Source organism: Macrosteles quadrilineatus, unplaced genomic scaffold (assembly GCF_028750875.1).
Source record: "Macrosteles quadrilineatus isolate MER2022 unplaced genomic scaffold, UCM_ALF_1.0 Scaffold_6__1_contigs__length_79288215, whole genome shotgun sequence".
NCBI lineage: Eukaryota > Metazoa > Arthropoda > Insecta > Hemiptera > Cicadellidae > Macrosteles > Macrosteles quadrilineatus.
In genome coordinates, this window is record NW_026542599.1 from 67,260,593 (window position 1) to 67,332,681 (window position 72,089).

Here is a 72,089-nt window from a genome sequence, read left to right on the forward strand (position 1 = left end):
CGCGGCTAGGATGCGACAGTTAATTTAGAAGGGGTAAACTTATTTGGAAAATTAATCTCCCATGTTAGAAAGAGATCGGTACAAACCGGCAGAGCCCGAAGCGGGAGGGAGGGACAAAATGGAGGCTCGTGCGAGCCTTCCATTGTTGGAGAGCGCGGACCAATGGGAGCGCGCGGCGGTGACGTGGCCACGCCCCCCGCGAGACCCTCGCCGACACTTCAAACGCGCCGATCAGTCCCGCGGCTGGTTGGTCCGGCAGTGTCGGTGTTTGCCGAATCACAAGCCAGAAAACAAACAGCACGAGTGTCAGTGCGCGGTGATCCGCTCAGCCGCATCCATCCAAAACGAGCCCGGATTTGAGATTATGGTATTGTTGAAATGATTTCTTAATTGTATCATTCGTAATTGAGGGATTTGAAGTTAGGTGTGCGTAGTTAAAAGTTGAAGTTAAATAATAACATAATAACGAAATAAAATACATGATGAAAATTCCCCGTAGCTTATGGTGATAACATGTATATTAATATATAATTGTGTCAACCTTTTCCGTGGCGTACGCCCTGAAATGGCAGACATAATAGACATTTTGAACTCTAGAACGAAACTACTCCTATTGCAACTCATATAACTGAGTAAAAATTCAGTGAACGAGACTTTGAAATTCATTATGCCACGACCATGCCGCGAATCCTACGGGGACCAGAAGCCTCCGTACTCCTACATCTCTCTGACCGCGATGGCCATCTGGAGCTCCCCGGAGAAGATGTTGCCGCTGTCGGACATCTACCGCTTCATCAGCGAGCGCTTCCCGTACTATCGCCACAACACGCAGCGGTGGCAGAACTCGCTCAGACACAACCTCAGCTTCAACGACTGCTTCGTCAAGATCCCGCGGCGACCCGACCGTCCGGGCAAGGGTGCCTACTGGGCGCTGCATCCCGCTGCTCTGGACATGTTCGAGAACGGGTCCTTCTTGAGGAGAAGGAAAAGATTCAAGTTGCCAAAAATCGAGAAGGCTTTGTTGGAGAACACGCTCTCCAAGACTGCTCCTAAAGTTCCTCAAAGTTCTGCCAGCAAGTCTTTCAGCATCGACAGCATCATCTCCACTCCGTCCATACCTCCGGTTGCTCCGCCGGTGATGCTACCCCACCACTACTACCCTCCGGTGTGCCTACCCCCGGTCGCACCCTTGTTCAACCCCGGGTACGCTGCTCTCTACGCCTTCGCCCTGCAGCAAGGTCTCCTAGCGCCACCGCTGGTTGGACCGCTGCTGCCCCCTGCCGCGGAGATTGACAACTCCTGCTCATCTACAGAGTCAACTCCCACAGGTGAGTGATACTGTGATGTACACCTGCGTTATGATTGATATTGCTGTGGTTTGGTTATGCCAGCTGCCTCCAGACAATGGCACGGATCAGAAACAAACAGACACGCGCGGCATCACACAGCTGCTGTCGCTGTCGTGCGCTCTAGACGGGAAAACGTCCCTGAACAACTAGTGAGAAAATCAAACGTCAGAGAAATTTACTGTTAAAATACTAGTACTATCTTATATCGTATGAGAGTCCTTAGTTATATTCTAAGAAATCTACTTGCGTGTGGTTGATGTATTTGAAACTAAACTCAACTGATTCAAACCTCGTGAAAACGCCTTAGATGACGGCAAAAAAAATTAACATTATAATCGGTTTTAGGGAGTATGCAACAAATTATATGTATATTTTGTCAATAAAGTAATTCAATGATACAATTCGGCATGAGGGACAAAAATTAATAGATCTATGATTTGTTACCCGTAAGCCGAATTAAATTAGTTTGAATATTGATGTATTGTACTATTTGTGGGATGGATGGAAAAATCGTCAAATATTTTAGGGACAATCCATAAAGTACAAAGCAAAAGAACTTGGCTGCTATCAGATATCATTAACGTTTTTTTTTTATACAAAGGTAGGTTCTTAAATGAGGGTTAAGGTATGCTGATAGAAAAATTTGAATTAACTTAAATTATTTTGGTTCTCATCGACGATAGAGTATCCTATTTCTTATACACCCAGGGGCTACAAAATATACGATACTAATAGATGTTTCGTAGTGATTTTATTGTAAGAAGAAGTTATAGTCTTCTATTTTCTATTTTTGAAGTTCGATCAAATAATCTCCTTTAGGTAATTCGCATCCCTATCGACTGTTATGGAACTGATTAAGGGTTCGTTCTACAAAAAAAGTCGATACAAAATTTTGATTAGTATCAACATTACATTTAAAGCTATGATAATGTTTAGTACTCCACAGTAACTGTATATTATTCATGGCAAAGTTTAAGACATTTTTCTTGCAAGATAGGTCTACGATGTGTGAATTTAACAATGAACAATACAAACGATTACAAATCCAAACCACGTGAGACTAATTAAGCAAGAATTACACGGACAATCCATCTAAAGTCTCTTTGTCTAGATTTAGTTCCCACAAAACTTGTTTGTTTGTAGTGCTAATTGTGCTTTGTTTACGTCCTACAGTTTACCTAGAAACAGGAAATTAACAGACTGATTGTTACTAACTTCTATTCTATCTGTGCTTTAATAGGAAGTACCTGGGGACCGAGCCATCACCCGGTGTTATTTATTTCGATTGTAAAAGCAGTATAAAGGAAATTTACGTTTTATTAACAACTAACTAATTTGGTTTTTATTATTTAAGTTTCAGTGGAATTTCAATTTATTATGATGACAATCTTCAAGACATTCTTTTATTTTACAGTCGACGAGAGGTGACTCGTGTATAATAGTCTATACTTGCATAAACATTGTTTTGACATTTTGTTTCAATTAAAACAGCTGATAACTTTGGGGATTAAGTTTTGGTAGGAGGGAACCAAGTTGAATAATCAGTATTTGATCGGAACATGGATCTATTTTCACCTATATCGAGTTATCTTCAGTGTAATCTTTGCTCAATAGTAACAACTGATGTTTTTCCTTTTGTACTGTATTTTGTAATTTGCTAGTATACTGTGGGTGGATGGCTTATTATGAACACATGTTACAACTTACAAGTCTTTTGTTTACTTTTCCTTGTTATTTTTATCAACCATAATGGTTACTTAGCAACCCAAAAGGCCAATGTTAAAAAGTTTTGACTTTCAATTTAACTAATTTCAATAATTCTTTGTGCAAGCAAGCATACAAGCAAACATTGCTCATATAAGAGTATAATATAATACTGTAATAATAATATGAGAGATTGAGATTTATCGAGTGAAAAAAATTATAATAATTAATGAGGAATTAATTATTATTTATTTATCTTTTTACTTCATCTGAACGATAAATCCTACAAGTTACCCTTACCACATTTTTTATTTTACCTGTAATTTACTAATTTTTTTTTTTAAATTCCTTTGTTAAATAACTGATGGTAAATTTAGGCAACTAGACAGCGAACGTAAAATAGAATTGAAAGTGTTATGTTTTCTCCAAATTAATTTATAAAATAACTGTTTTAGTCTACGGTAGGAATTTTAATATGCGTTAAAACCACTAAAAACTGGTAAAAGTTTTATATTTCACTTTACCAAAAAGTGTTCGCTATCATAACATTTGAAAGTTGCATAATATACTTTTGAAAACATGAAAAGAAGTATTTCAGTTACAACCGTAAAAGACACAAAAATTCATCATCAAATTAAATTTAACTGACCTCGCAAGATAATAAAGTCATGAACCGAAGTTGGCACAAGAAACGGCACAGCTGGTAATCAGTGTAATTTAAAACAATCGGCTCGCTTTTCATAATTAGGCGATGAAACTCGGAACGAGCATAATGACTGTTTAATTGCATAGAGAAGCGTGGTTATAGTGACAAATTACATAGAGGAATAATCATGAAGCCGGGTATACGCCATTGTTTGTAATTACACTGCAGGTCTACTTGCTTATGAATCGTATGTACTAATTGATTTCATTAGGGTAAACGCGTTCGAACTTGTTCAACATAAGGTTTATATTTATTTTAAAGTATTGTTGTAGATTTACTTGTGCTTTGCAACCCTCATTATTGTTTTCATTGCCAAAACTTAACCGGACCACTGAGTTTTACAAAAATTAGGTTTGATTTTGTTCAACCAGTGTTGTGAGATAAAATAGTTCATAAAATTAAATTTTGAATCCAAATGTAATTAAAAAAATGTAAACAAGGACCATGCGCGAATAAAGTGTTTAATAGGGGTCGAAACTTAATTTTAATGTAAAATTATATTGCAATACCCTTTTTAAATCTAGATCTACACTATGAAGACTGAAGAGTGAATTACCTACGATCAGGCTGCAATTATAAAAATACAATAGTAGCCTATTAAATCCATTTTCATAAACTTCGTCTGTCTCTTCTTACATTCTGATTGTAGGCAAACATTCAGTTGAAAGACCAGCTGTTGGATTACATTTCATATTTAAACCATTATACAGGAAGTTTGTCAACAACAATGGATCTTTGAAAGTGAACTCTGGATATAATTGAAACGCAAGGTGGGCCATGCGCTCAAGGGAATTGCCTGTTTCGTTATCATTCGTTCACTCTTGGCCAATCTTATACTATTAATACGCTACATGGAACTTTGTAAACATTAAGGCTTTTTTGTTTTAAGATTTAACCCCACATACTATATGCCAAAATGTTCGTCTAGGTGTGTAGATTTGCAAAATGACTTTACATTATTGGAAAAGTCCCTTGGGGTCTGTCCCAGTGGCTTTTTAAGTTCACATGTTATGATTATAAAGAACACATTTGTTTACATTATAATCAGCTGGATAATTAAATTGCTGTTAATATTTTAGTTGCAATTTGAAAAAAACGTGTACTGTATAGTTGAAACTGTCGGAAATTATGTCTGTTATTCGTTTTAAAATAACGCCTGTAATACTTCTTACTTTACTTTTCAATTAAATGGCGACCATAAAAAGTAGGCATTTTAAGCCAAGTATGAATGGAGATGAGTGTAGGATGAGTGGCGCGATCTTCGCAATTGCTTGAATTCGAGCACCAGGTACACTAGTAGGCTTTATAATGACACCTCGATGGTAAAAATGGTTAAGTAGGATAGCTGAAAAAAACGATGTTAAAGAATAACTCCTAATTTTTTTAAGTAAAGTAAATTAAAGATACGTCTTATAACACTTAAAACAATATTTACGCTTACACTGTTACTCACAAGACGGTAAATATACAAAAAAGATGGTAAGTGGTAATCGATTTCGATTGGACACTCCAATCATCATCAGACCCAATAGGCGAATGACGATGTTTTATGTACATAAATGGATAGATAGAGTAGAATAATTATTTTTTCTTTTAGTTCCATAGAGACCAATCAATTAATCACAAATGCTACACCTTGAGTGTTTGAAACGTCCTTAGTACAATCTCCTCAAATAATCACAAAATTTTTAAAAGCTACTCGTACATGATTAAAAACGACACCGAAATAATTTACTTATAAACATAGAATATCTGGTGAGGTATTATTTATTCTGTGCTAGAGCCAAAAATCAAAATTAAAAACTACTTTTCTCTATACACCGTTGTTTATTTTCTAAATGAACAACTCAACCAAATAAGTCAATAAGTCATTTATTTAACCAAAATAACATATACATGCATTGGTCATGTCATTTTACAAAAACCAAATGCCCTGGTAAAACACTCTCAATTTTAACATAATCGGATAATAATGAACTGGGTAGCTGAGTGGTTTAAGTGTTTGCCTAACAATCAAAAGGCTGCCAAACCAATCCTGAGAAAAGTCAGTTGCTTTTTGACGTCTCGAAATTGGACACAACTCTCCTTGATCATAATGATTAATTGAATAAATGATCCTGGCTAATGAAACAGCTGATATTTTTCACTAACAAAGCTACACAGATCATTTCCATTCTACACTCATCCTTCACTTATCCTATACTCTAAAACAAGCGCGTGTACGGACAAACTTTTATTTTTTCGTCCAAGGATTTTTAATTTTTGTTTAATATGGAGTATTTGGTCTCAAGAAATCGATAGCACTTGGTCACAAGGCTAGGAAAAATCCATTTTCCGCCCTACAATATACTTTTTATTGCATATTTATATGTATAAAGGTGTATTATATTGTGTTCTTTTTATCATCCAAAATGTGTTCACATTGATTACCGCAACATAATAAATATCTTTAATTTAGCTAATCAACTTATTTAACGTTTAATTCAATTTGAGCGAAGCTCGGCCTCCTGGTACTTTGGGTTAAAATAAGCTCCTAGGTTTATTTGATAATAATAAAACAATGCATAAAACTTGTGATATTTTTTTATTCAATACAAGCTGCGTTTCGATCCTTTAATTTGAAAAGTGTGTATATTATTATTTCAAAAAAGTGTAAATATATTTTAGTTTAATATTCAAATTAATTGCTAATCTTTTAAGTAAGTGGCCACCAATAGTGCCTATGTTGACGTAATTCATCTACAAATTCTTAAAACCAGAAAATAACAAGACAATTACAACATTTTTGTTTTTAAAATTTTTATAGGAACCTATTTTACTTTAAAACATTAAACAAGCTTTAGTATGCCTACACAGGTACAAGACGATGTAGAAACTCCGATCAAACTTTTAAAATTAAACTGTCCAAACTTTACTTGTTACAACATTGGGCCGATCTCTTTAGAATCCATAATTAATTACTAACCTAGAAACTAAAATCGGTTAACTCAATGTATAACCATTAAATTTCAGGACGAAATGTAATTTAGTGCTATTATGTTTAGATAGAAATAGCGTTACAAGTGTGATAGTTATTTAATTGATAAAATAAAATGATTAACTTATCCAAACACAGTTGTTGGAACTGTCCAAACAACATAGTTTCGTTCCATAGAACTTCGTCAGGTCATTTTTTCTGCAACCAAATCATCAATTTATTAATACATTGTGGTATGTCAATAGATTCTTTAAACGACTGTCACCATCACAATAATTGAAACATGTCATGTTGGTAGAGGAACTAAAATGGAATTAAAAAAAAAAAAAAAAAAAAAAAACTGGTTAGAACTAACAGTACAGGCTGGCCAGCACAGTCTTATCACCGCCAATGACCAAATATAACCGACTGAATCATGATGTTTCTTTTCCTCTCCAGTGCCACCTGTGTTTCAGTTTGTTTTGTTCTTCTTATTTTTTACTTTGATTTTGTAACTTGTCAATATATGTATCAAATATAATATTTGACTAAAAAGAAATCTGATCATTTAAAATGTTACATGTATCGAGTTTTTTAGCTTTGTAGATTTCAATTATTTTATCAAAATGACAAGTTTCTTTATTATGATTGCGTCTTTTAAAGAATCTATTGACATACCACAATGTATATAACACATTGATGATGTGGTTGCATCCAAAATGACCTGACGAAGTTTTAAGGGACTAATCTAGTCTTCATCCCAACAACTGTGTTTGGATAAGGTAATCATTTTATTTTATCAATTAAATAACTATCACACTTGCAACTATATATATGCAATAATATATTCCAACCAAGGGTCACAATGAATAATAAAATAATAAAACAACAATAAATAAACACAATTTCAAATTATGTTTATTCTCTGTAACGCTTGAGTGTGCCATTACCCACAATTTATTTTTGGGGTTTGCAGCTTTGAATTATTTTATGTTTTATGGCTTTTGGATGATGGAGTAGGCCTAAACATCCTATTTATATGGATCAGCAGTCACCAATTTGTTATTCAGAAAGAGAATTAATTCTGAGCAAGTCACAGATTACGCTAGTGACTAACATTCTATAGCTTATTTTTTGTTTCTGAGATAGTTAAAGCTAAACAAGAAGCTATAGCTTACAATAATCACTTTGCCAATCAGTTGCACAATCGTATCAGTTTGCCTTAGTTTAAAAGTCCTCATATTATACATAAATCATTAAATTTACATCAGTAGAATCTGCCTGAGGCTAATTTCAATGTATATTTTGAGGCGATAACTTCAATATGAGAACGGAACATCCAGTTCTATCCAGAGTCTAGGGTTTAATATACAGATAATAAAGATATATTCACATTTTTTTCAAAGCATACAATGAGTAAAATGGCATAGCGTTGAAACTATCTGAATACGACCTACATAACAGACGTTGAAGAAATGAAACCAACATTTTGTGGTTTGAAACACACACTTTAGTCCTTCCTGTTTTTTATCATTGAAAACCGCATAGACAACAGTGGTGGGAATGTTTAGAAACGTTTACTGAAGAATTTTTTTACGTAAAACAATCTTGAGTATCATAATAATAATCGTGATAATAAAAGCACCTTTAATCTTTAATGATATTAATGGTTATAAAGTTGTATGGAAAAGCCGACCCATTGCTAAATTTCAAACCATCACAATGCTACAATCTGGTATATTCTTTAGCTACAAAGTAAAATCATCCACATTGACGAAAATCACCAACTACTGTAATGTCAGCTACAAACCAAAAAATTAAGTTACATAGGACACTGTACAGGTAACATAAAATATAAACTACAAACTATTGTTAATTCCAATATAAAAATAAGGTACAAACAACTTATCCTGAAAAGTAAATGAAATACCTAGCACAGTAAATTAAAGTAATAAATAAAAACTAACCCTACCTGCAAACTAAACGAAGATAGAAAAACAATTTTGAAAGGAATTATTTCAACCAATGATCTAGTCATGATGTTAATGCATAAATCAGTTTTAATTTTCAAAAAACATCTGATTACGGCAGCTACAAGGATCAGTACTTGGACCACTCATGTTTTTCGCCTCTACTACTCCCCTAAAGTTAAGAGGATATGGACACATAGTAACGAGCTCTTGATGACAATGGTTTAACTTTACTCATTGGTTACGAATGTCATACATTAATGCATTCTTAAAACTCATTTGAAACACGTTTTGAATGTTTGTTGCCACAGAATTTGTATGCTTGCGTGAATCACGAAGATTTGTATTTTAAATACTGTATTGCAACCAATCGATACTATTGTTGTAGTACGTTGGAGAAATACTTTTTATGAGTTTTAAACTTGCTGTAAAACTTTAGCTTACATTGTTTAGCATTCCCTTACACCATCACTGTTCATTGGTTGTTCACCATCACTTACACTTGTAGGCCTAGTTGGTTTGTTTTAGTGTTTGCTTGGTAACCAGAATATCGCTGGTTCGAACCATGAACAAAGTACAGTAGCTGTTCGTTGATTCCAGACTGAACCAGTTGTCTTTGATCATTGGGTGGTTAATAAATGATCTTAGATTAATACAAAAATTGATCTTAGTCACTAGTCAGTATCAGTGCTATATAAGGGATCTCACCCTTACCCATCCTTACGATTGGCTCAAATACTAACAGTTGTGTCAAATACCAACTAAATGGTTATATAGAGGGTACTGATACAGAATACCACTGGCAATTAAAAAAATGTCACAACATTGATCTTTAAGCAATCTAAAACATATTCACTGCTACTGCATGAATACCCTAAGTCATTGTTGCGACAAAATGTTCTTGCTAACTATAGTTGTATGTTGCTAACTATTCTACATCACAGCTAACTGGCATGTAAAGATGACGTCATCAATGTGAGTGACCAGCTACATGGTTCTGGTGCCTCGGGGTCCAAAACGCGATTTTCACACTCCATTGCTCTCGTCTACCGCGCTTTTGACTTTGACTCGCACCGCCGCCGCCAGCAGCCCGTGGAGGAACAAGCAACACACGTAGGAATCTTTGAAAATTTTCTTAATTTTAGATTTCATAGTAAGTAAGGCTTGTGTTTAATATGAAAGTAACAGCTGATGTCATTGTACTTTTGAGACAGCATCCACACCAAGTACGTTTTTTAAGCTGAATGAATGCAAAATAGGTGTAGAATGAAGTAAGATGCTTATGGCTCTTTTACTAACTGGTCAGTTGTTTCTTTAGCTGGGACCATAACCCTATCAAATAACAGCTGGGCCCACCACTTTCGAACCATCATAAAGCTACTGACTTGTCAGGATTAAATTTTTAAATAATAATTTGTTTCATCATAATATTGCCAAACGGTTAAATCATTATAGACATATTAATTAATTAATATTTGCTGTTTGTTATTGTTTGTTTGTTCCTGAAGAAGGCTAATGCCGAAATATAGAACTTTTTTAAAAAGTGTGTGATAAGTTTATTTTGGATAATAAATAATAATTTGGTAATTGAGGATACTTTTTAGCTGTGGTCTAAATGGCACAGATGAAATAGCCTTAAAGTTCCAAGATATATCATCAAACCCTTTTATAATACCACAACGTCAATAGTTTATCAACTTTTAAAACGTGCTCGTATATAAGTCGTGTGTCTAAATAGCTAAAATATGCAAAGCGTGAATAAGTAAAGGGTTCTTTAAATGAATTGTGTTTGTAAAGACAAAAATAAACCACCCCTCTAGGTATATAGTTTTTGAATAAATATACTTTTTATACAATGTATTCAACTTGAGTACAAAGCATATATACAACGCATTTCATTACACTACTAAAACCATACATATTGTAAGTCAATAACTTACACCCATAAAAGTCCAGTTGGAATTGAAAATTTAATTCAATAGTGTTCCGCAATTTCACATAAACAAATGTTGATAAAACCGTACACTAAATTTCACTTTTTCTCCAGTAAGGTGACAGTTTTAGCACAGTTTTGATATAAATCAGTTAAAATATGACAAACTCTAACTTACTAAAAACCATTTTACTACATTCTGCACTCAAACACCACTTAAACCTTACATATCGATATTGTACTGATATATTTTATACCCATGAAAGTGTAGGTGAAATTGGAATTTAATCGTATTTAACAGGGTTCCACCCGCTGGCTGGTTACCACGTAAACACGATCCTACAAAAAATAACCTCCTGGCATTATTAAAGTGTTTATCGATTTGAAATAATCTGTAAAATATCCACAAAGATCTAAACTATGCCCTGGATGAACTAAAACGCTGTAACTGTTTCTTTAAGTATTTACAAAGTAATTTTGAAAATCTGTAAATAAGTCTTTTCACATTTGATTTTAACCTCTAAATAATAGTTGAAAATTCACTTTTCCCATCCATTGCCATCTCTGATATAATATTAAGAGAAAAAAAACACACATTTGAAACAAATTAGTTTCCGTGTCGTTCACGGACTTCTCAGTAATCATAATTTTGGCAGTAAGGTGACGTTTAACCTAAATAAATTCAGATATTACCTTTAGAAATTCCATCCCCATGTTAAAGTTGTCGCCAGATTTGTAATTAAATTTGTTTTAGTTGATATGAGCCACCTACAGATTGCTCTGATATAAATTACTGATTTCTGCCGATTACACGATGGTATTTACCAAGTCAAACTGATGGAATGACTTATTATGAGCTATAGCAACTGTTATGACCCAGAAACTATGTCAGTAACAAAAAATAAGGTACAAATAGAGTTTTAGACACTAGAGCAATCTGTGACTGGCTCAGACAACTACATTAGTTTTTAGTGAAAAATTGGCAACAGCTGATCCACATAGATGGTATTACCATGGACAAAAAGAATTAAACCGCAGCACAGCTGACGGTCTTTATTTAATTCTTTTTGTCTATGGTATTACCAACACTTATTTTCAAAGATACATTCTTTACTCAAACACCACCAACTATGCACAACAATATCTCACAAACATAAAAGTCTAGTTGGAATTGAATTCAATTCAATCCTCTACAGACACCAAAGTGCATAAATACTACATCACACGGTGCAGTAGACACTTCGATCGTACCGAGATTCTCCCCGCCAATAAAATACATCTCGGCTACCAGGAGCCGCACAAGCCTATCTCTTCTATTAACTACCAGCGTTTGTGTTGATTAATTTTGTCATTATAAATAAATTCGCGATCCGATTTCCAATTATCTTTCCCAATTTATTCAGTCATTTGTCGCCGATAGCGCTCACTGCGGCGGACGCCCCAACTAGGCGGTGCCTTTGCTGACTCGATTACCTTCCAGGTGTTAAATACTGTTATAATTATTTTCGGATGGGGTAATATTTTAGAGGCTTTATAAATATTTAATATATAGTTTAGGCGTAATATAGGGAGTGGTTCTAGTAGCACCGCCTTCTCGCTATGTTTTATGTTTGATATTAAGGATGGATATCTGGTTGGAGCGTGGTTTGTGTTTTAAATGTTTTTGGGAAGAATTTTTTTAAATATTTTTGGGATAAGAATTTGTGATGGATCAATTTCTTAAGATAGTTTGTAATAATATAGTTTATCACACGGTCGAAAGTGTCTTTTCCAACCTCGCTTATTTTCCGACCTCAGTTTCGACTCAATCGTTAAACTTGAGCTCGGATCGAAAAGACTCACTTTACGCCCTAGTGATGAAATAAACTATTTATCTACAACACTTTTACATCGGCACACTCCCACATAAAACAAAAACATTTTTGATCGTCAACACTTCAATTTTATAGTCTGCGTTTCCCCTACAGTTCCAATCACGAACGCATATTTTACAGTTTTCACAGTTTAATCCCTTGGCAAATCCGCGCTCCGCACTGTAAAGATTGACACCTTCTAGTGACGATGATCGTTGCAAAACAGATGTTTTACAGCTGTCGGCACAATGGGTAACAAGCGGTGGAGATTGCGCTGTAAAACAATTAAAGCGGCTACTGACTTTATAGCGGCACTTGGAAACTGCTATAGCTCGTCACAACAACGCTGCAGCGCTGTAGCGCAACCAAGTCTTTGTTCTCGATGGTACGATGGATTTCTCATGTATTCTGTTTGGTGGAAATCTATAAGCTAAAGTGAAAGTTTAATAAGAGAGGTGCTTATAGTAAAGATGTTCAAAATATCAAATTGTTGTGGATATGCCGAGGAATTAACTCGCTCCGTAATCAGAAAAAAGGCTTCTAATGATCAATACACAAAAATCCTCGTCCCTTATGAGTCAAATGAATCAAATTGTTTTTTTTTTCAAGCGATCCTTCCCCTTCCATAGTTTTCGATCTTTTCATTTCATAAAATACTCTACGTCTCTTTACATTTACTTGCAAAGAATTGTTAAACTCTTGTCAGGTTAGCTTACATTATTTTTTCAGTGAAAAAGATTATTCAAATCTTTTAAACACAGTGTTTTTATTACCACAACAGAGTAAACATGGGGTATAGTGTATATCCTGTGGCATCTCACTGAATCTTCTCTAGTTTCAGCTCTTCTTGTTTAAAAATCTTCACGAAAAGCCACTATTTTTTCAAAACTAACAGATGTAGGCTCCTTTTGACCTCATCTTACAAATCTTTGGAGTAAGGAATCAGCTAGGGACAAGTAATGCAGAAATATTCCAATGTGTATCAAAAGTCAAATCCTAAACACATGTAGTCTTCTTAACAAGTTTGGTCGATAATAAGCGATATCTTAAGCAGGCATTAGCCCACAGTATACTACTACTTAAATTGAGTTTCAGTCATTCAATATTTACTACTCAACAGTTGATTGGTGGCTTGACTGCTGATAAAGAAAGGCTATAGCCCAGGCCTCAAGATTCCTTTTTTGTTTGAGGTTTTGAAATGTCTAAACCCCATGGTCTAAACTAAGGCCCTAAACCCCCTAAGGCGGATGATAACCAGGAAGTTTCTTAGTACTGTGAGTTTCTTAAGCATCACCACAATCACTCAGAAAATAACAAAGGTCGAGACTCAAATCCAAAAGCTCTAGTAGTATTGAAGCAGAATGTACCTAACCAAAAATATTATGGTTCTTCGTCAGTAGTTCCAGGCAAAACTTATACGGAATGCATCAGTCTCAAAAGAAATCATATGCAATATTTATATTTGACTTCGTTACTACAACCATTTAATTTTTAGTTTCCAAATTGTTTTCTTTAGTACCAAAACTTCTACACCTAGTTTACCCTATAGCAACTATTCTCCGTACAAAAAGTTGTATAATCTAAATAAGAATTTCTCCTGCAGAAGATTATTCCTTGAGTTTCTTCTCGTACTTTGTTGCCACTGATCACATCTTGATTCTTTCTCTTCTATGGTTGGTGTTTCCGGTTCTTCCTTACCCATCGTTGATATTCCTTGAAGTATATTTATCAGCCACTAAACTCATAGCAATTGCCAAACTACAATATCTGCTGTTTTGTCTAGTACCGAAGCGGCTAACATTGCTATACTCTGCCATACTCTAGCTTTACTCCTTTACAGAATGTTTCTTTTCAGCTATAGTTGCTACTTCACAACATAGTAGTTGATTTAGAAAAAGACAGATATCAAAAAGTTCATAAGTGATTAATTCTCATACGGTAAAGAGGTGTTGCTACTCCACTACTGCTGTTGTTGCTACTCCACTACTGCTGATTTTGCTACTCCTCTACAGCTGTTGTTGCTACCCCTCTACAGCTGATGTTGCTACCCCTCCACAGCTGTTGTTGCTACTCCTCTACAGCTGATGTTGCTACTCCTCTACAGCTATTGTTGCTGCACTGCTGTAGTTGCTATCAGCACTCAGCAGCAATGTTGCTGTATCAGTTGTAGTAAGCTGTTGGTAACGAGAGCTGCAGTGTAGAGCGGCCGACTAAGTTGAGAGGTAATGGGGTGTTGCTACTCCTCTGATGTTGCTACACCGCTGTAGTTGCTATCCGCAGCAATGTTGCTGTATCAGTTGTAGTTATTGGTAACGAGAGCTGCAGTGCAGAGCGGCCGACTAAGTTGAGAGGTAATGAGGTGTTGCTACTCCTCTGATGTTGCTACTTCACTGTAGTTGCTAACCGCAGTAATGTTGCTGTATCAGTTGTAGTAAGCTGTTGGTAACGAGAGCTGCAGTGTAGCGGCCGACAAGGTGAGAGGTAATGAGGTGTTGCTACTCCTCTGATGTTGCTACTCCGCCGTAGTTGCTAACCGCAGCAATGTTGCTGTATCAGTTGTAGTAAGCTGTTGGTAACGAGAGCTGCAGTGTAGAGCGGCCGACTAAGGTGAGAGGTAATGGGGTGTTGCTACTTCTCTGATGCTGCTACTCCGCTGTAGTTGCTATCCGCAGCAATGTTGCTGTATCAGTTGTAGTAAGCTGTTGGTAACGAGAGCTGCAGTGTAGAGCGGCCGACTAAGGTGAGAGGTAATGGGGTGTTGCTAATGCAGCCGCAGCCGCCTCTAGCCGCAACAGTCAAACCAGTTCCAGGCCAATTGGGCGGCTCTTATGTTCGCCGCATTAGCCGCTATTTCCCCCGTTTTAACCTTTTTTACCCGTCTTCAAGGCGTTATTAACGGTCCCGAGTGTGTAATCTTCTTCACTTGTCGGGATGTTTAGTTTGCTCAATCTATTTATCCTCATTTTCATATATTTATCAAAAATAACAACTCTCCCCCTCATAATGAGTGCAAAGTGGGGAGCGGGTGTGAAGCGCTGTGTCAATTTGTTGTTTTTCTACTCATTATCAAGCTCCTCCTGATTACCGGTTTGCGGTAAGCCAAACTGATTTTGATGGTTGACGCTTTAAATAGCGCTAGTAGGTTGTTACCTCTTCTGGAATATTGAATAATTATTTTGGGAGTGGTGGTTTTAAAATGAGTTATTTCTTGATCTAGAGAGTTTTGTTTCAATTTAAACGTTTACTGTTTTGTTATTCTCTTCAGCCAAACGTTAAATTTAAAAAAGAAGTATATTATGCACAATTTTTAATATAATTTTCTTTCAATAAAAACCCCTATTTTCTGTGTATATTTGTAGATTTGTGTGGACTGTGGAAACCACGGTTGGAGCGTTAATTTCGAAATGTTAGATAATGGGGTTTTTGCATTTATAAAAAGTAATGTTCTATTTTATTTAATGTTTTTTGGACAAATAAAAACATACAATTGTTAGTTTGATTATTCCAAATACATTATCACGCGAAAGGCTACAGTAGGCTAATTCGTTTTCAAATGATTTTGAAATCGGTTTGGGCTGAAACAAATAATTGTACGAATATTTCTTCCAGCTCTACAGCTATTATAAATTCTGTATACACTGTAAACAAAAATAACATTATTTACTTTTCCACTATTAAAAAAATACAAAAGTACCATTTTCTTCTCTCTTACTATTATAAAGTTTTCCATAGAATAACATTTGCCAAATTCACTTCAAAAATGTCATAATAACAAACATTTGAGATTTGAATATATAGTAGTTGTTCCAAATACATTTTGAAATAGAAAAAAAATTATTATGCTTAATCCATAACTTGATCAAGTGATCATAGGCGCAACTGATTCAATAGAATAGTCCAGATAAAAGCCTATATAGCATGTTGGAGATACAGACCTGTTAAAAAACATTTAAATATGATTATGTGCAAAATGAAGTTTACTTTGTTTGGTGTTTAATATAATTAACATATACAAACTATCCAACAAAGAAGGCATGAGTGTTAGATTAGTTGTTTCCTTTTATCTCGATTTCATGCTATTAACATGAAAACGTAGGAAATTCCATTCTCCCTGAATAAGGAAGAATTTATATGACATTCCTTGAAGTTACAACCTTGTCTTTATCGTTTTGAACATGACCCATAACAACATAGTTTACACTATATGTTTCTAGAAAATTACTGCTACCGTGAACTTTCTACAATGCCAGTACTTAAATGTTTTATATATTTTAACTTCTAAAATAAATAGATCTAATATGTGTTAAGATCTCAAGGGTATTTATTGCAAATATATATTGCAAAAATATATTGCAAATTGCAATGTTATACGTTATTTCTTGATCATTTCGCAACTACACATGCATAATAAGTTCTTCGGTTGAAGTGTAGTGTTTATTGAGATTAACCTAACGAGAATTAGAATATGTATTTTTAAGATCGAGAGTTTAATAAATTTTATAGTTACATTCGGATTCTGATTAAAGCAATCTTTGTTTTTCTACACTTCGATGAACAAGATAAATGAAAGGCTGAAATTAAATTTTAAGAAAATTCATTGATTTCTTTTTAGTTTAAGGACCCACATTCCAAAGGTTATTTTTTAAAGCCAAACCAGTTCCAAGAAAACTTAAAGTTTAAAGTTTTGGACTTTAAAAAGTAAAGAAAAATCTAGGATGGCAAATAGCGGATTTAAGTACAGTACTACAAGTAAAGGAATCCTCGATAGGAAATTATGGATAAACTTTATGACGTCAACATGAAGTTGGAATGCCAATCTATTATCTAAAATACAATGCTTGTGTCTAGCGTCTTAGTAAGGGAGTCATGGGGTCGATTCCTATTTTATCGAAAAAATATCGATAGGTTTTAAGCCTCTTTTACTAAATCCGATTGTGATCCTTTCCCATAAACGTTTCGGATCCTTACGACATTTCTCATCAATGTTCAATCCCTTACACTCTAATAGAATGCAAAAATCACCGCTCATAAGTATGATGGAACATAAAATTTTCTTCAGATTACTCCGTCGAAAAAATCCAACATATCCTCAAAATATCCAAGGATATCGTCTGCTTTTCCCAAGTATTTTTGAGATCCTTCCACAAAAACGTCCACTGCCATACACACTAACGCCTCCGCTAAAGACGGTAGAACCTAAAATTTTTTTAGTGAATAAATAAACAATAATCTCCAACACATCCTAGGATTTTGACTGTTTCACCCAAACGTTTGGGATCCGTTCGATATTTCTCATCAAAGTTCACTGCCTTACACTCTAATAGAATGCAGAAAACAACGCTGATAAATATGGTGGAACATCAAATTTTCTTCAGATTACTCCGTCAAAAACTTCCAACATATCTAAGGATTCCGGCTACTTTTACCAAGAGTTTGTGATCCTTCCACATAAACGGCCACTGCCATACGCACTAATAGAATACAGAGAACACCACTGATATCATGGCAGAACCTCAGATTATCTTTATTAATTACTCCAGTAACAAACCCCAATTATCGTACTAAATATCCATGGAGTTTGAGTTTGACTACTCTGACCAAATGTTTGTGATCTTGCCATATAAACGTCCACTGCCATACACACTACCACTGCTGCTAAACACGGTAGAACCTGAGATTTTCTTTAGTGAATACACCAGCAATAACCTCCAACGCATCCTAGGCTTTTGACTGTTTCTCCAAAACGTTTGGGATCCTTTCGACATTTCTCATCAACGTTCACTGTCTTACACTCTAAGAGAATGCAGAGAACACCGCTGATAAATATGATGGCACATCAAATTTTCTTCAGATAACTCCGTCAAAAAAATTCCAACATATCCTAAAAATATCCAAGGATTTTGAATACTTTTTCCAAGTATTTTGTGACCTTTCCACACAAACGTCCACAGCCATACACACTAACACTGCTAAACACGGTAGACCTGAGATTTTCTTCAGTGAATACTCCAGCTATAAACGCATCGGCGGCCTCTGGTATGTAATATGGCGTCTTTACGACCCCAGCACAACAGCCCTGTAAGGAGCAAGCAAATAACGAGACTTGCTCTCAACAGCAAGCGAATAAACGCGTGGTTATTAGCAGGTAATGCTCCACCGGTTTTCTATTATCCCGCTAATCACGGCACGTTAGCTCGTTTGTCCGTTTTATTGCCGGTTCCCTTTTGTTTACCCCGTATGGTCCGTTGTTTTAACGCGTCCACATTTATTTTCTGCATGTTCACGCGTCAAATTGCCGCGACGCGAATCTTCCTGGAAGTGTTTTCGAGCTCGGTGTGCAGGTTATTGTATCGTTTAATTATTTTTATAGGTGTGATCTTTTAGTGTAGCATTCTGAAAGGCTATTCGGACATGATGTTAACGGGTTCAAGTTGGTTTGGTTCTTCGATTGCATTCCGTTTGGGAATACAGGTGTACATGTCCTACAATGGCAAATACATGTCTCAGCTGCTCTTTGAGATTTACTTGGTTGAAAAACTGATTATTCATCAGAAATCAGAAATCTATATCAGCAACTCTGTCGGTGGTTTTATTCAACTTAGATTTTTTATCTGTTTTTTTTTTACATTTTACGCCAGTTATTTTAAACTTCTTCAAACTATATACAAGAACACAGACTATACCATTCAGTAAAATAGCTGCTTCACTGAAAACTCTCCTTAGATGGATACTCTCTTGTTCCTATATAATTACTTAATAAAACACTAATTTCCCTAACTTTATACAAAATTCAGTGATCTATACAGTAAGGTTGCTGAATAAATTAAATTCATCAGCGACGTGGGGTTATGATGGCGCTTTTAATGGAAAACATTTAGACAATCTTTTCTCTACTGTACATCTTAGTTCACTCATACTTTCAGAAACACTACATAGGAATACTGGCCGAACGACTCGGTATGATGGCCCATACTTTCATACAGGAAATTTGACCAACAGTGATAGTAACATTTCGGTGCACGAACTTTGCTCCTTGAAAATCGTTCTATACATGTTGCATACTTTTTTTAACTCTTCCAAACTCTTCAGAATCAGTGACCAAATCACTCGGTAAAATGGTCCAAGTCTCTACAGAAGACTTGTCTGTAGCAGAGGAGTTTGCTTCAGAACACCTACCTTGGATGGAAAATCATTTTGCTCATCTGTGACTCTTACAAATAAACATTTTTCACATTTTCTTCTTTTCCACGTTGGTTTACTCAAACGTCTTCCTACTCTATAGGCGCACTGACCAAACCACTCAGTAAAATAGCTGCTACCGGAAACTCACTTGCGATGAAGGAATATTTGGTGATCGATCTTTTCTCGATGGAAAACGTTTGAACAATCTTCAACTTCATTTGACATGTTAGTTTACTTTTTACTTCGGAAAACTCTATACATGATCGATAGCCAAATGACTCAGTACCTGTTCTACACAAAACCTTGCTCACACGGAGGAACATTTGGCTGCTATACCATTCGATTAATAACATTCTCAAAGACCTTCACCTGTTAGTTCTCTCACTTATCCAAACTCTTCGGGATCACTGGCCAAACCACTCAGAAAGATGGCTACAGGAAACTTGGGAGGAACTTTTTGCTCTATCACCTCTCCATGATTGCCGGACGATCCGTGCAAAAAGCCAAGTCGGAACGGCACCCGTACACGGCACGCGGCAATTATTTGTACAGCGGCCGGACGTCGGACGCGCGCTGCCGCGATTTCCGTCCGTTTAAGCGATGTTCTGGCCCATTAGTGTTGTAAAGTGGACTCAAACGTCCTTTGTCGAATTTCAAACGGGAAGTCGAGACTTGGGTCGTACTGGACTGTGAATAAATTAAATTGTCGATCAAACGCTGCCGAAGAGGAAACATTAGAGGAAAAGTTGATTATGTTGTTGAGGATTTCCGACGAGCTCTGTTGATGTTATTGTTTCCTATGAAAAAGTTATTTATGCTTCCTCGGCAGATGTTTCCGCCGATTTGCGGGCCAAAGTTTTAAGTGTGATGGATTGCGAGGTTGAAAATTGGGGTTCTTTGACGTGGCTTTCCCCTTGAGTGTTTCATGTTACTGCTCTTTGGAAAACATCTGACGTGCTTGAAAGCTTTGTGAATGAATTTGAACACTGAAGTAAACATCAACCACAACTAAATAATCAAATTATTGGCTCCATTACCATTATCCCTAACAGTTGAGTTCTCGTAACTATGGCAAACGTGTTGGGTTGAAATCCCTAAAATGCCTTAGGTAAGCTTAGTTTAACCTGAAACTATTTTCGTGGAATATCAAACATGCATACGAAGACAGTTAGTTGGTTTCTAAAATATGTTTACTCGACAAAATATACTTACAGCTTGGTTTTCCAAATTCTTTGTCTTCTTTGAAAAACTCACTTATATTACGGGGTTCCCAAATCGTCTTCAAAATCTGAAAAAGCGAAAGTTAACGTTAATTGTTTTAATTGGTGAACCATTAATAAGTTACCTGGCACAAGCTTGACTTAGTAACATTGCATACCCGTTTAAGGGATTTTAGGATCGGCATTAACACAGAAAATATCCAAATAAATAAATACAATTTCCTAAAGCTTCTCATGAATCGGAAAGGTTGTTTCCACATTTTACTAGTAAATGATATAATTGATAAACGAATCGAGCGTTGAAAATCTTTAAAATAAACTACAATCAGGTCTCATTTGAATGTACATATATTCATATCCTAGCATAACACGTCTAAGAATGTAATGTATGTTTGTAAAATCAGTTAATCTACGGTTTTGAATCCTCAATCAACTGCAAAAGGTTGTATAACTATCTATTAAAATTCTACAGGAATGTTTCAGGATAGATTTAATCATTTGTAATTGGTTTGCAGCTGGTATAGAGTAATTCGCAACTAATAACTACAACCAGTAGTTAATTCGCACAACAAATGTGTAGTTTTTAACTAACAACTGGTCCGTTAAGAATAATAAATTTTCAGTTTGCTGTTATATAAATCATACTAATATTGCTGTTTGAGTGAAAATAAATTGGTAGTGATTAACTGTTAAATCCTTTGAAAAGCTGCAATTATAGACCACTGGTTGAGACAACTAGAATAGTTAGACGATTAGAAAACTGTTCAAGTAATTTGATTAATCTAGTAGTCAGTTGAGGGTGATTTTACAATTTAAAAGTAAACTTTCCTCCAAAGATGTATTATGGTTCTAAGATATTATATTGATTATAAGTTAAAGCATAGATAAACTGATTGAGGAATAGGTCCGTCTCTTTGTTCTGCTTCTGTTTTAGCGAATTTCCCGTATAGGGAATAAGCTAATACCGTAGGTCACATGGTAAGACCTGGACCCGGGACCGATTTACTTTTTCGTTTTGAGGTCCGTAGAGCCCCAAAACACAATCCGTTCAAATTCATATGAGTGTGTCCGTTAGCACGACAACTCGAGCAAAGATGATCCGATTTTAATGAAATTTGGTATAAACGTGTAGACCTACATTTATTCGAACGAGATCGCGAACCAGCATGATCGGACTATGGAAACAGGGGTTTTGGGGGGGTTTTATGGGGTAAAAATGGGTTTTTTCATTTTTCATCCCTGTAAACATACGATTTTACAATTTCTTTCCAAACCATTTTGCAGAGCTCAAAAACAAATAGTTTATTATATTGAAGCAGTGTTATATGCCTAACGCTTACGGAAAGAATACCAAAAAGTGTAAATTTAAAATTACAATGTCATTCTATGGAGAATGAATATACTGTTGTAGCTTGCTTGTCTTTGGACATATTTTAATGCACTTTTGAATTTTTTACTGGTACTTCATACTAAGCTATTAATATTTCAATTAAAACTCCCCTATTTCCTTCCCTGTAGCAGCAAACCTAAGTACTCATTAAAATTAATGATATTTAAATAGGAAATAGATCTGACAATTTTAAGGGAATAATTTAGTTAAATTCCAGCTATGTAGATGGAAATTCGCTTAGTCTGAAGGTTTGCTGTGGTGGGGGTATTTTTTGTGCTGTGAACAAAGAATCATATCGTAAAGCTAAATCTTCAATATTGTATGATCACAATTTGTTAATTTTAATCAATTAGCAGTGGACTTTATGAATTTAAAAGGCTGGTTCTGATAAAATGTTTCCGAGTGACAAAGTTATAGATTCACGTCTCAGTTGGAGACATTTTTTGCTCATTCAAAAATCGTTTTAAACTTTTGGCTGTCATTTTACAAGTTCTCTCTTCCTACAGTAACATAAGAAAGCGTGGATTACTCATACACAGAGTAATAGGATAACATAATTGCCCTGGATTATTGATCAAATGATGTTTTACTACATAATATTTCCCCATTTTGTAGCAGATGTTATATCTTTTATTTTAGTTTAAAACTCAGACTCATTGGTAAATATGATGTAGGCTATTCATATTCTGTTTCGGTAAGTTTCCAGTGAATTTTCATTTTCTCGTTGCATGAAAACGTTTTCTCAGTTGTAGATTATTTTTTAGAGGTGTGTGTTTCATTTATAACACAAAAATTTTAATTTTAAACGTTCTCAAATTGTTGCAAAAAGCCACAATTTTTAGAAAAAGATTTCGGTTAACACACTTTCTTCAACAATTTAAATTATTAAATTTTTTTCGTACAACCAATATTTATGTGGAAACCAACTTATACATTTTCCGTTTTTGGTTTAATTGTGTGTCTTAAAATATAAAAGAAATTTGTGTGTATTAACGCATTTTTCATACTAGCTGACTACATGTTAATCGTAAAGTTGAAAATATAGTGAGTATTCGATAAGAATAAATTGCATTACAATCGGCAAATACATAAATTTATTGGGATTATTATGACATTGTGTAATGTTAAAATTATGCGATAATGTCCGGCTATGTCAAATAAGGGGTTTCCTTAGTGAAGTAAGGCTTAGAGTCATTGCCTTACTTTACCTTATAGCATTGTAGTTCAGAAATGCTTTTAGAACAGGTAGTTTTTAAACTAGTTTAAAAGTAGTTATAATATTTTGTAGAAACAAATATTCAACTCCACAACGCTCTCTAGATATACCAGATAGAATTAACTTTAAGACTGTCTTCAGCTGATTCATAAACATTACAATTATAGGAAATATATATGTTACATGAATACTTTATTTGCAGAACAATTGCTGGAAAATAGTATATTTCGTACCTAGGGCCGAAAATGAGGTTTTGCCGGCTCGAGATAGTTTTTAAGTTCGAGATGAAGTCGAGAACTTAAATCGATCGAGAGCTGCAAAACCATTTCGGTCCGTGGTAAGAACGCTATTTTTTACCACACTATACCCTATTACCACTATTCACCACTATAATAATGCACACTAATAGTCAACACAACTACAACTTTAAGGTTATGCGAAGAAATAATTTGAGGAATCAGCAAAAATAAAAATAAACAGTTGCTAGGCAGCGGCGACAACAAACAAGTATATTGCAATGCTATGGATACAGCTTGTGTATTTAATATACATTATTGTTTAAAGAAAATAAGCGAACAGTTGATTTTGCGGCCCTAGGGATGTAAAAACCTGCTCGATCCCCAAATGACGATGACAGCTGGCATGGCCAGCAAAACGTAACTGTCAGCCACAAATAACGTATGTAGAATAGCTAAAAACATCACAGTGTGGTGAAAAAGACTTTTAATTTTTTCCCGTCAAAATTTACTCTGAAGGATTTCCGTTGATATGACAGTCAAAGCCGCCGTCTCGTCGGCAGTTTCAATTGTTGAAACAATGTTCACCAACAATGGAGGTTTAATTAAGTTGACTGTTGTGTGTTATTGTTCGAATTCGATTGTTTGTGTTACGGATCAAAACAGCCGCAAAGGCCTCCCGTAGTCTCGATATGCGTCTTAGAAAGTACTTGAATATGCTACATGTGTAAAAACCCAGCCTTTTGTAGAAGACTATTGGAAAAATAATGCAATTTCTACATTCGAAGCATCTAGAAACTGTACGACGAGATACCGGGTGTTCAAATAGTCTGGCACCTTGATATTTTTTCTTAACGCAGAAAAATGAAACTATAGAGTTACGTCCTCAATGTAGTTACTGCCTTTTTTTAAATTTAACCCGTATTTCTTCTCTTTGGGAGGACGATCTGTGGAGGAAGTCTCAAAAATCTTAAATGTAAGGTAATATTATCACTCATTTTTATTAGAGAAACACATTGACGCAAACCCGACTGAAAAGGGACATTTTGTTTGGATATAGCAGTCTCATGTTTGTTAACTTTTACAGACATTCCATGCCCATGTTAAATTTTTAGTCAGATGTTTTTCAAAATCTTCGTAGTTGATGTGAGCAACCTACAGATTGCGCTGATCTAAATTACTAAATTCTTTCAAATACACCAACTTTTTTACCAAGTCAAACTTAAGGGATGACTTATAATGAGCTATGGCAACTGTTATGACCCATCAACCTGGTAAGCAACAAAAAATAAGGAATAAAATATAATTTTAGAAACTAGCGCATTCTGTGACTGGCTCACATAACTACGTTCTTTTTTAATAAAAGATTGGCTACAGCTGGTCCATATAGATAGGAAGTCTACTTCAGTAACCAATCGTCAATGTTTTTACGTAGCGTATAAGAGACAGAAGTGAATACTCAAACCGTGTTGGTTATGATGGTGTTTAAACTTAGCTACAAAGCATGGGTCTTAAAGGCCTGTGTGGAACGAATGAAGGAAAATAACGAGACAGTAAAACACAGAAATGGAAGAACTGATAAATTCCAGTTGTTGTAGCAGGATTTGAACTCACGGATCGCTAAGATTCGTTGTATGACGCACTACCGACGGACAATATGTTTGTTAAGTCTCCATATGATATGTATAATGGAACCTGTATCCTTACCTTCCATCTACCTGGGGACGGACCAAATGGGGGGTAGCGGATTTTTATCACCCTGGTATTTTACCCTCGATAGCTCGATGGATTAAACGCGGAATTAAACATATATACGTCATATATTGATTAATATGACGTATAAACAAACATCAGAATGGTAATTAATTCGAAGATTTCTTTAACGATTATACCAAACAAAACGATTATACAACCGCAGTAAAACAATGTTTTCATTTGTATTGTAACAATAACAAAATATGCATTATTGTTTCTTTAGAAATAAATGTTCACCCAATTATCATTTAAATGAGCTACTCAGTTTATTTTACATACTTATTGGCCCCAACAGTTGGCCCCAAACACTAATCCCGAACATCAACTTTAAACAGCGAATTCTGTTTACTTAGTTGAGATTACTAAATAAATAAATAAAGATAGGCGACTAAATAATGAAATGTTTACAATTTATTAAAAACAGAAATAAGACAATCAATCATTCAATTTCTAAAATTGGCCAGGGGGTAAAATTCCGGGGGATAAAAATCCGGGGGTAAAATTCCGGGGGTAAAAATCCGGGGGTAAAAATCCGGCCCGTACATCTTCAGTTGTCTAAACGCTAGTTATATGGACAGGGGGTAAAATTCCGGGTTTTATCGCTAATATAATTAATCACGCTCCGGCTATTTTCATTAGACTTCCAAACCCGCGGGGGTAAAATTCCGGCCGCTAACAAACTTTTGGCCACTCAGCTTACTACGTCATAGTGACGTCAGCTTTGCCCAGAAGGTAAAATTCTGGTGACCCCCAATTGGCCCGGGCCAGTCTTAGTCATACAAAGGGGACGCAGGTTCCATCATACATACTATAATTCTGAACCAAAGTTCTCTCTTTGATTTCCGATTTACAGAAATTAAAATGTTTAGTTTCCACAAACGTACAGAACATCACATCTACATCACACTCCAGGCTTGGCGGTGTGCGGCGGTGTTGGAAGGGTCGCCCAGGTAGTAATATGTCATTTAGCAGCGCCGACGCTACCAGCATTATCCGCCATTGTGTATTGTCCGTGAGGTCCGAATGCCTGCACGTGTGCTCTAATCATCGCTTTATTTCGGAGCTGGGACGGTAAAACCCCGACAGACCTCGTATTTATTAATTAACTCGGCAGCGTATAAATTGTGGCGGTACCTCGGGGAGACATCTACGGTGGGGCGGACTGAATGCGCTCTTTGTTTCGGATGGAGCCGAATCGCAAATTTTTCGCGCCCTTCACTCTGTTAAGGTGTAGAGATTTTTTTATTTTCTGCATTATTTCATTCGGTAGGGTTCGAAAGCGTGTCCTTAATCTAACTAATCCCCGTACCAAGTACCGGACAACACGGTTAAGCTCTTTTAGGGCGTAAAGCTAATTATACATATTGTCAGCACTGTTTTTCGAGAGAAAAATTACTTTTCCCCCACCGTTTTATTCTGAAGGCACAATTTGACTACCGTTGCTCACTTTGGATAACCCTAGCTCAAACTTAACAATATTTTAAACCCTTTCAGGTGTAGGAAACATTTTTTCCTTTTCTAAACTGCCTCATCTATTGAGTGCACACTTAACAGTTTTTGCTTACTCTCGCTAATATGCCAGCATGCATTTTACAAACCTTTTGAAAGTAGTTTCAAGCTATTCTCTTTATATCTCGATAGTAAAATGTAATTTTTGTCAATTAAAAATCTTTATGAATTAAATATTTTTTTTTAATTTTAGTTCATTGCCAATAAATATGATCGATTTTTTCATTAGTTATCTTACATTTTCCAAATAATTCAAATCATTATTAGTTATCAAATAGTTTGGCGTTAATTATTCACCACGAAAGTTCACAGAAGATTGTTGTATTAGCAGATACAGTCAAGGCACTAAAAATTGGTATTCTACAATAATTTCACTTAGAAGCTAACTAAGTACTGAACAAACTTAAACTGATCAAAAATACCAAATTCGTGAATTTCTACTGCAAACCTCAGTACAGAGATAAATACTCGACAAATTACCTTACAACACTAATTAACTTACCAAACCCGCGAATGTTATCACCTCAATGCACCATTTACCGTATCACCAAGGTCAGCAGCCTCGCATCCTGTCCATAATGGCGTAGCGTGAGTAATATTTGGCAAACACGTGTAATTTCACGGCTAATCCAAGGCCACAAAAGAAACAAACACACCGGTAGCGTAGATTACTCTAGTTGGACGCGTCGCTGAACGATTTTAATTTCAGGCCGGGAGTAATATTAATCACTCATTTATTGAGGGCCGACTGATGGCTGGAGATTAGGTACTATCTCGCCTCGGACGGTGTTTTGATTTCTATCACGGGGCCACGCCCCCGGACCGACAAAAGCCGGCGAGGCGCTCAAATGTGTTTGTGTTACCCCTAATTATAGGGCAAGTGTTTGGAGAGCCGCCGCATCACGGCAATCACGGACGCTGGAATCTCACACGGGATTCTCCGTGATCCTGAGCTGCCTTCGCTACTCGTCTGTTCGACCAAGTATCTAGCACGGTACGTTTACCACCGATACAAGATGTCTTTTGGAGCCAGTTCCTTCTAGTCCCATCAACACTCTTCTCGTACACTTTTACACACTCTCTTGCCATCTGATTTTTTAGATGCACCACTTTACCTCTCAGGGCAGCCTCTTTTATACCCAATATTTCTCATTAGGTTCAGCCTCTTTTAAGATTTCGTAGCCCTGGTGCTATCTAAGGTTCCCTAACACACGTCATTATTTCCATAGTTTTCCAAGGTACAGCGTACTTTATCATCTCTGAACGTCAGTCAATACAAAAGCATATTGGAATCAACACTTACTGAACCCTTCTTTTTTATCATCATTACTGCACAGGTAACTTAATCTCTAACCATAGGTACCTTCCACATTATAGCCTATTTTTCAATCGCTCACCACCCTGTGGTGAAACAGCAATACTGTGTTTCACCACCCTCTGGAACATAGCTTCTTTCATCACCTATATCCCTCACGTATCTCAACTACAGAATCTCTAAACATCAATGTCTTCCAAGATACAGCATCTTTTTGACATCTCTTACAACAGTGCCTTCTAAAGAACGGTCCCTTTTTTCACCACCGATACCCCTAACGTACCTCACTTGCAGAATCTCTTACTACAAGTATCTCCACGGTACAATATTTTTTTCAACCGTTTACTACCAGCTTTATTAGAGAGCTCTAAGAGCCTTCTAAGGGACAGTCACTTACAATCAAAACTCCTTCGGTTTCTCTCTTAACCCAAAGGTTCAGCTTCTCTTATAAGAGGTTAGGACCTCTTATTGCACAATATTTTCTCGTCCACATGATTCTAAAGGTTTGCGCTGGGAACGTGAGACGCAAAGAGGTAAGTCGGTACAGTACAAGATACTACTTAATTTGAGTGGTGATGCCAGGACTTGAACTCGAGAGATCACTGCAATAGTTTCTACAGTCAGTTGCGCTACATAATAAGCTTCCGATTCACTGAACATCTATATATAAGGCAAAGCCCTCACTGACTGACTGACTGACTGACTCACTCACTCACTCATCACTAATTCTCCCACTTCCCATTTACCTAGGAGGCTGAAATTTGGTACACTGATTCTTTAGGCATTAAATAGGAAAACTAAGTTGTTTTTATTCTGATCGGACTCTCGGGCTCCGCCCCAGTGGCTCTGGAGTTTCCCATGTTAACCTTATGAATACTCATTGAGCGGAGCGAGCGAAGCGAGCGAAGCTCTTTGGGATCAACTTCAATGCAAACAATATAACACCATCACTCAATAACGGCTGAACACATTTCAGCCAAACTTAACAAGACTACTTAGACTAATAATGAGATGGTTTGTAAACAAACAAATTTCAATTAAATAATGCTAATGCAATTTAAAACGAACTTAAAATTTAAAATTTTTAACATTAAGCTTATGGGACTAAAGTAGCTATGACAGTTTTTTTGTTTACAAGAAAAATGTAAACAAGAGAATCATAAGGTATTTCTGAACTTTCTATACTTTTCTTTTAAACGATTTTAAACCATTCCTATGATTTTAATAAACAAGAAAATGCCGTTAAAACATTTTTTTAAGGCACGGAATTCACTGAAAATCGAGAAAATATACTGAACTACTTTCTCAATGCGCGGAGCATAAACAAGGAGCGGAGGGATACGGACCGGTGACTACTTTCTTGGGAACCTATTTGTGTTGCCAGCTGATTAGAAACAGCCAATGTTAGAAATCAGGATTTAATAAGCGATATATCGAACCGCATCGAAATCGGTATCTAATCCGATAATACCTCATAGGTTATATTATGTTTAATTACATCGACGGTACAGTAAGTTATTACACTTATTGATAAAACGCAGATTGAACACTGATTTAGGCATGTGGGGAGGTAGGTCGGGGTTTATGAGTATTCGTGACTACATTAAGTGTTTTGAAGTAAGGTTAGATTAGGAAGGTATAGTGTAGGTTATAGGTAGGCGATCGGGTTGTTTATTTGTGTTGCACCATATAATTTTTTAACTTTTGGAATGGAATAGTTGGTTAAGGTTAAACGGGGAAACGATTTCAAAAATGCTTGCATATGGTCTTAACTTAACAAACCATCTACAGTATTCTAGCTTTGACTTTATATAAAGTCAATGATTCTAGCAAATTATTACATACTGACAAAAAGAAAAGAGAACATTTGGATTTGTACCTTTGACCATAGCAAAACTAACATATAATTATGGAATGTGAAAAGTTGTATATCATTATATACTATTCTGTAATATTAATAATTGTTCGGCAAATCCTCATTTTAATGGCTCGGCTGAAAATGGAATCTGCATTTTGTGAAACAGTAATTTGGTAACAATTCAGTTATTTCAAATGTTGATAACAGTAGCCCATCCTATACAAATACTGTTATTTGATTGCCAAGCCACGGACTATACATACGTCCAGTTACAACCGTTGATAAGTAAACCTGGGCTTATAGAAGTACACTTTTAACCACCGTATGGATAATTGTCTAGGCCTGTCCAGAAGTAGGCTACTAATTTCTAATTATATTATCTACATTGTATATTTAAGGCATGTCTTCCCTACTTATTATATTATTCTGTTTTCACTTAAATCAGCTGAATGCGATTTTACTTATTACTTATGTTTAGGCCTACATTCCAGCCATTTTATGTTGCACGGTTGAATTTAAATGTCAAATTTCCCCTCCTGTTGTTATACTTTAATACTCGTTTTTTTATAGTTACTGTTTTTTTTATACTTAAATACTTTAACCGATTGTAAGGGTGAAAAATGTAGCCGTTGCATTTGAATGTTAAATTACCTTTCTCATTTTTATACTTTACTTTTTGGATGTTAATATCAGATTCCAACTACTGTAATATTTTCCTGGTCAAAACTACCATAATGCACTTCTCGAAGAGGTAAATTTGAGTTATTATTATTTTAATCTTTAAAACCAGCATTAGTAAATAAATCTATTGACCTTTTTACATTTAGTTACTTATACAAATATTAAATCGCGTTTGTTCCGCTCAACTGGCTTTCACCTCTCTGAAAGCAACCCTAGTATTTAAATGGAATTAATGAATCTTAACAGCTGTTTCAATTAAATAAGGTTCTGTTCTATGATGTGCAATAGCATTAAAGTTACAAGGATTACCAACAGGGTGCAGCACTATTATTTTTTTTAATTTATACAACAGCTAATTTGCAACCAAAAGGTGAGTGAGCGTTCCGAAGGAACTTCAACCTGGAGTCGAGTTAGCGTAGCGAACGAGCTAACTTGAAGGCAAATGAGCACAGCGAACGAGCTCCAACCTAAAGGTGAGTGAGCGTAGCGAACGAACTTCAACCAGGACGTGATAGAGCCATGCGAACGAGCTCACTTGTGAAGTAAAACGGGGCAAAGCCCGCGGGTACAGCTAGTTTTTCTATATAACAAAATTCCTCCAGCATTTCCAAATATATAGCCAATTTCACTTCTGATAGGAACTTCTATTTCCTCACTTCAACAAGATTATGCCGATATGTAAAGTTACTAGAACATACAATCTCTTGCCTAAAACCCCCGATCATGTATAAGGAACCTCGTCCTTTCCCCTTGCATGCCGCACCCTAAAAGAAGAATATTCATTGGAATCAACGTAAACCTTTAGAATCATGTGGACATCAAAGTCCCTCATACGAGTATGGGATTTCAGAAGGTATCCATGAAGGGGAAGGACGAAGAGACTGGAGTGGGGGTGGGGGGAGATCGCCTAAAGCAAATATTGTTCTGATCTTGCCGCCAAGCCGCTTTGTCATCCACAGGCCATCCATTTGAAATTCTAATCGGATACATTATGGCGACTAAATACATACTCCGCTAAATCCATTAATAAATCCATTACAAACACAGCCCCAACTCGCACAGTCTGGTGAATTATGACAAACAAAATAAACAAAATACTCAGGTCAAGCTACACGTATTAATTCCGCTGAATTGTGTCTGGATTGGTTGCTTATTACGATTTGTAAGATTTATAGACGATTATGATATGGAAATTATGTCGTCATTATTGGTTGTGAGAAATTTATTCTCGCCTTTAGTCGCGTCATTGTGTGGACTTTTTGAAAAAGAAGTTTATGTCCAACTGGTCGTTTTCTTCTTGTAGTGACTATGCAACATAGTGTAGTTAAGTATTGTAAGTTGCTAAGTCAACAGTTATACAGCGAAGAGTAAATGGCAATAATTTACGACTGTGTTGGTCATGGTGATTGCTATGTAAAGAAGACACTTGAGTTGAAGGTGTTGTCTATGATCATCATTTTATATTATAGTACTTACTAAAGCCTGTTTTGATGTAACATTTTATATATTTCGTATAAGAAAATATTTACTTATGAATGAACTAAAGTGTTGGACTATCAGAAACTAAGATTATTCCAGTAAATAATATTTGCTTTTGGGGTCTGTTTAGTACATACACGTGAGACTTGGAATCTGTAGGTCTGCGGGTTCAAATCCCAGGAAACTACAAGGTACCTTAAGATATATTATGTGATGTCGTGATCCAGTGGCTCATAACTTATCTGTAGATAAACATTTCTAGAAAAAGATCCTAAAGAGAAAGTTATTGAAATTTCAGAACCCCGTCTACGAAAAATCTCCCGAAATTTTTAACAGTTTCTCTGTGCCTTTTCTAGATAATATTTTGAAAATTAAATTTACGAAGAAAGAAAATTACGTTGCTAATTTCCCCTTTAAAGGTATCTAGAATAACATAAATGCTGTTGAAAAGTTTAAGATGGAGAACCCATGACGAATACATAATACTTCATCAACCAGTCACAAAACCACAAAACGGATCCAAGATGACATTGAAAATCAAACAAGGTCACCACTCTTTCCCAAGATAACATTAAGATACAAAGACAGATAAATGTTGATGGATGGAACAGCTGTCTCGGAAACAGTCACCTCGGCTCTTTGATCTGATGATAATGAAGCTATAACGTCACCTACAGCTCGCGTCACGCAGTCTGTCGAGGTGTGGAGGTCCTCTACAGTGTGTTCCTTGTTTGTTTGGTGTCTGTTGATGATAATGAAGCTATAACGTCATCTACAGCTCGCGTCACACAGTCTGTCGAGGTTTGGAGGTCCTCGAGGTCGTCCTTGGAGGTCGAGGTTTGGTATCAGTGTGATCCTTGTTTGTTTGTTACCTGTTGATGATAAGGAAGCTATAACGTCACCTACAGCTCGCGTCACACAGTCTGTAGAGGTGTGGAGGTCCTCTACAGTGTGTTCCTTGTTTGTTTGGTATCTTTTTATGATAATGAAGCTATAACGTCACCTACAGCTCGCGTCACGCAGTCTGTAGAGGTTTGGAGGTCCTCGAGGTCGTCCTTGGAGGTCGAGGTTTGGTATCAGTGTGATCCTTGTTTGTTTGTTATCTGTTGATGATAATGAATCTATAACGTCACCTACAGCTCGGGTCACGCAGTCTGTCGAGGTGTGGAGGTCCTCTACAGTGTGTTCCTTGTTTGTTTGGTGTCTGTTTATGATAATGAAGCTTTAACGTCACCTACAGCTCGCGTCACGCAGTCTGTCGAGGTTTGGAGGTCCTCTACAGTGTGTTCCTTGTTTGTTTGGTGTCTGTTGATGATAATGAAGCTATAACGTCACCTACAGCACGCGTCACACAGTCTGTCGAGGTGTGGAGGTCCTCTACAGTGTGTTCCTTGTTTGTTTGGTGTCTGTTGATGATAATGAAGCTATAACGTCACCTACAGCTCGCGTCACGCAGTCTGTCGAGGTGTGGAGGTCCTCTACAGTGTGCTCCTTGTTTGTTTGGTATATGTTGATGATAATGAAGCTATAACGTCACCTACAGCTCGCGTCACACAGTCTGTCGAGGTGTGGAGGTCCTCTACAGTGTGCTCCTTGTTTGTTTGGTGTCTGTTGATGATAATGAAGCTATAACGTCACCTACAGCTCGCGTCACACAGTCTGTCGAGGTGTGGAGTTCCTCTACAGTGTGCTCCTTGTTTGTTTGGTGTCTGTTGATGATAATGAAGCTATAACGTCATCTACAGCTCGCGTCACACAGTCTGTCAAGGTCTGGAGTTCCTCTACAGTGTGTTTCTTGTTTGTTTGGTGTCGGTTGATGATAATGAAGCTATAACGTCACCTACAGCTCGCGTCACACAGTCTGTCAAGGTCTGGAGTTCCTCTACAGTGTTTTCCTGGTTTGTTTGGTATCTGTTGATGATAATGAAGCTATAACGTCACCTACAGCTCGCGTCACAGAGTCTGTCGAGGTGTGGAGGTCCTCTACAGTGTGTTCCTTGTTTTCTTGGTATCTGTTGATGATAATGAAGCTATAACGTCACCTACAGCTCGCGTCACACAGTCTGTCGAGGTGTGGAGGTCCTCTACAGTGTGTTTTTTGTTTGTTTGGTATCTGTTGATGATAATGAAGCTATAACGTCACCTACAGCTCGCGTCACGCAGTCTGTCGAGGTGTGGATGTCCTCTACAGTGTGTTTTTTGTTTGTTTGGTATCTGTTGATGATAATGAAGCTATAACGTCACCTACAGCTCGCGTCACGCAGTCTGTCGGGGTGTGGAGGTCCTCTACAGTGTGTTTTTTGTTTGTTTGGTATCTGTTGATGATAATGAAGCTATAACGTCACCTACAGCTCGCGTCACGCAGTCTGTCGAGGTGTGGAGGTCCTCTACAGTGTGTTCCTTGTTTGCTTTATGTCTGTTGATGATAATGAAGCTATAACATCAACTACAACCCGCGTCATGCAGTCTGTAGAGGTTTGGAGGTCATCTACAGTGTGTTCCTTGTTTGTTTGTTTTCTGTTGATGATAATGAAGCTATAACGTCATCTACAGCTCGCGTCACGCAGTCTGTCGAGGTGTGGAGGTCCTCTACAGTGTGTTTTTTGTTTGTTTGGTATCTGTTGATGATAATGAAGCTATAACGTCACCTACAGCTCGCGTCACGCAGTCTGTCGAGGTGTGGAGGTCCTCTACAGTGTGTTTTTTGTTTGTTTGGTATCTGTTGATGATAATGAAGCTATAATGTCACCTACAGCTCGCGTCACGCAGTCTGTCGAGGTGTGGAGGTCCTCTACAGTGTGTTTTTTGTTTGTTTGGTATCTGTTGATGATAATGAAGCTATAACGTCACCTACAGCTCGCGTCACGCAGTCTGTCGAGGTGTGGAGGTCCTCTACAGTGTGTTCCTTGTTTGCTTTATGTCTGTTGATGATAATGAAGCTATAACGTCATCTACAGCTCGCGTCACGCAGTCTGTCGAGGTGTGGAGGTCCTCTACAGTGTGTTCCTTGTTTGTTTGGTGTCTGTTGATGATAATGAAGCTATAAAGTCACCTACAGCTCGCGTCACGCAGTCTGTCGAGGTGTGGAGGTCCTCTACAGTGTGTTCCTTGTTTGTTTGGTGTCTGTTGATGATAATGAAGCTATAACGTCACCTACAGCTCGCGTCACGCAGTCTGTCGAGGTGTGGAGGTCCTGTACAGTGTGTTCCTTGTTTGTTTGGTATCTGTTGATGATAATGAAGCTATAACGTCACCTACAGCTCGCGTCACGCAGTCTGTCGAGGTGTGGAGGTCCTCTACAGTGTGTTCCTTGTTTGTTTGTTATCTGTTGATGATAATGAAGCTATAACGTCATCTACAGCTCGCGTCACACAGTCTGTCGAGGTGTGGAGGTCCTCTACAGTGTGTTCCTTGTTTGTTTGGTATCTGTTGATGATAATGAAGCTATAACGTCACCTACAGCTCGCGTCACACAGTCTGTCGAGGTGTGGAGGTCCTCTATAGTGTGTTCCTTGTTTGATTGGTGTTTATTGGTGGTAATGAAGCTATAAAGTCATTTACAAGACAACTATCGTCTGAAAATTTCTCTAGGTGTAAATGTCCTCAAAAATGTTTTCGTTCATTGGTTTGATTTTCCATTGCTGTAATAATCTAAAGATCCAGCAAAGCAATTATTTTAGGGGTGATGGTGATTTTTATGCCATCAATTGTATTGATAAAATTGAAACAATTAGTCCAGTTATCTTTTCCTTGTCTTTTTTTTACTGGTACGAGTTACAACGGATTATTTTTTTTTAAATATTAAGCTTATTATTCAGATAATCCTTAAGGTATTATACGACTGTAAAAAGTCTCACAAATCCCATCGTAACCTAAAGAATTTACGGTCGCGGGTCCGACCAGAATAATCTCCAAAATCGAACGTCGTGATGAACCGAGGCTTATTTAACGCCAGTTAAGCACAAAATGACGCCATAAATCAAACGCTATACGTCTTTACCACCGCCATCTTTTAATTATAGTCCTAATAGCCCTCACCGCCTCGCCGAAACGCCGACTGCGCGGCGCAGTGAATTAAACGGCTGTTTTACATCTTGATTTTTGATAGACGTTTGAATTTTTTTGGAAAAATATTTTGAGGGATTTGTGTTTCTGACGTATTGTCAGTCGGTTAGCTACAATTTCATAGAAGGGGAAGAAGTGTAAGCATAGCTAAAAATTTAAATAGGTATTTTAATGTCTTTACCTTTTTGTCCTTAAGAGAACTTCCTCTCTGATTAACCAACCAACTCTTCTTAGAGAAGGTAAATATACTTAACAACAAAGAACCTAGCTTGATAATGGGTGTGCTTCTAGATTAAGGGTTAGCGTCTCAGACTTCAATGGGACAGGTTCAATTCCCAGCTCCACGACACAAACGGACATTTTGAACCGCTCCCCTCAAAGCCTTTAAGTACTTCTTCGTGTAAGTCCTCCTGTAAAAATTCCACCGGCGAAGACAAGAAAAAAGGGTTAAATATCAAAAAATATTAAAGAAAAATACACGGCCACTTCTGCGATGAACAAAAAACTTCACTCCTGATAAAAATCTGTTATAAGTTGCAACTCTCTGAAAATTTTCAAAAGCATCACTGTCACACTAACGGAAATCACATGGTGAATCGTCAATCCTTAAAATATTCCTTAACTCATTCCCAACCAATCGATTCTCCAACTAGTATCTTACGTTTGCGCAACCGTCACTGAGTGGGTCCGGGTTCCATTATGGGAGAAGCGTAGGCATAAATTACACGTTGATTTACGCAAGACATTCGTCACTGAAAAGAATAACAGTTTTAATAATGGAACCGTTGCCGGTTTAATCCGTTTGTTTGTGGAGCCGCTCCGTTTCAATTTCGCGACCTCGGTCGGCGACTTGTTTATAGTCGCCATTAACAGAAACAAATTAACAGCTGGTTTATACCTCAGCGTTCGACTCCTGATTGTTTTATACGCCGATTAATTCCGCTTGTTGATCTATTTTAGATTGAACAGCTGGCCAACAAGTGTAATCTACGATTGCGGTTGTGCTTGCTCCTTGCGCGGGTTGTCATCTGTGATTTATTTCGTGAATAAGTATATTTTTTTGAGAATGAAATGAATGTAATAGTTCTGTTATAACTATGAAATACTAGCAGAGTACCCGTCCTTCGTACGGGGTCGGCTTATAAGAATAAAATGCTTATTGCAGTTATAATTGGCTTTGCGTTTGCAATGGGGGAAGATACGGTTTAGGAAAATTTGGTTCTCTTAATTTACGGTATGGTATAGTATGGCACATCTACCATAGCCATAATGTCCTACCACTGCACTTAAACAATAGAAAAAAGTAAAGTTCTCATTGTATATCACAGCTTTTTGTTGCTAGTTGGTAAAAAATAATGGTGCTGCACCCTGTTAGTAAACCTTATAACCTTTTAATAATATTTAATACCATAGAACCAACTTGTGTAGTTAAAACAGCTGACAAAATTATTCAATTTCTTTTGATTATGAATACTCATAAGGTCAACATGGGAAACTCCAGAGCCACTGGGGTGGAGCCCGAAAGGATTTTTGAGATAAGAATACGTCTATATGTTAATCGGGGATGTGAGCTATAACCATGCCAAATTTCAGCCTAATCCGACCAGTAGGTAATGCGTGATCGAACTTCAAACAAACAACAAAACAAACAAACAAACAAATAAACAAACAAACACACAAACTTTCATATCTATAATATTAGTAAGAAGATAAGATTTAAAATTTAATTATCTTAGGACGGTTTAATTGATACATGATTTGATTCAGAATGTACACATTTAGACATTTCATTTCATGTTTAAAATGTAACCAGTTAAATGAATGGAAATGTTTGGTTTGAGCCTGACAACTTGGCCTACTTTCATTTACTTATTACTATTATATAGGCCTCAACCAATTTGTTAATCAATACAACTGGAAGGGCAAATGGTTGTAAACTTAAGTATCATTAGCAAATCAATTATCTTAGTACCAAAAACTAGAGAGAGAATATAATTCTATTTTCACCTAACTTTGGTAATGTGTCATTCGTCTGTGATATATTTATGTAAATGGATGGCTTCAGTTTACATAGAAAGGATGTTTACCCTTATTTATATCCATAATGAAATTAATATCTACACCACAGTAGATTATTTTAGTCAATAGTTCTAACAACATCCTAAACACATTAGAAAACACTCCACTTTCACAACTAATAGTTTCATACTAAACACCTTTAAACAAAAACACATCGTCAAGTTTTGACAGAGTCAATTAATTTCAATCTGGAATATTCTCACAATTGAGACACATTGTTAATATCAATTACATACTTTCACATGGATTGTTTACATGTTCCCATGATCGAGCAAAATGGCGTCCATTCTGTGTGTTTGGCCAATTATCACTGAAACCGTGAGGGATCAGTCTAGACATAATAATGAGAGTATTGGCTTTGTAAGCTATACTGGTACGAATTTTAACTGACAATTTGTAAGGAAATACTTTGATTGAATCTAAGAAAAATGTTTACCGGAGTAGTGGACATCTTAAGACTTTTTAAGGTGAATGATACCCCCTCTGGCCCCTCACGTTGATGAAGACCTTTTTTTAAAGTTAACCCCATAGTGTTTTGAACGTTGTAAATTTACGTCATTCATAAATATATATAGCGATTGGTCAGCTTTCGGTGAAAACAGTTCGATTATTAAAAAAAGTTCCACAGTTGTTAGATACTGACTGCTGTACAGTATGAATGACTTAACTTTTATCAACAAACAAGTTTAAATTAACAAAACACGATTTTAAATTTGTTTTGCGGGGTTGATTTGGACCTTGCATCGTATACATTGGTGAGTATCCTCAGAACGTTTTATGATGTAGATATTTCCTGAATTCACAGTGAGGGAAATAAAGAATGGCGTTGGAAATTCTACAAAATTGAGTCTACTGATGGAAATCTTACAAAGCGTTATAAAATTGCAGAATAATTGTATCTAGTGGTGGTGTTCCTTAAAATGGTACATGTATTAACTGAAATCCTACAGATTTATAGGTACATTGTGTAATAAAACTCATACAATTCTTTCTACAGTGATATTGAGTACCTACAGAAGGTAGTGGAGGTCCCACAATATTTCAAAGTAATTGAGATCAATGTTATGGATATTCTACAACATTGTATACAGTAATTGAGATCCAACAGTATTGTATATCGTACTATGTGGATCCCACTGAATTGTGTGTCGCTGCACGAAATACTCCTTCATAACATAACACTGTATTATATCGATAAGCTAGATGTTGCAGAATTGTCAACCGTAATGAACTTCGGTATTAAACTATTTATTTTTATGTAGATAGAGTTAGCATGGCGTTATAACATGGTCGACTATCAAAATCTACTGAACGCAGAACCACTGTGCCACTGGGCACAACCGACTGTTGAGATGATTATGCAAATAAATATGTGCAGAGGAAGGCAGAGGTCGGTATAAATAAGTAGCTACGTTGAACGTACAGCGTAACAAATCGAGGATGACCTTTGCCACTTACGTACCATTCGTTACGTTTCCTCAGCTAGCTCATGACGAATCCCACCTACGCTCCCGTAGCTACCATGGTTGATTGGACTGTTGTTGAGTTAGCGTACAAATCCGCCTTGGGGAGAAATATTTTACTTTTAAAGATAGCAAAGTCGTTTATGGACCGGATTTACGTGAAATAGCAAAGTTTCAGGGAACTCATGGAATTGAGATATATTATCTAAATTTTGATGAAGAGGTGTTGTACTTGTAAGCCCAGTAAAGATTGCAATGGCATTTTAGATTTGAAATGTTTTGGAACCAGGGTACCTATTCTCTTGAAAAAGCCAGGTTATAGTTATCCAAGAAATTCAAATATATTAGGACTAACTATAAGCTATTGATTGAACTGTTGCAGTTGTGAACTAAAAGGCATATAGGCCTAAAATATCTCGAAATAGATTGGTTGTGATGATAATTTTTACAACGTAACTGGATTTCCTTGAAAGCTGGTCTTGATAAAGCTCTGAATTTAAATTCTGGATGCTTTTTCCATATTCCATTAATTACTGTTGGGGTTTAGCTGTGTAATAATGACAGGGTATGGAGCCAATAATGCACCATCTTTCTTGTAAACCGAAAAGGGTTCTCCTTGGCAAGGATAACTCTCTTTCTCTATGTATGAGAACCTCCTTCACCAAAAGTCGTGTGATAGATTTGCAATGAATTTAAGAGGAAATGCAATCCTATGTCAATGTCCGATGTTAATCTAAATGGAATACTTTCGTCTATTTAGTTGGCTCCAGGGTTTTATAAATGGATGTGGTCATATTTACGCTCTCTTAGGCTTTCGGTCCATAGCCATATTTCATCTGAATGATTTCAAAATTGGTGTTACAATCCGAGCGAATCGCAGTCTTGCTTTGCTTGCCACGAATGATTATTTGGCAGCAGCCTCCCAAAAAGGAAGGTCCATATTTGTCCAATGGTGAAACGATCAACTTTTCATCGAAGATAACTCTCACATATCCATCTTCTCCAGCCAATGCCATCAAATCTTCTCACATCCACGACAGATGTTCCCGCTGAAAAAGACATCACACCTTGCCAATCAGCCACACTAATTCCAATTCAAAGCAGTTCCAATAAAGCAGACAATTTAGTGGGTAATGAATTTCATTTGGAATTGGGTGACTGGACTTGAAGCAATAAGTTGAGTTGTAATTACTTGTGCTCGTGTGGGCAGAGTAGTTTTGACGCAGGCCGCTGCGACGGGGAGCGCTGGGATCGAGGTGCCGCCACGCTGTCTGAGAGCATCTTTCGTCTTGGGTTGATTGGATTTTGAAATGGGATTCCACACCGACAGGCGCGGGGCGGTCGTTTAGAATACCTCGGGTTGTAAATGTGTTCCACCTCTATAACCTGTGTTTGTATTCGTGTTTCTAATAGAGCATCTGCGCGCTTTTGAGATTGGCTTTGAAGTTTTTCTTTTTCATTGGAGCAGGTCGGTCATTTGTGATAAATGTAATTAACTGCCACTGTGTTAAGCAGCATTGTGTTCTGCAATAAAGTCTGCGTACTTGTGAGGCTGAGGTCATTTGTGATAAAGACACTTCGCTGCCACTTGGGGAGCGAGCTGGTCTAGTGGCAGGACACGGGTTTTCGGTGCCCGAGGTCCTGGGTTCAAATCCCACCAATCACCAATATATTTTACTATATGATAATGCTACAACCCTCTAGGACTATAGCGTCCTATAAATGTGAAGATGGGACATAAAAAATATAAAAAAAATAGCTGCTGTTTTAAGCAACAATGTGAACCATTGCGTAATGCAATAAAACACCGAGTGTCCAATTTCATTACTTTCCAAAATTATAGAACATCTGTGTGCTTGTGCAATTTGGTCTCAAAATTTACTCGCAATCTTTTCCATTTGCATTGGTGAAGTTAGTTAATTTGATACAATTTGCACTTGGAGCAGCAATAGGAGTTCAGAATTGCGTCTTACCATAAAATTGTGTGTCTAATCTAGTTTTTGTATCTCTGAATGGAGACGCATCTGCATTGTGAGATTGACCCTGAAGATTTCCCACAGTGTTTTCTATTTGCATTGCACTGTTGATTAATCAGAATCGCGTATTAGCACTTCGCAGCATCATTGGATATCCAATTTGCCTTTGTGTTTTGATAACGCATCTGCCTGCTTGTTTGATTCTGAACATTATCTCACTTTTTTCACTTGCATTATTTGTTGGTTAATGGTACAGCAATAATTATTGTCATTTTGTCTGTGCCAGGAAATTCACCACAGATTGTCTATATAGACGTTAGTACCCATTGGTGATAGTGAATGTTGGAAAAATGCGTAGTAAGAGGTTTGAATATCAAAGTATGGCGTTGTCAAAGCATTATCAGAGTAACCCTTTGTCGGGAGTACCTGTGGGATTCCCGACGAGAGCGGCTCGGCCAAGACTCAAGACTGGTATTGGAAGCCGTTGTGTTTTATTGCAAGACCCCTCCCCTCCCCCTTCCCACCTCGTCGGCATCTTTGGTTCACGCCGATGTGAGTTATAGGGTGCGGCTCGAGGCACCCTCAATGATGAGGCTTCTAAATTATTTTCCACTTAGAGGTTCGGAGGAGCAGACGTAAGTTATGCAAATCGGCCAACTGTGACTTACTGACACATAGATCGGGCAAATAGCTGGCTGAAATATCTTATAACGACTGATCTATGGGGTTTTGATGGGGTTCGTTCGATATATGACACGTTGTGGCGTTTGTGGCATAATTGCTGGGATTTTCTGTCACGATTGTGGCTATTTGGGATTTTAGTAGCCGCAGAAGTGTGTTTAGTTTCTATTTTCGATTTTGAGTATTCTATGTTTACTATTACCAAAGAAGATGGGGAGATAAATTCAATTCTACTCAATTAAGAGTGGAGTGATACATTGTGTATTGTGTGGTCTTGGTACTGACAAAGACTAGCTATTCTTTAGCCAGGACCATTAAAAGATTAATGATCAAGGGGAGCTGGGTCGAGTTTCAAACTATCAAAAGCTACTGCCTTTACTCAAGATCGGACCTCTTGAATGTTACCCAAGGATTATAACCACTAAATTAATCAGCTAGAAATCAGAAGTGTTCATTGAAGTTTTCAAAATATTGTCTATCCGGGACAAACATTGTTGCAAATAATTTATTATCCAAAAAATCGCCCAAAAGCATTTACAAAAGATTATTTGTCGTAGTAGAACTTTCTTAATTTATTGATACGTGGCCCCGTCTTAATGAACCAGTTGTAGGTAATTACCCATTCAAATATCACGGTACTTGAATAAGTTGATGATTTTGCTATTAAGTTTGAAACATTCAATCTACGTGAGTGTCTGACAGCGAAACATCTGACAATTGGTTAGTGTGAAAATAAATCATCAACAATTTGTTATTCGAACAAAGAATTAATTTAACTTTCACCGTTTATAGAGCAAAAACTTAAAAATATCCAACAAAGAAGGCATACTTCGGTTTTCCCACTTCACTAATGTATTATTTTGATTTGGATCTTTTGGCAGGCACAATGAATAATCATAAAGTAGGTTAATTTTATCCATCTACACCGTAGTCTCTACTCCTGCTGTATTATTCCTTAACAATTTATAACTTAACCCTTTCGTATTATGGTCACGTTTTAATATCACAGCCAATGTAACATACCAATCTGCTTGCATTAACCTTGTTATTTTGCCACGAACACTTTAAAATATATCTTAGCCATCATAGCCACTTGAACTATTTCACATCGAGGTCTATTCCAGTAGCGTTTACGACAAACCAGGCTATCATCGCGATCTAGTAGGACCTGTCCGTGAACTTTCATATAAGGACACGTCTCAGCCTGTATTTAGGCGTTGTTACTTTTCCATTATTGAAAATTACCCCTTATTTTTACCATAATAAATGACCTACCGCTCTACTAATTCAATAAGTGTTGCGTTACCACGAGCCTAAGGCCGTAACTTAGTGGCCAGTGGCCTCAGGCCTGCTTTGTGTTTGCCCTGCAGACGGCGATGCAAACATTACAGAAAATTACAGACCAATTTCTCTACTGGGCGGTGTTTGGGAAATCTCTACACTTCTACGCCCGCGGATAGGTTATTCTATTCAGTGGAGGCTATTTTCAGATGTTTGGAGTTATTGTTGATGGAAAACTAAGGGGGTTTATATAGTGAGTTTTTTCGGAGTTTGCAAGGAGACTTCTGAAATCTTGAATTGTAAATTGAGTATATAAAACATGGTTAATTTGTCGTATTTTACACCTTAAAAATTGTGTTTTCATTCGTTGATTCAAAAGGTAGAAACCAAAACACAATTATATACACACAATACATACAACAGTATCCAAACGCATTTGTGTACCTGAAATGGAGGGAGGTAGTACAATTATTTAGTTATAATTCAGAGAATAAAATAATGGATACTTTCCGACGCTCCATACCTGTGAAGATTGAAGAAATCTTACAAATAATCATAAATCCCTTGATAAACGGTTATGAACGAAAAAATATATTGTTGAGGCGCAGTTCACAGTCGGTCTGGAGATGACCCCATAGTTTACCGAAATATATTCTTGTAATAATAAAGTGTTTTTTTTTTTTTTTTTTTTTTACAGAAAATGTTTCTAAGCGAGTGCTTATCAACAACACGTTGAACAATAGTTATGAAAACACCACTTTGTTGTTCTACAGAAACGTATTTTGTGTACTATATTTTAAACTGAACATTAATTCACGGTGAATGTGTAGAACGGAGTGAGATGGTCACTGGTCAGTACTGTAACTGACTGAGACCAATTTTGTTTCTTCAGCCAGGACCACAGGACCAGCCCAATAATTTAGGACAACAGGGTCACAGAGTGTCAAATTTGACAAATGATATTTTGAAATACTGTGGACGGTTTAATCATATTAATTTTAATATCTAAATCAAAAGATGGACTTACTTCAATAGAGACCAAGCTGAATTATTAGTAGAGCAATCTATTTAAACTACATTTTTTTAAACCAACACTTTTCGAATTTTTACAAACGTGACCTTTGAGTATGCCAAAGTTATACGAGCTTAACATTCCTAAAGTTTTCTGAACAATTACTATTCACGGTCACAAAAAGGTAAAATTCATATTTTCTCTTGACAAATAATATTTTTGTGGTTTCAACATTCATCGTGTTTTTTTTAGTACCCACCGGCATCAATGGAGACCAAAGTAGTATGAATCAAAACCAGATTTTTTTAAATATTTGACTTGACTCAACAGAAGCTGAACACCATTTATCTTGTTTCAGGGGAAGGATCCAGTAGGGCGACAGTACAGGAGCTGCCAGACGACTGGACACCACCAGTAGGGCTGAGCCCCCGAGATAGGGACGCCGTGGACGACCCTAAGCCACTGCCTCCCCTTGGACCGACCCCCCTGGTGCAGCCCCCTGCCACCCAGCCTCTGCCGAGACCGCCATTCTGGATACGCTAGCTTCAACTCCGTCTAGTGAAAACTATTGACAGTTTGCACTTTTAACTTCGACTCATTCATGTGTAAAAAATCAAATATTGTTATGAATTGTGATGTCAACGATTATTAGTCTTCTAAGATGTATTTATTAGTTACTTTAATTCGATTGTTCAGTGACGTATTGCAAACACAATGTGATAGATTTTGTAATAAGTGAAAATGTATAAATATATTTCATTTGTGGCAGTTTTGGCAAAAAAAATATACCAAAATAACGAACGAACTGATGATACGACGAATACGAAATTTAGACTCTTTTCACTTGGAAGCATAGATTAATTATTTTAAAATTCTATAAGGAAAAAATTATTCTCTGTTGTAAATTAGTGTTCTAATAATGTTACATTACTATTTTACATTTTCCTATTTTTATTTATACAAATATTTATATATATTTTTAGAAACAACAATTGCTAAAGCAGATAGTAAAAGAACAGCACACACGATGTCAAATTAAAACTAATTGGAGAAAGAGTTTTAGGCCTATATTAAAATTTCCAAACGAATTCTTGTACAATTAATTAGGAAACGAACCACACAGGGGGCAGTTGTTTTTTTGCACTCAAGCTATTTAAACTACTATGTTTTTATAAAAGAGGCCAATAACTATAAATCATAAATTTTAACATCTTTCCCATTGCTACTTTTACAAACGCAAATTATTCAAGATAAAAAAATAAAAATTGTCATAAAACATTTTTGTAGAGTTCATTCTCTAACATAAGAAAACACACTCAATGTAAATATTTTTCACTGTTAACTTAATAATTCAAGGATAAAATAGTAGTTACAAGATCTTTTGCCATAATTTGTACCTAAACGATAAAAATACATTGTGATGGTTCATTCAAGGTGATGTAACAGTATACTATATATAGATGTTTTATTTAACTTTATGATTGTTTTAACATATTTCATAGTTAAGTTGTCCTTTAGAAATAGAATCTCAGAGCTTCCCGTAAAGTTAGTTTGCTATTGACATAAATATTTATTGATTCTATATATGCTTATTATTTAGAACCTTGTCAATTACTGCGGCAGAAATTTGGTAAAAATCGTGAATTCCATAGTTTGACATTACATTATAGGCTAGCAATGCCTAAAGTAAATTTCCATTATTTTTTTTTTATAGCGCGCTAAAAATTAAAAAAAAGAATTTCCGTTTGAAGACTAAATAGACTGTTTCATTGTTACTTTTTTCAGTGAATACATTAAAATTAGTCTAAAACTAATTTAAAGGGTTCACTCAAATAAAATTCTGCACTGTCAAAATTTATATACAAATCCAAATCCTGCTCTATTTTACTATGACTTAAAACTTGTTAAGTAGAACTATTTGTTGTTAAACATTGGCTTTCTCCAGGATGAGTTCTCATAATTTGAAATGACAGCCACTAATAGCATAGATAAAAGGAGTGCTACTTCTTTTAATCTATAGTAATAGCTTACAACCACTTTACCCTAGTTGAACTAAAACCACAGTAACCAATTCTGTTGGTGTCACGTCAAAAACAATTTACGAGTATATAAAAGAAAGAAAAAGTTTTATCTTTCAAATAAAAGAATTTTACATAGTCTCCGCTGTTACGGGACATGTTTTTGTTTTTTGAAACCATTGACTTTAAATACATCTGTGTAGATATACTGTGTAGTCAATGTTTGAAAAGTTGTGTAACCTATTGGGGTCTATAGACCACATTGAAGTGAGTTAATTTATAGTCTTTATCTTTTCTCAGTATCAAGTGGCAGGTAACTTTGATACAAATTTGGTCTTTCGATCAAAATAACTTTATAAAAACATATTTAAATACCCAGCATTCATGACTTATAAGAGATGAAAATCATTTAGGAGGCTTTTTAGAATATTGTTATTGAGTCCCAGTTCCCAGTCGAACATTGGTCAAATAAATGGAAGTTAGAGTTTTGTAGCCTGAAAGAAGAGTTACACTCAAGCAACCATGGTCAGTATTTTGTTGACTATGGGGGTTGATATTTTTTAATCATCAACAACTGTCATTTTTGACTGAACATTTTGAACTGGAATGCCTGATGATAGCACAACTTCTAACTACAGTCTGGACGTCTGTAAAGCGAGAAATTGTGGCCATGTTGAAGTTTATTTGCTAAATATAAAATCTTTTTGGTGTCAGGAATTGAACAACATAAGTAGTTTTTTTTGCAACATTACTAGTTTTCTTTTTATTTTATAAATAAACCCCACCATTATTTTATGAAAACACTGTATTTTTTATAGTTTGAGTCTGGTATTCACAATCACACACTCTACTTTTGACACAATCCACCAAATTTGGATTGCCCTGTCAGGAGTTTGAAAAAGTACGATAACTTCTTATAAACTTTTCTTTTTTAATAATCCAACCCGCCATGATTTTATGAACCCCCCTATTTCCAAGGTACCCGACACTCACTTCCAACACCCAGATTTCTCCGTAGCCACTCACCTCGCTTTGTGTTTCACCTGCTTTCCAACCATTACCGAAACTGCCATATTGTCGGAAGCCAGGTTATGTGTCCGTTTGTTCTCGACCGCATATGTCTGTTTTACCATAATTAATCGCCATGCAGCTTAGCAGCTTCCTAACTGCGATAGAGCGATCCGCGCCTGCCTTCTTATTATCGTCCGACGGGAAATATCCCGGTAACCGCCGCCGCTTACCCTCGCGTTAATGCGCTCGTTTTTGAGTAATTTTAACGAGAAGTACTTGGTAATCACCGCTTCTTCCGGCGACGTTAATTGTTTACACTGTTGAAAATCCCCGTCAAAATGTCTCTATCCGGTGAACAGCTTAGGGAAATTGTTGGGAGGTGTTGAATTGCCTTCAATGTTCAATTATATGAATTATCAATTATTTAAGATGGGGACGCCGCTATGTGCCTATGTGCGTATTTTAACCCAAATATGAGTGAAGGATGAGTGTAGGATGAGTGGCGCTATCTTTTAGCCTTAGTGACTAAGGCCGACATATTCCTTAGACACAGCTGTTAATTAGCCCATGCAGCTAATGGCAACTAAGGGACCCTCAGTTTATAGTGGGATCCGAACCACATTTTTGCCTTGGTATTAACGAATTAGTCTAATTATCAGGATAGTACTGCGGATAGTCGTAGTACTCAAGCGGACGTTAATCCACACCAGGGAGTATCGCATCCACAGTGCGCTTATAAATATCCACTACATGTTAATAGGATACAAGATTTAATTTATTTTTTATTTTTAGATCAACTTGTTTATTCTATGAATTTGCATTAACATTTTAGGTTTTATAACGTCAACAATTTTTGATCGGGTGGGTGAATAACGTATTTTATTGGTCGGGATTTTTTTTTTTTTTTTTTGAAGTTGTTGCTCTTCGTTAAATGTTGATGGGTTACATGATAAAACTGTTTATTTGTTTCTTGGAGTTGTGCTTTGGAATTAACAATTTAGGTTTTTTTTGGCGTCGATATTTTTCCATATGTTAGGTGAACACTGGTTAACTGTTCAGGGGAATTGTTGAGGAAGATATTGGATGGGGTTCTCACTTGATTCCGTGTTAATGGAAGTTGCATTGAGAAAAGCCAAAACTGAATATTTTGGTCCCACACTGTTAGAAATCCTCGTCTTAATGTATGGATTTGGTGAGCAGTGCTGGAGTTGGTAAAGGAAATACAGTAGTGTATATGTTGGATAGGAATCTTCTTTCTATGTTAAGGTAAGTTAAGTTGAAATGGAAATTATTGTAAATAGTTAATACATAATCATTTTTAACTACCAGAGTAAATTAACGTTACGAAACGAATATTGATTAATAACTGTTTTGTTATTCATATAATAAAGGATGTTTGTACGATCACTTGGCAATAACAAATTACATCATACTGGATATTACGTCATAAAGGAACATAAATCCAATTTAGTATTGATCCAATGGGACATATGTGCCTATTATCGACACAGGGATCAATTAAAACTTGTAAAAAGAGAGGAAATATGGCCCCGCTTCACTTATTGGACTAAACATACTGTAGCTTGACCAGCTCATAAGTAAATCTTTAATCACTATTGCTATCATTTTCGTATAGCTATTTTGGAGTCATCATCAAATATACACAGAAATTTTCTCTTCGCTGGAGGGGTACCTCTTTTAGAGAATTTCCTATATAGGGTACAAGCTATTACCGTATATCTCATGGTAAGACCTGGATTCGGGACCGATTTCCTTTTTCGTTTTGATGCCCCCAGAGGCCAAAATCCGTTCAAATTCACATATGTGTGTCCGTTAGCACGATAACTCGAGCAAAAATTATCCGATTTCGAAGAAATTAGGTACAAACGTGTACACCTACGTTTATTCGAACGAGTTCGCGAACCAGCATGATCGGACCGTGGAAGTGGGGGTTTGGGGTGCTAAAATATATATAATTTAGCATATTTGTGTTTTTGTGCGGTTAATGGAAACAAATTTTAAAAAAAAACTGTACAATTGAAATTTTCATATTATTCTTATAGTTAGGTAGTTCTTATAGGTAAACTGTTGTAGTTATTTGCTTGTTTATAAACATATTTTTATCAACTTTGGAAAATATATTTATTTCATACTATTCTATTAACATTTGACTATTAAATCACATTATTACCCTCCCTGTAGCAGCAAACCTAAGTGCTCTTTAGACTAAATGTTGTTTAAATTGAGAATAAATATAACATTTTTAAGGAGATGTTAATTGGAAATCAAATCAGTTAAATGGAAATTTGATAAGTCTGCAGGTTCGCTGCGGCGGATGTATTTAATTTATATTTGGACGGATCGACAGCTTTAGTCGGAAGCTGGATCATAGCATTATCGCATAGCAATAAACGAATAAATAAGTGATATGTTGGATTTGAACCTGTGATCAACCCAATAGACCTATTAACCGTTCCCCAAGAATTTAGATGACCAACAATATTTTCACATTACATTCACTAATGTTAAGTTTTAAGATGAAACCAAAATAATTTATTTCCTAAGTTTTCTTGAATTTTCACTTCAAAAGTACACACATTCCATTTCATCAATCACAACGCTAATCATAAACATACAAATATAAATTAATAATTACAATAATATACAGCAACAGAATAATGATATACGGAAGGACTGATAACCGGGCTTGAAGTACCAATATTTTGTTATTAATAAGATAAAGTCAATGATTGAGATTTAAGAGACTAAATTAAAAAATTAATGAGAAACAGCTGGCAGGAGAGGAGGAGAAAAGGTAACAATTGAAAGATTATGTGAGAGAGATAAAAATAAACACATTTATATAGTAGTTACAATAGAATAAACTATTTTATTTACTTTTTGATACAACATAATATGTTTTGACAATTCAATAATTAAATATGACTAGTGCACCTGTTGCTCGTATTCGAGCAATTGCAAAGTATTACAGCCATTATTTCAAAACGAATAATAGTCATAATTTACGATGACTAAGAGTCAACTCGAAGATAATGTAATCAATCACTCCACTTCAGTTATCGAAACTGAAAAGGAGCTCTGAAAACAAACGTTTTTGTGTGTATCATGTGTTTACTATGGCCATCGCTATTTTTTATGCAACTAATACAAATTGTTCGTCTGTTTAAGTAAACAAAATATTTTCTTCATAAGAAATACATTGTGATTTTGATGACCAGTGGGTCAAAGCCCGAGGAATAAGGGAATTTGTGAAAGGCGACACAAAAATATTTAATTTTGACACATCTTTAACGGAGGAGTAGTGTTTCGTAAAATCCACATACTGGGAAAGACGATTACATTAATTAATAAACATACGGTGTCAAGTAAATGTTTACAATTTACCAAACGAATACATTGGAGTGGGTAAAAATATATAAGGTGAGGCAATAACCTATTATAGTAATTTTCTCTCAATTCCAGTGAATATTTGGACCATCAACAAGTTCAAACAGCTCCGACAGCTAGCCAGTGTAAGTGGACCAAATAGAATATTAATTAAAGTAATTATTTGTTTTCCCGAACCCTGTAATTTGATCGGCGAGGACACCAAAAAGAGGTTAATGGATTCAAATTTATTCTACGATTGACAAACTCCAGCCGGTCCTCACGATTATCTAAATAATAACGTTGGTTGGACCAGTTTAATGCTAGATTAGTATGTTGGTATAAACAGCCTGATTATTAAACACTATGGGCTCTATAGTAGTTGTGTGAACTAAAAATTGACGATAATGATTTAATTTGGTTCGTCCCAAAGAATTTTAAATTATCCCGCATAATTTTGGTGTAAAACTTTATGGCCGCTAGTTTATTTGGGTTTTATTGGTTTCTCTAGTTTAAATATGTATTTTTGCATAAGTATACTTAGAAAATAATGGACTGTACATATTTTTAGTAAGTGTTTGATATTGGGCTTTAGAATCAATATTGGAGCTTTCACGAACAATCAATTTTGAGTTGAGCTTGCGTAAAATAAGTAACTAATCTGATTTGAATACTTAAATCTACAAGATTGCGTTTAAGATGGTAATAAACATACATTATACTCCTATATTTAATTATTTTAAGGTATAATAGTGGATGTCCTGTATATGTAGGGTGCAATTGGATGTGTACTGTTTATTTATAGCTATTTAAACAACGGTATGTACTACATCCGAATAACAAAACCAATTTGTAAAGAATATATCATCGATCAACATATACTACATGTTTTGCAGGAGAATGAAAAGTCTACTCGCATTATCCAAGTTAATGCTAATAATTACTGTATGTCTAAGACATCTCAGATGTCTGAGAAGATAAGATGTTAATTTTTATTAATTTACTTTCCTGCATATACAGCCCCGTATATGCACTCCCTTTTATTCAGCCGCGTAAATACAGCACCATTTATAATTTAATATAAAATTCAAACAAGGTACATACATAAATGAATAGGTTCAAATTTAGAAATTAGATTTTTTTTAGTTCTGGTTGTTGAATGTGGCTGACATGTTTCTTACACAGCTGTTAATTAATAGCCCGTACAGCCAATGGCAACTAAGGGACCTACAGTTTACAGTTTATAGTTTACAGTCTTTATTTTAGTCCATAGTCAACGATTGAATAGATCGATAACAGCTGTTGGTATAGCAAAATGAACTCAAACCAAGGAAATAATAATGTTACTGACTAAGGCTGACATGTTCCTTGGGTGTTTGGTCGCAAATTTTCATGTCTGATTTTTTGTTATTGTTTAATTGTACTAAAAATTAGAGAACTAACACCGGGGCTTTAGAATACAACGATAAACGTATTCTTTCAATGTTAAAGGATGTTAATAATTACGTGATGTTAAAGTATTCTAAAGCCCCGGTGTTAGTGTACACACTCTCAACGAGTAGTGCTCCGACAGCGCAAGGCATCAAAGGTACGAATTCACAGCCCAAACGAGTTAACATATCACATTTTTTTTATTCCAACATACAGATACATTTTTCCCAAAAACAAAGAGCTATTTTAAAATTTTTTTAAATTTTTTTTTATTTTTTTAAAAAAATTATAGAAAATAAAAAATAATTTTTTTTTTAAATTTTTTATTTTAAATAGCTCGTGATTATTATCTTATTTTTCCACACCTGAATGCAAATTTTGGTGAGAATCGCATTACCCATTCTCCCTGTGAACTGGTACCAAAGATTAAAGATTTACTACTTTCAAGCTCCATATCTCGCTTAGTATTCAAAATAAAACATTTTTTCTCATATATTTGTATCTCTAATTTTTAGTACAATTGAACGATAACAAAAAATAAGACATCAAATTTTTGACAAAACACCCTTAAAGCCCATATAGCCAATGGTAACTAAAGGACTTATAGTTTAGAGTCTTTACTTTTGACCCATAGTCATCGATTGAGTAGATCAATAACAACTGTTGGTATAGCAAACAAGATGAACGCAAACTAAAGAAATAATAATGTAACTTACTAAGGCCAAGGCTAAAATGTTCCTTAGACACAGCTGTTAATTAATACCCCATACAGCCAATGGCAAATAAGGGACCTACAGTTTATAGTTTTTATTTTAGTCCATAGTCATCGATAGAGTATATCGATAACAGCTGTTGGTATAGCAAACAAGATGAACGCAAACTAAAGAAATAATAATGTTATTGACTAAGGCGGACATGTTGCTTACACAGCTGTTAATTAGTAGCCCATACAGCCAATGGTAACTAAGGGACCTACAGTTTATAGTTTATAGTCTTTACTTTAACCCATAGTCATCGATTGAATAGATCAATAACAGCTTTTGGTATATCAAACAAGATGAACGCAAACTAAAGAAATAATAATGTTCCTCAGACACAGCTGTTAATTAATAGCCCATACAGCCAATGGCAACTAATGGACCTACAGTTTATAGTTTATAGTCTTTATTTTAGTCCATAGTCAACGATTGAGTAGATCAATAACAGCTGTTGGTATATCAAACAAGATGAACGCAAACTAAAGAAATAATAATGTTACTATAAGGCTGACATGTTCCTTAGAAACAGCTGTTAATTAATAAAAGCCATACAGCCAATGGCAACTAAAGGACCTATAGTTTATACGTAGTTTATAATCTTAACTTTTAGATCGATAACAGCTGTTGGTGTAGCAAACAAGATGAACGTAAACTAAAGAAAAAAATATTGGTATACTTTATTTTCACCTTTTCACCCCTTATTCAAATTGTGAAACCATAAATATAACTAACTCCTTAGATCACTCACATGATGCACAACATTCATCATGTTAGATGAAGAGCTCTAGATAGAGAAAACAGGTGTTAGATAGGCAGATCTTGTTAGTGTGATGGATGACCGCCATATTTGCTCTAACATGCTTGTCTAGTTAGTGGCTAAATAATACATTAACGCCTTCAATGGAGCGAAGTACCTTACAGACTCTTAATTAAACCGAGGCATGAGAATGTTGGGCCAATTTGGTCGAAAGTTCCCTACTCGGTTGGTTGAATGGTATCGTTCAATTAGTTTTACTAAATTTAGTTTACGAACAGTTGTTGTAAGTGTTTTAGTGGTTACAAACTGTTTTAGTTAGTTGAAGAACTAAACATTTGTTTGCACTATTTAAATATATAAGTACAAGACTGGCCTAAACTCTTATTTGGATAGAATCATCTATCGGATGCAAAATTGACCTCGTTGTGAATCGAACAAGCGGGCTTCAAACTTGAAGGTGATAAGCAAAATCACTTGGTTCCCAGACATTGATTAATCAATTAACCAATTAATTTGATGACCAAAGGTTAGGTTAGGTGGTGTTTAGTTTATGACGTTTAAATGATTATTGTGAACATCTCCCATTTCTAGTCCTAATTAAAACACAAATTTCACCAAATGTCTGGGTCAGGAATATTATTACATTTTATTAGTTTTCTTGTAGCAACAAACCTAAGTTATTTGAAATATTTGATTGAAAATCAATTCAGACAAATGGAAATTTGTTTAGTCTGCAGGTTTGCTGTGGCAGTGGTATTTATTCTAAAACTGGCTACAGCTTCGGGAATGGGATGTCTAGCTATCCACATTCAACGCTAGCACACAAGTCATTCTTCTGTAGAATACATCAGAAGAAACCCACACCAGGATTACTCATCTCTTAGTAACCTCAGGAATGTATGTATCAGTCCTTTCCTCACCTACAGCAATAAACTGAGGTGATTCACAGGTTGTATTCAGAGCAGAGGAGTGGACAGCTGATATAACATGGCTATTGTATGTTAAAATGCCGGATATACAGTGTGGTTTCCTGCTCTACCAGATGCCATCTTGACACCGTGTGTTTTGTTAATTGATGATCTCTTTGGGGAAGAAGTTGAATTGCTTGAAGTATTCTAGTTCTTCTGGGAGAAAAACTTGTTGGAGTATAGGATTTTCTCTAATAGAAAACGTTGACAAACTCTATAGTGCATGTTTTCCTAGTGCTATTTTGACTCGGTGTCTTTTGGTAGTTAATGATCTCTTTGGGGAAGAAGTTGAACTGCTTGACAAATATTCTTGTACTTGTGTGAGAGAAAATTGTATTTTAAGTCGAGGATGCTGTCCGATATATAGAGAACACGGCGCACTCTATGGTTTCAGGGCACGTTTTCCTAGTGCGAGTTTGACATGATGTGTTTTGGAAACTGATGATAACTTTAGGAAGGAAGTTGAACTGCTTGAAAAATATCCAAGTACTTCTGGAGAGAAGTTGGAGATGAGGATTTTCTCTAATATTAGAAAACGTTGACAATCTCTATAGTTTCAGTGCATGTTCCCTACTGCTAGTTTGACATGATGTGTTTTGGAAATTGATAATAACTTTAGGAAAGAAGTTGAACTGCTTGAAAAATATTCAAGTACTTCTGGAAGAGAAATTGACCTTCAAGTCGAGGATGTTCTTTAATACTAGAGCACGCCTTAAATATTGTAGTTTTAGGACATGTCTCCCTGGTGCTATCATGACACAGTGTCTTTTGTTAATTGAAGATGTCTTTGGGGAAAAGGTTGATCTGCTTTAACACGTTAGGTGCTGATGACGGGAATTCCCGCCATTGCTTAACATTGAAATAAATGCAATTTTCATGTTCAAACATGTCAAAGGCACTTTAAGTGTTAAAATATTCAAATACTTCTGGGAGAAAAAGGTTTTGGGGTTAAGGATTTTCTCTAATATAAGAAAACGTTGTCAAACTCTATAATTTCAGTTCATGTTTCCCTAGTGCTATTTTGACTTGGTGTCTTTTGGTAGTTGGTGATCTCTTTGGGAAAGAGGTAAACTGCTGGGAAAATATTTAAGTTTTTCTGGAAGAACATTTTGCTACAAGTCGAAGGTGTTCTATATTATAGATATATCTTATCTAGCATGTAATATACCAATATTCGGCTTCATGCTATGTCTTCGAGATGATTACTTTGGGATACAGGTTAAAATGCTAGAAAATATTCAAGTACCCCTGATGGAGAACACTTTTGGAGTCGATGATGTTTTCCAACATTAAAACACGCCTCAAATAGCTCTGTGGTTTCAGTGCTTGTCTCCTTTGTTTTATCTTGCCACGGTGTCTTTTGGTAATTAATTAATCCTTTGGGAAAGAAGTTGAACTGCTTGAAAAGTATTTCGGTTTTTCAGGAAAAACCCTTTTCTGCTACTCAAGAATCTTCTCCAATACTAAGACACCACTGGTCTACATTTACCAAATCTATGGTTATGAGTACAGGCCAATAATTTATATATGTCGAATAAATGGATTTCTTCGATCTATTTCAGAACCAGTGACTCAACACATCAGCTTCCAGAACATTATCAGTTGAATCATCCACCAACTCACACAACATCCGGGACCAGGGCCAAGACTGCCCAAAATGGCTGCGCTAATCGTCATAATTGTGTTTTTTCCACCAGAGTAATTACAAACGAATCCCTAAACGAAAGGTAATGGGCGCTTTCGAAATTAATCATCGGGGGATTAAATTATTTGGAGATTATCTCCGGAAGTTCACGCCCGGACCCGGCTCTAGCGGCGGCCGGTGTTTGCATAATAACGTATGTTAGAACCCGACATCAGCGCGGCGTACAAATTACAAATCCACTACTGACAGCGGCTATTCCGGCAAACACCGACTGGATTGATTTCTCGCGAGGCCCTGTTATACCGTGCCGCGGCGCGCCCGCACTCGCAATCACACGCACGCGCCCGTCACGCCGCTCAACACGTCTTTATCAGGGGAAATTGCAGGAAAGTCAAGAATGTAGAGGTGTGTGGAAAATATTTGAGATATTAGAGACTTATACTAACCTTATAACCCCTTGGCAAACCCCGTTGGACTGGAAATTAAAATCTGACCAACCAACACGACCATAAAACCACAATACATTTTGTATAATAGTCGATTGTTGTTTTAGGGTTTTTATGGGCTGATTTTAAAATTAATTGCTAACCTATGCTATGGAAACATAAACAGGACAATCAGGCTATGAAATGAAATTTTATTATTGTAACGAATAAGCTTTGTATGATTCTTGCGTCATGATGAACAAATAATTAGTATATAATTGTATATATCACGAGCTTGTGTCAACTCTAGCTTAGTGCAAACGTATTGTTCACTAGGCCTACTCGTAACGAAAGGAACATTCAGGGGCTCGATAGGTTGTAAACCACTATCTTTCCCCGAAATATCACTTTCGTTACTATTTTTCGATAACTATACAATCAAAATATTAGTGAATATATTTTATTTACCTTTTGAGGTTAAGTGGGACAGAGAGTCTTGACTTTGCTTAAATAGTCTTCCTTCATTCTGAAACTGAATACATAGAAATGTATGATTGTTTAGATTAGTCTGTTAAACTGTTTTCCAGTTTATTATTTCTGTCAATGTGTTGCTGAGTAGGCCTACTGTCCTGAGCTACGAATCTTTAATAGTAGTATCTTTGACTATTGATCCAAAAATCAATGATAGTAGGAAAAAAATTGGTAAGCCATAGGCCTATTACTTGATACTTCTATCGAGGAAGAATTTGTCCGTGGTATTCTTTAAGATTTTATAAAATGAACTAATTCCAACCAAATGCTCCATTTTTATTTTAAAACTAACGTGTCAATTTAATCTACTCTCACCCTGAAGTACCCAGAAGTGTTTTAAAACTTGACTATTAGTCCGAGTCATTATACCAGACGTGTTATTAAGCAAACAAATATTAGTTTGTGTTTCGTCCGATGCCTAATAACAGATGAAAACTCCACTGAATGTGAGTAAATATGTAATTTACTTCTAAACTAACACGCAGCGCTCACATGCGTGATATCCCAAGGCTCGGGTGTAATTATTCAAATAGACTTTTTCAACTTTTTATTTGCTCAGAACCTTCAAGGTGTTGACTCTGGCAGAAATAGCAGGCTTTACCCCGTCAAACTTCACTTCATGTGAAAGATGCAAACATGCGATGTTTTTCTGGGTCATGTGTTTTTCATGTCGTGATCAACTTTCTGGAGCCAAACATTATTGATGAAAGTTTCGTATGTCTTGCAGGGTTTATTTTAGAAACATGAAATTGTGTCATTCTCTTGACCTATAGCATTTATGTTGGCTGTGGTAAAGAATAAGATGAGAAGAAACTAAGGCATTCAATCAGGATAGTGAAAATGCACTGCTTAACTAGGAAAGACTTTGGTAGAATTTTTGAAACCGCCATTGTTCTGCTTAATTTAGTTTCAATGCTAGATTTAAGTCCCGATCTTTAAATTTCTTTAAAAATAAACACCTAACTTATCAACACATACTTAGCTGATTGTGTGTATTCTAGCCAATTTTCATTGACAATATGTATTATCAATCATTGGTATTACACTCGATTTGTAGCTAACAGTTATCCTCTTATTCTAGTTGTTCATGGTAAAAAAATGTTGATGTAAATGTTTATGTATCAGAATCAGAATTTGTAATTGCCATTTCAAAGATGTACAGGGCAAAAGTAATCAAAGCTTAGGCCATTCAAATAAATCAATATATTTAAAGAGTTACATACTATTTACATGTTAAAATGAAAACCCCTGTAAAAATCCTTTATCAACCAAATATTACCTTAAACCAAGTTTAATGTTTTTTTCACTTTTGATTGAATCAGGAAGCAAATTAAATATACTGTTAATTTTTAAATTATGATAGGGCCTACTGACGTCATCACTGTTATTTTTAGCCCATTTTTCATCATATGGACTGTAATATATGTAAAAGCTGTTATAAGCAATGTTAACACTTTAAATTTGACCTTAAAAGAGAGAAACATTTACGTTATACCCGAACGCAGAAGCGGACATTGAATACACATAAAAATAAGCCATAGATTAGTAATCCATTGTCAATGTTAACACTTTCCATACATAAACACAACCAGATACCAGATAACCAGATCTACTTCGTTGCAATATGGTTTTTTAAATCGCCTATTTAATATTTTAGACAGTGCTATAGAGGGATTTAAAATCGAGAAAACTTTAAAAAAAGACTCAGTCCAAAGTCAAATAATTTTTCGAAACTCTTTAATCTAATTGTTCTCACCACTACCAACTTTTTCCAAGACTGAATCCTAATTTTCCATTCTTATGCAGTACACTACGTTCATAAACGCATTACCGTTGCAAAGCTTTAATTCGAGTGGGCAAAGGTGTGATTAAGTTTTATGTCATACTTAGCCGGATGCAGATAAGCCAGTGTTAATAATACCAACAAGAGCCGATTACCAGGTTGTGGGTTGAGTATTAGCGGCTGTGCGGCTGTGAATTGATTACAGCAAGAGCGGCTAATTTATATTGTAATGGTCCACGGCGAAGGTGTCGGAATTGGCGGGTAAACAGGGACAGGTGCGGCGGGAAACACCTGCAGGTGATCTTTGGGAAATCACCGGCGACTTGTAGTGTTTGGAAATGGTTTTAAAGCACTTTTTTGTCGGACGCTAGGCTCTGTCCCGGGATTGTTTTTCACAGGCATTAATTGCGCCAACTGACCTGAGGTAGTCGGGTGTTCCTGAATTGCGCCAACTACTCCAGGGAGCCACGCGATACGTTTTAACTGCACCAAGTGGTGACCCTCTTTGACTGTGTAATTGAGTAGGTTAGCTTAGGTTAGGTTAAGCTAAGTTAGGTTAAGTTGAATTAAGTTGGGTTAAGCTAGGTTCTGTGAGGTTAGGTGATGTAAGGTTAGGATAGTTTAGGTTAGGTTAGGTTAAGCATGTTAGATTAGGTTAAGTTAGGTTAGGATAGTTTCGGATGACACGTCAACAAGGACTATCCTTCTGCCGGCTACTCACCTGGCTTGGGCTTGGCGCAATTAAGGAACTCTTTAGTGCAATTAATACATGACCGTTTTTCACATCTAGTTACGTTTCTAGCTACCACAAACTACAGTACTTTAGCTAAAAGTAAACTTATTGGTAAACTATAGCTTGTTTGGTATTGTAGAAACATCGTTACGAAATCTTTTATCATTGCCTTGATTGATACATTCCATTTATCTAGCTGTAGCTAGCGGTATCTAGCTGTAGTTTTATTTAAATAGAACTTTCTTAAATGAGCCAATTTTGGGTATGATGCTGTAAAAACTCTAATCACTCCTTTATTTTTGGAAACTATATCGCCATTTGATAAGAAAGTATAAAGTAAGTATATTAATAAAGTAAGTATAAATTATAATATTCGATACGATAAAGAACCAAGCTTAAGGCTGCTTTAGTTTAGGAAGTGTTATTTATACTTTCAACTTGACATGGTTATGAAGTCTTAAAGTGCAGCAATCAGTAATTGGCATAGTGAAGTCACTGAATTTTATGTTCGTCATTGGCCCATTTTAATCAACTGCAAAACTGGCTACAATTTCTACATAGTTAACTTTAAACCACAAAGTCATATTATTTAACGTTCCACACGTCCCACACAGAGAATTATACAAAAATACTGCAAAAACTTTTTACATTTTCACAACAAAATACAACGCAACTTTTACACACTCTCTTTTACTACCAAAGTTCTACCGTCGACCACCTCTTGCAAAACAATGTCCCGATTCACTTTGTTGCGGCCGCCCGAAATCAAATCAGAAGCAAATGGAGAAACCGAATCAATGATTCCCAGTTTTATTCAAAGCAATAAAAGTTTCCAACCAAAATGATTGCACAAGACTGCTTCCTTTCCCTCACGTAGTACTATCATATCTACTCACCGTCCACCAGGCGATCAATTTATCGTAATCGACTCGGAGTCCGTTTCGAATTGATTTCTCTAACTGGTATCGATTTATAGTGCTATTAAGAAAACGTCGCCACAAATAGTTTTATCGATTCGATTTTGAATCGTTCGATAGCACTCAGTTTTGAGGATGAAGGGTGATTTTGAAAACAAAAAAAGTTATTATGAAGTAAATATTGTGTGCTAGTATTGACTGTAGACTTCTCGTCGTACAATCATGAGTTTATTTTATTGTGTTTTCCCACAGCCACGTCTAATACAGTATTAGAGGTGGGATGCCACCTCTATACTGTATTAGACGTGGCTGTGGTTTTCCCCAACAATTCTTGAAGGCATTTATTCAAAACATATGTTTCTCTAATATGTGCATTTGACAATGGTTGCCGATAAAAAGCAAGAGATAAAGTGTTAGCTAAAGGGTTGTTCTATTTCTTGTAACCTAACATATTTCAAATGCGTTAAATAGCCTATAAATAAAGGGGAACACCAGTACAAAGAGGACTACGTGAAATCAAATAGCTAAAAATGTATATACAGCTCATCCACAATATGGACAGTGACCATATGAGCGACTATGGGGTTACAATTTTCATTATGTTAACGCATCATTTTTTAAATAATTAAATGAATCCCGAAAAACGAAAATGAATAAAAAATGTGCATACATTGTGATGTAGTTGTTGCCTGTCGTCCTATCTGGATTCAATACAATAACCGTTCACAATCCATAATACCTTCCAGATAACGAGTACCATTTCCTGAAATCACTCGACTAATAAAACCCTGGGAATCCAAGCAGGGTCACCCTATTCCCTCGTCTTCATAGTTCACCAAGCAAGAATGAAACATTTTGATAGTTTTAATTGCTTAATTTGCTACGTGTCTGTGGTTATTCATTAGGGAGAAATATTGGCTATAAAACTTTATTGTTATTGCGAAGCCCAATTATAACGCGTTACAAATTAGGCATGACTCGAGTTCAGCAGACCTGTGTGTTTATTTAGCGTGTGCGAAGCAATTATTCTACATGCTCAGAACAGCTGATCCACACAAGATGGCGGGTGCGATTATGATGGTAAACGGCTCATTGTGTAGTTGGTTTTCCTCAGAATTTGACGGTAATTATGTGTAAAATGGTATTTAGCACTCGACAAACAGCTGATCAACACAAGATGGCGGAAACAGCTCATCGTGTAGTTGATTTAGTTCTAGCCATTGACAGTAATGACGTATAAAAGGATATTTAGCACTTATCAAACAGCTGATCAATACAATATGGCGGCAACAGCTAATCGGGTAGTTGAGTTACTTCTAGCTTTTTAGGGTGATGACGTATAAAATAATATTTAGCACTTACCAAACAGCTGATCGACACAAGATGGCGGAAACAGCTAAACGTGTAGTTTACGCTGTGAAATATGCCTGAAAATAAATGTTTATATTGTGATATAAAATCAACATTTTATATACAGATATATTCTCAATTGACGAAAATTTTTTAATATCTCCACTTTTTCAGGAAAGAAAAATTTTATGGCGTGTTCTGTTAGAACTTTGTTTTCCACTAAATTTTTGTCCAAATTAATTCAAACATAACCCTTAAAACACAATATTTCTATTTACCTATTTACTACAAAACAACAGGGTAATATTTTCCGTAAATTATTTTTATTCTTAAGTATTTCCTCCTGGTTTCCCGATTGCTATCGTTCCAAGCCTAAGAGTTTTACCTCCACTATGTTTATTTTCTTTTTTCCGTTCAACATATTCGTCATTCATAAAACTTATTCATCATTATTTCCTCATTTTTCATCCTAAGCATCTAAGTCAACGTACATTTTATACCCTGTAAAGCCTTAACACAAAAAAGTCTATGAGCTAGCTTACATCGGAACTAACAATAATGGACTAATAACGGCCGACGGCCTGGCGAGGCGTTGAACATTAAAGAGCCCGGGGCCTGAGGCCTACGACAGCGTCAGATATCGTCCGATGATACGAGAAGCGATTCGAGCCGCGTTCACACAATGCAAATTACCTCAAACCGAATCTGCATTGCTAAGCGGCATTTGCCGCAACTCTTATTACAGGTTATACAAATAGATTAGCATACCCGTGACGTTCATCGCGGTGACGTAACACTACCAAGCATCTACAAGTGTCAACGTACTTGTATGTGTTACATTGATGTGTATGTTTACTAGTTATAGATTAGCATACCCGTGACGTTCATCGTGGTGACGTAACACTACCAAGCATCTACAAGTGTCAACGTACTTATGTGTAACATTGATGTGTATGTTTACTACAGTTATAGCATACCCGTGATGTTACGTTGTGATGTTTTGCGCTCATGGAGGAGTGTCACTTGATTCCTGAAGAGGAAATCTGTACTAAAAATGTACTACATATTTTTCGTATAATTTTATTGGTTTTGTTTACAATTCTTTCAATTGTGTATTTTCAAGTAGGGTTTATGCGTGGTGTACATTAAAATGAAATAGATTCTTTAGAACTGGAAAAAATACATAACATTTTGTTAGTAATACCTACTCGATATTATTGTTTCACCTACTTTTGAGATCTTTTTTAAGGAGCTGAGGGGTATTTGTTATTCGCAAGAATTTCGATATATCAAGTTAAAGTTAAATATTCATTTAGAATGTCAGGTAAAGGTACATAAAATGTCTTTTAGCGAATTTCCCATATAGGGAATAAGCTATTACCGTAGTACTCATGGTAAGACCTGGACGTGGGACCGATTTTTTTTTTATTTTGAGGTCCCTAGAGGCCAAAAACACCATCTGTTCAAATTCATATATATATATATATATTTATATATATATATATGTGTGTGTGTGTCCGTTAGCGCGATAACTCGAGCAAAAATTATCCGGTTTTGATGAAATTTGGTACAAACGTGTAAACCTACGTTTATTCTAACGAGTTCGCGAACCAGCATGATCGGACCATGGGAACGGGGGTTTATGGGGGCTTTTATGGGGTAAAAATGGGTTTTTCCCATTTTTGACCCAAAAAACATAAAATTTTGCAATTTCTTTCGAAACTATTTTGTAGAGCTTAAAAAAACAAATAATTTAGTATATTGAACCGTTATAATGCGCCTAATGGTTACGGAGAAAATTCCAAAAAATTTGTAAATTTAAAATTCCCATGTTATTCTTATAGAGAAAATAAAAATTGTTGTAGTTTACTTGTTTATGGATATACATTGATAAAATTTGGCAAATTTATTTATTTCCTCCCATACTATTCAAGTATGGTCAAAAAACACTTTTTACCTTCCCCGTAGCAGCAAACCTAAGCACTCGTTAAATCTAATGTTATTTAAATAGGGAATAAATATGTCTTATTTATGGAAATATTTGAGTAAAAATGTAATCAGACAAGTTGAAATCCGCTTAGTCTGCAGATTTGCTGCGGCGGGGGTATTTTATAGGATATTTGTATCAATGAAATGGTTGCAGTTAAAAATAATTACATTTTGGTAATTTACTTTAATGTTTTTTTCTTGAATACCATTTTTCATTTAGCGATTCACACCACCTGAAAATTACCACTTACATTTTATATGAAGTATATAAGAGGTTTACTATCACTTATATCGAAGAAACAACCAAACACAAAAAACTCGTAAATACATTTTCCCCTCCACCCGATTTCGCACGAAACCGTCCGCCATTTTGGCGACATTCCCGCGCGTCACAGATTAATCAGCTGATCGCCAGTGGTAATTACGAAACAGTCGGTCGGCAAATATTTGAACGGACGGCGAACTAATCGGTCGGCATCCAAAGAGGGCTTAATAACACATATTTTCGCTCACAATTTGTGTTGGGGAGCGGGACGGGCAGTGTTTGAGGGCTCGAAAAACCGACACTAAAGTATAGGCGATAGGCAGCCCAAACTGTCTTGCCTGAGGCTGAGACTGGTTCACATGCGGACCCTGGTAGCGCGCTGTAGACAGGCATGGGGCCTGGGTACCTACGTAATATTACACTGTAGCCTACATCAATAATATAATTCCTACATGTAAATGAAGAAAATCTGTTAAGCTGTGTGATTATTGTGCTCGTCTTGTAATCATAAGGTCGCTGGTTCGATCTTGAGAAAAGCCAGTTGCTTTTGGATGGTTTGAGACTGGACCCAGCTATTCCATGATCATTGGGCTTTTAAAAAGGCACCAGTTGATTTATTTTACCCTAATCCTTACTCATATTTGGGTTAAAACGCCCAGTTGAACCCCCACCTTAATCAGTGTAAGGTAATAAGATGAGAATTAAAAAAAAAATAAAAACACACTACGTCGTTAAAAAAGTGGTCCATAACCATTAAGCAAACTCCCATGGAGTTGCCATCTCTTTGTAGTTTGTTTTAACACCTCAATCACTATACTTTCCTCAGAGATCAATTAATCTAATAATTTTTTTTCTTCTATACAACCAAATAGTAAAGCATTCAAGTAAGAGATGCATTTAGACGACATCAATGCCATCTAGGTTTAACCCCGCCATTGCTCAACGAAATCAATTTTACATTTTACATTAGGATAAATATACAAGCTTATTGCAGAGTCAATGCGACACTCCATGTATTTCCAAGTATGTCTACTATATCAAAATATAAGTAAACTATCTTGAACAACCCAATGTTTTTACATTTTTTCTACAACTGTACACATACACCTTGGAACTCATGGTCCGTTAAAATATTCAATATCCGAGCTTCCCAGCAGTTACAAACAGACATGTGCTAAGTTTACACTTCAATTCGCCGATTATCGTAAACATGTCCGTAGTCAGCGATGCCGAGATTGCATTTCACGCCGCGGCCTTGTCCGTAGTCCGCACAAAGAGGGTTCACGGTCCGAGTGGATTTATTCGCCAGATCGCTGCCGAGCAAATGCGGCGCTCAAGCGTGAAACCAAAATAAATATTGTCGTTCCGAGAAGGCGCGAAGTCAGTGGCGAGTCTGCGCTGTGCTACCGATGTAGTACGCATGCGCCGATACGCTGCGTAGTGCTACCGATGTAGTGCGCAAGCGCCGATACGCTGCGTAGTGCTACCGATGTAGTGCGCATGCGCCGATACGCTGCGTAGTGCTACCGATGTAGTACGCATGCGCCGATACGCTCAATACGATGCGTAGTGCTACCGATGTAGTGCGCATGCGCCGATACGCTCAATACGATGCGTAGTGCTACCGATGTAGTGCGCATGCGCCGATACGCTGCGTAGTGCTACCGATGTAGTACGCATGCGCCGACACGCTGCGTAATGTTACCAATGTAGTACGCATGCGCCGATACGCTGCGTAGTGCTACCGATGTAGTACGCATGCGCCGATACGCTGCGTAGTGCTACCGATGTAGTACGCATGCGCCGATACGCTGCGTAGTGCTACCGATGTAGTACGCATGCGCCGATACGCTGCGTAGTGCTTCATCTGCACTGCGTGTTGCCTTCTTCGCACCGTTGGTATAAAATGGGTTAGATATTGTTTCGTTGTTCAATTGAAATAAAAGTACCAACGTAAATTAATCAAGGTACTCATACCTTAGGTTACTCATAGTTGCATCCCGAGCATGCATCCCGAGATCTTTGAGCTGTAAGTTGTTGAAGGGAGTATTTGTAAACCCCACAGATTGAATATACTTCCATCAAGGTTTATCATCATTTTGGTCAGTTGGGGACAAGTGCGTTGATGTATTATTCATGAGCTATTTTCTGATTTTGAATACATTATGAAAAAAGGCGTGTTTCTAAATTTTTACCTGTCCTTAAATACAATAGCAATATGGATAGTGTAAAATTTAGTCTGAAATGAAAGAGGAAAATGTTTAACCTCGTATCTCAATTTAATAAATTGTAAATTGTAAGTGCATTATGATACCCAATATGGTTTCAAAAAAATCATTCAAAATATTTAAAGCGTAAAACACAAACAAAGTCTTTAGCTACTTTTTTATTTTGGAAATGTTTAAAAGTTTGTAAAAACAATACATTCTATTACACTGTGTTAGGTTATGTACGCCTCTAATAAAACTGCTCAATGCCCTTTAATAATTTGCATCAATGTTTTTTTTTTTTAATATGTGTAAGTTAAGCTCAAAAATTAAAAATTATAGAACTAAGTTTAAATATAATAGGTAGCTTAGTAAATAACAAATTATAACCTCAAAAACTCTCTAAATATGTATTCTTAACTCAACGAATTGTAAACTATTACGTTAAAATTAGTTACATCTACATCAGTTCTTAAATGCAGTATGTTAGAAAGGTGTAAAAAGGTGTGAATATATAACAACAGTCTAACTAATGTTTTTAATCATTAAAATTTGTATAAAAACTGCAATCCAAAAACCAATGGATGCCAGAGACCAAAAAGCAAACAAGAGCCCAGTGCAAAGGTGCGAGGAGGTGCGGCGACGCGGGACTCACTGTGAACCGGCCTGCGGACGCCGCTCTGTTATTTCCAGCGCTGTGTTTGATGCTGCTAATAATTATTAGTGAGGCAGGTAACAAGAATGGGCGGAGCGGAGCAGCTGGCCGCTCGGCCCGGCAGCCTAATGTAGCCTATCTTGTCATTGTGTCACACCTAGCTGAGTTATAGCGTTACACCTCGCCGTTCAACTTCACACCTCCAATGTTCAACACTACAGATAGGCCTACATACAACCTCCCAAGCACTATAGAAGGAGACACTGTGGTGTATCTTGTCATTGTGTCACACCTAGCTGAGTTATAGCGTTACACCTCGCCGTTCAACTTAACACATCCGATGTTCAACACTACAGATACATACAACCTCCCAAGCACTATAGTTGTAGACAATGTGGTGTATCTTGTCATTGTGTCACACCTAGCTGAGTTATAGCGTTACACCTCGCCATTCAACTTCACACCTCCAATGTTCAACCCTACAGATACATAAAACCTCCCAAGCACTATAGATGTAGACACTGGTGTATCTTGTCATTGTGTCACACCTAGCTGAGTTATAGCGTTACACCTCACCGTTCAACTTCACACCTTCGATGTTCAACACTACAGATACATACAACCTCCCAAGCACTATTGCTGTAGACACTGTGCTGTATCTTGTCATTGTGTCACACCTTGATAAGTTATAGCGTTACACCTCGCCGTTCAACTTCACACCTCCGATGTTCAACACTACAGATACATACAGCCTCCCAAGTACTACAGATGTAGACACTTTATTTATTTACAGAATGTCATTACATCATAAAATGACAGGACATTTGTCAATGCATTATAATACTTAAATCTAAATAGTAATAAATCCAAATAAAATAATTTCAACACTTAACCCTCCCAATTTCCACTTAAAAATTCATTTAAAGAATAAAATGTTTTTGTCAATAACCATTCTTTACATTTTTGTTTGAACTTTTTTGGATTTGCAATGTTTTTTAAATGATCAGGAATCAAATTATACAATTTCGGTCCAATATATTGAGGTGATGCTTCAAATAGTGATAATCTATGGCTAGTAGGCTTAATTAGGTTCTTATGTCTAGTGTTATACCTATGGTTAGTGTGACCCTCCCTGAAAATGGACAAATTGTTGAATACCCAAAATAATGCTTCTAAAATATACAGGTCATAAAATGTCAAAACGCTAAAAGCCTGAAAGATGACTTTGCACGGACTTCTTCGGGGTACTTTAGCTATGATTCTAAGTGCCTTCTTTTGAAGCCTAAAAATCTTCTTACCATGGCAAGAATTTCCCCAGACAAGTATTCCGTATGACATTAATGATGAAAAATATGAATGATAAACTGTTAATTGAGTTTTAGTATCTGTAACTTGAGAAATTGTTTTGAGAGAAAATATTGCTGAAGAAAGTTTTTTCCGTAGTTTGTCAATGTGAGGAAGCCAGTCAAGATTTTCGTTTATATGAATACCCAAAAAATTGACTGTCTCCTCAGACATTAACTGATGATTTGTAAAAGTGGTCTGTTTTAAACTATTTCTATGATCTGATCGAAAATTAACTACTTGAGTCTTGTCCATGTTCAAGGAGAGCCCATTTACTCTAAACCAGTCACTTAAAGCGGCCAATTCTGTATCTACTGTGTGCTGAAGGGATTCAACTTTGGGTCCCTTACATAACAGCATTGTGTCATCAGCAAATTGAAATACATCCATCTTTAACACATTTGGTAGGTCATTTACATAAATAAGAAATAGACAGGGGCCCAATATTGATCCCTGAGGCACCCCTACTTCAACTTTTTCCCAATTAGAATTTATAGTATGTCCAAATTTGATAATTTTAGTCCTTTGATATCTATCCCTCAAGTATGTAGAAAACCAATTTAGTTCCTTGTTTTTTATTCCATATTTTTCAAGTTTGTCTATTAACAAACTGTGATGAACACATTCAAAAGCTCTGGTTAAATCACACAGAACTCCAGTTGTCTTCTGAGATCCATCCAAGGAACTCGCAACACAGTTTACTAATTTAGTCATTGATTGTTGAGCACTTAATCCTTTTCTAAATCCAAATTGGGAATCATTAAAAATATTATTATCTTCTAAAAAAGTTCTCAATTGTAGGTCAACACATTTTTCGAATATTTTAGATATACTTGAGAGCATAGCTATTGGGCGGTAATTTTCTAAAGTGTTTTTATCATTTTTCTAATGGAGTGGTAAAATTTCGGAGTATTTTAGTTTGTTTGGGAAAATACCGTGCATTAAGGACTGGTTTATGAGATTACAGAGAGGAGTTTGTATTTCATCTATTACATGCTTAAGTAAGAACAATGGAATCTGATCCCAACCGACAGATCTTGTGTTATTTAAGGAAAATTGTATTTTCCTGATTGAATTTTCTTCTGATTCGGTAATTAGTTTGAATTTAAATGTATTTTTGTAGTACTTTGAATCTATAAAATTCAGAGCCTCTTTGGCTTTAGGACTACACCCTACTGATGTATGTGCAGATAGAAAATGGTTGTTGAAATTATTAGCCAAATGTGTAAGTTTCAAGGAATCGTTTTGAACATGATAAGGTAATTCTGATTTTTCCTTTTGTTGTCCAAGTTCCCTTTTAACAATCTCCCATGTTGCTGTGGTCTTATTAAGAGAATTTGTAATGTAATGATCATTGTATTTCTTTTTAGAGAGTTCAATTGTTTTTTTGAATATTTGCCTGTATGTTTTTACATAATCTTGGAAGTCCTTAGACTTATTCCATCTTGACTCGATATGGAGAAGCCGTTTTCTTTCAGCGGATATTTTTATACCAAGTGTAATCCAGTTTTTGGATGCATGTTTAACAGAATTACATTTTGATTGTTTAAGAGGGAAAGCTTGATTAAAATTTTTCAGGATGCAATCTAAAAAGCTATTATAATTTGTATTTACAGTTTCAAAAGGATTAAATTTCCAATCTGATTCAATAAGACTATTTTTGAAATAATTTAAATTTTCTGAATTAATGACCTTTTAAAAGAAACATTTGATCTTTTTAAAGCTGAGGGGGGTGGTTTTAAGTCAGCTAGTGATAATAGTATTGCTTCATGATCAGATGCACCTGCATTGATAATTTGGGTTTCAGCTTTATCTGAAATCAATTTCATGTTAGAAAATATGTTATCAATGCAAGTTTTGGAGGTTGGAGTTATTCTTGTTGGTTGAAAAAAGTGATATTTTAACCCAAACTGATAACAAAGGTATTGTAAACTTCTTAATCGGTTATTGTTTTTTAGAAGATCGATATTATGGTCTGAAGCTATTAAAATGTTTTTTGACTTAGACTCATGCCAAAGTTTAGACAAAAGACAGTCAAATTTCTCAAAAAATATGTCATCAATGTCCAGATTTGGTATACGATAGATTGAAATAAATAATGTATTCCATTCACAAACTTCTACAAAACTACATTCAAAATTATTTTCTTCATTTAAAAACTTAAGATCATCTCTTTTTTTAAATTCAATTTCTTGAGATAACAAAAGAGCTGAGCCTCCTCTAAGTTTTCTGTCTCTACAAAAATAGTCAGCTACTTTAAAACCACTTAACTTATTTAATACATTAATATTAGATTTTTTTAACCAATGTTCATTCAGAGATATTACTTTTATGTTGTTGCTACTATTCTCCAGTAAAAAACACAGATCTGTAGAATGATTACAAAAACCTTGAATGTTCAGATGTAAAAACCAAAAGTTATTACTATTATTACTTGTATGCCTTACTTTGTTCCTAAGAGTGGAAATTGGGTCATGTTCCCTAAAAAAGGTGAAATATTTATAAAAGAGCTAGGTCTATTAGTATCATACATGCTTAAATTACATTGTGTCACACCTAGCTGATTTAGCGTTACACGTCGCCGTTCAACTTCACACCGATGTTCAACACTACAGATACATACAACCTCCCAATCACTATAGATGTAGACACTGTGGTGTATCTTGTCATTGTGTCACACCTAGCTGAGTTATAGCGTTACACCTCGCCGTTCAACTTTACACCTCCGATGTTCAACACTAAAGATACATAGAACCTCCCAAGCACTATAGATGTGGACACTGTTGTGTATCTTGTCATTGTGACACACCTAGCTGAGTTATAGCGTTACACATCGCCGTTCAACTTCACACCTCCAATGTTCAACACTACAGATACATACAACCTCCCAAGCACTATAGTTGTAGACAATGTGGTGTATCTTGTCATTGTGACACACCTAGCTGAGTTATAGCGTTACACCTCGCCGTTCAACTTCACACCTCCAATGTTCAACACTACAGATACATACAGCCTCCCAATCACTATAGATGTAGACACTGTGGTG

General features: G+C 36.1%; 1 protein-coding gene across 1 annotated transcript; it reads left to right on the forward strand.

Annotated features, from left to right (window-relative positions):
• The first annotated feature begins 557 nt into the window (after positions 1-557).
• LOC128996886 (protein lin-31-like) lies at positions 558-45,673 on the forward strand. Its single transcript, XM_054422413.1, has 2 exons — positions 558-1,328; positions 45,228-45,673. The coding sequence occupies exons 1-2, from the start codon at positions 668-670 to the stop codon at positions 45,410-45,412; spliced, it is 846 nt and encodes a 281-aa protein (XP_054278388.1). The 5' UTR covers positions 558-667; the 3' UTR covers positions 45,413-45,673.
• Positions 45,674-72,089: the final 26,416 nt, after the last annotated feature.

Coding starts and splice junctions, on each gene's coding strand:
- LOC128996886 (XM_054422413.1), top strand. CDS start 668: ATGCCACGACCATGCCGCGAATCCTACGGGGACCAGAAGCCTCCGTAC. Junction 1,329..45,227: donor TACAGAGTCAACTCCCACAG/GTGAGTGATACT, acceptor ATCTTGTTTCAG/GGGAAGGATCCAGTAGGGCG.